This window comes from Eretmochelys imbricata, chromosome 1 (genome assembly GCF_965152235.1).
Source record: "Eretmochelys imbricata isolate rEreImb1 chromosome 1, rEreImb1.hap1, whole genome shotgun sequence".
In the NCBI taxonomy this organism is placed as follows: Eukaryota; Metazoa; Chordata; order Testudines; family Cheloniidae; genus Eretmochelys; species Eretmochelys imbricata.
This window is the reverse complement of record NC_135572.1, coordinates 289,457,627-289,529,715: the sequence shown is the minus strand read 5'-3', so window position 1 is coordinate 289,529,715 and position 72,089 is coordinate 289,457,627. Positions and strand designations below refer to the sequence as shown.

The 72,089-nt window shown below is 45.1% G+C and overlaps 1 protein-coding gene across 1 annotated transcript; it reads right to left on the bottom strand.

The window, feature by feature from the left end:
* Positions 1 to 44,084: 44,084 nt before the first annotated feature.
* Positions 44,085 to 71,114, bottom strand: E2F7 (E2F transcription factor 7). The gene is made up of 12 exons (XM_077838814.1): positions 71,022 to 71,114; positions 66,410 to 66,688; positions 62,260 to 62,428; positions 58,943 to 59,230; positions 57,190 to 57,348; positions 56,170 to 56,314; positions 54,318 to 54,502; positions 53,718 to 53,790; positions 51,296 to 51,836; positions 50,014 to 50,284; positions 47,096 to 47,520; positions 44,085 to 44,261 (listed from the first exon to the last, which is right to left on the bottom strand). Exons 1-12 carry the CDS (start codon positions 71,112 to 71,114, stop codon positions 44,085 to 44,087), a joined length of 2,805 nt encoding a protein of 934 aa, XP_077694940.1.
* Between the last annotated feature and the right edge of the window lie 975 nt (positions 71,115 to 72,089).

Here is a 72,089-nt window from a genome sequence, read left to right as displayed (position 1 = left end):
CAGCCATTTAAACAGACCAGAGTTCCTGAAGATGCGAGCGTCATGAACCTTTCCCGGCCATCCCACGCTGACATTGGTGAAACGTCTCTTGTGATCCACCAGTGCTTGCAGCACCATTGAAAAGTACCCCTTGCGGTTTATGTACTATCTGCCCTGGTGGTCCAGTCCCAAGATAGGGATATGCGTTCCATCTATATCCCCACCACAGTTAGGGAATCCCATTGCAGCAAAGCCATCTAGTATGACCTAAACATTTCCCAGAGTCACTACTTTTGATAGCAGCAGCTCAATGATTGCGTTGGCTACTTGCATCACAGCAACCCCCACAGCAGATTTGCCCACTCCAAATTGATTACCGACTGACCGGTAGCTGTCTGGCATTGCAAGCTTCCACAGGGCTATTGCCACTTGCTTGTGAACTGTGAGGGCTGCTCTCATCTTGGCATTCTTGCACTTCAGGGCAGTGGAAAGCAAGTCACAAAGTTACATGGAAGTGCCCTTACACATGCAAAAGTTTTGGAGCCACTGGGAATCATCCCAAACCTGCAACACTATGCGGTTCCACCACTCTGTGCTTGTTTCCCATACCCAGAGTCAGTGTTCCATGGTATGAGCCTGCCCCAGTAACACCATGATCTCCAAATTGCTGGGGACTGCAGTTTTTAGAGAAATCTGTGTTCATGTCCTCATCACCGCGCTTCCGTCACCTGGTTTTTCAGTTGCTGGTTCTGCATAAACCGCATGATAATGCGCAAGGTGTTTACAATGGTCATAATTGCTGCAGTGAGCTGAACAGGCTCCATGCTTGCTGTGATATGGTGTCTGCTTGGATAATCCAGGGAAAAGGGCATGAAATGATTGTCTGCTGTTGCTTTCATGGAGGGAGGGAGGGTTGAGTGATGACATCTAGCCATAACCACCCGAGACAAATTTTTGGCCCCATCAGGCATTGGGAGCTCAGCCCAGAATTCCAATGGGCAGCGGGGACTGCGGGGACTGTGGGATAGCTACCCACAGTGCACCGCTCGGAATGTCGATGCTTGCCTCGGTACGGTGGACACATTAATGTGCTTCGTGTGGACGCATGCACTCGACTTTATACAATCTGTTCCCAAAAATCGACTTCTGTCAAATCGGAGTACTTTCGTAGTGTAGACGTGGCCTGAGACTCTGCTTTAGCTCCGGGGGCAGTGGCCTGCTGTTCTCTATAAGCACCAGAGTTTTGTCTCCACTGCTGCTGTGGAGTAGTGAGTGGCCATGCTGTTCAGTCTGCAAAATGTTAACAATCAGGCCCTGAATACACACTCCAAGTAATACACAAAATCCCCTCTGGGACTTTGTGGAATTTGCCATCATCACAGACGCATCATTGTTCTATTTCTCTTCTCTCCTTGTTCATTCACATCTGCCCTTCTCCTATTCTGACCCTGCCATTAAAGGTCCTGCCAGGGATCTCAGGATCAGCACTGACCTGGTTCTCTCTTCCCTGGAAGTTCTCTTCTAGTTCTTGCTGCCTCCCCCCTACCCTTCTCACTCTTGCTCCTGCCAGACTTGACAGAGCAGATGCTGAGGCCTGGATTGAGGGTAGGGGAGAGATCCCTCTGAGGTCATAATGTCATGCAGTTTCACTAGACAAATACCAGCCCTAGGAGCAGGAAGGCGGCTGGGTCCCCTGCCCCTCACCTCTCATGTTGGGCTCCCCCAACCCCAATTTTGTTCTTGGCTTCTTAGCCATTTTAAAAGTGGTATTTTATGTAGATTGTGGTTAGAGCAGGGGGGACCAGGAGGCCTGACTCAACAGTTCTATTGCTAGCTCTGCCATGGAGTCACCATGTGAACTGGGAAAAGTCACTGCATCTCTGGGTCTCTGTCCCCATCTGTGAAATGGGGATAGTAAAATCCCTTGCTGTTCAGAGTGTCTGGTTATGGTTATGTGAAAAGCACATTTGTGTAAAAGGGATGAAAACTGAATAGATTCCCCAGTCCCACCCTTCTTCTCTGTGCAGCACCCCCTCCCCTCATCCCCTGCAGGACACAAGGTTTATCACAGGCCACAAAGAAAACTGTTGGGGGGGAGGAGGTGGGGGTGGGGAGTTGTTAATATACTGAGAACACCAGATCTGCCCCAGGGTGAAATCTTGATCGACTGAAATTCGTGGGACTTCTGCCATAGACTTCAATGGGAGCAGGACTTCACTCCGAGACTTTAATTCAAAACACATAAGGGAAAAGGTTGTTTCCTTCTGAGACACTCAAAGAACCATCCATTCAGCAAGTGCATCTGGAGGAATTTAACTTTTCTCTTCTCGAAATTTGCTCAGTTAAATTACAGTAAACATTTCAGCTACCTCTATTTAATTGAAGAAAAGTAATTTCCTCAGACTGCTAAGGACCTGACTCAGAGTGGGGGGCCTTTACCTTGACTTCAGTGGGCTTTGGAGCAGGCCCTAAGAGGGGAAATCTCCTTCTTCAAGTATCCCATTAAAATCAAGCAATTTCATTTAATAACCTTCAAACCAAAGCTCCCTCTTTTAGAAAAGAAGGGTTTCTTCCCACATTTCTCCCCCTTTGCAAAACTCTGCCTTTGAGAGGAGAAAGAATCATGATTCCTTTACCTCCTGATTCCAACACTTCTACCACCACAGCTGGAGTAGTGTCACACTCAAAGCTCATCTGGTTACATTTGATGCTGGCATCTGCAATCCAGCCAAGCACCAAACTGAATCTTGAGTACGGGCCCTAGAACTGTGCTTCATGTTGCAGCTTGATAGACACACAGAGCCTGATTCTGATCTGTCTCTCACCATTGCAAAGCAGGAGTAACTCCAGCAAGGTCCAGTGGAATTACAATATAAAACCAATATGAGGTTAGAATCAGACCCTCAGATGTCCCCCTCACAATCCTGTGCTAGGCCCAATCTGTATTCTTACCCTAAAATCGAGTTTTGCTGCACAAGCCCTCTCCAACTATATTTGACCAAGCCCAGCAAGTTAAAGGAATAGTGCCCCCATAATTATACACATCAGTAGCCCTGTGTAGTTGTGCCATCTCCTCCCCTCAAAAGCACTTGCCAGCTGCTTCCAAACTCCTCTCAGGTCCCTCAGACACACTGTCTTTCTGACTCACTGCGCACTAATCATTCCTCCAACTGCCCTTCAGGTGACTTATGTCTGCTCAGCAGAATCATCACATCAGCATCCTGTTAGACTCTGACTTTTAGCCCTTCCCTCAGAACCACCAAACCGCTCACTTATTCCTAGATAAATAAACTGCATTAGGCTACAGTGAAAGATGAGAGTACACATCAGTAATTTGGGATTTTAAAAAAATGCAAGAAGTTTGTAACTATCCCCAAACAACCATTTTAAAGCCAGGAAATTCAGAATTAAGGTTAAAATATCCAAAGATAAGGTGCCCAAATGCACAGTTAAGGCACCAAATCAACCTTAACTCTGCCCTATAATGAGGCCATACAATGACTGCACAATTACAGTTAATACATACTTAGACCCAAATTCTATTAAACTGATTTTGCTTCAGCGTTGCTGCCTTAGGAATGATTTCAATCCTAGCAACAACAACAATGGAACGTTTTGCAAAAGTCCATCCCAGAAGTGCATGCTTCATCTGTGGGTTAGCAGCTCCAAGGGATTCTAAGAAATCTCCTCCTCCAGTCCCACCTTGGTGTTCCTCATGGCCAAATCTGGGATACTACAGGACAGTGGTGTCATGTTTTAGCTCCTGAATTTTCTTGCAACAAATGTTGTTTCTATTAATCTGTATGGTTAGTAACATTCCATGATGACAGGGCTACTTGCATGCCTTTTGTTTTGTTTGGTCTTGCACTAGCTACCCATAGTCTATTGATCAAAGGATTGCCAAGGACTGCTGGTAATTATTTCTATGTCACCTCATGATCTCACTGATGTTCCCCTTTTCCTCCTGTCCCCATTACACTCACTTGGTGTACTTGGACTTATATTAGAATGTAAGTTCTTCAGGATAGGAACTGTGTCTTTGTATGTGTTTGTACAGGACAATGAGGCTCCATACCTGCTAGGGCAGGGGTGGGCAAACTATGGCCCGTGGGCCGGATCTGTCCAACAAGCTGTTTTAAGCCGGCCCGTGAGCTCCCGCTGGGGAACAGGCTCTGGGGCCTGCTCCACTCCCGCGCTCCAGCCGGGTCGCCGGGTCGGGGGCTGCACCACACGGCTCGGCCCCGCTCTGGTGCTCCAGCCAGGGCGCCGGGTTGGGCGCTGCACAATGCAGCTCCCGGGAGCAGCCACAGGGCCCCACTCCAAGGGATGGGGGCCACTCCATGCATAGGAGCCAGAGAAGGTACATGCCACTGCTTCCAGGAGCTGCTTGAGGTAAGCGTAAGTACAGCTCGGAGCCTGCACCCCAAGCCTCTCCCCATGCCCCAACCCTCTGCCCCAGCCCTTATCCCCCTCCTGCTCTCCAAACACCTCAATCCCAGCCTGGAGCACCCTCCTGAACCCCAAACCTCTCATCCACAGCCCCACCCCAGAGCCTGCACCCCCAGCTGGAACCTGCACCCCTTCCAGCAGCCCACCCCAGCCCTGATCCTCCTCCCGCCCTCCAGATCCCTTGGTCCCAGCCCAGAGCATCCTCCTATACGCCAAACTCCTCATCCTCAGCCCCACCGAAGCCCACACCCACCACCCGAGCCTTCACCCCCTCCCACACCCCAACCCCAATTTTGTGAGCATTCATGGCCCGCCATACAATTTCTATTCCTTGATGTGGCCCTCAGGCCAAAAAGTTTGCCCGCCCCTGTGCTAGGGGCTCTGGAATGCCTGTGCAATACAACTAATAAATCATAATGATTATAGGAACAGTTCTTAGGGCATCTCTGGCACCTTTTTCCTTTTCAAGATGGAGCAGTTGTCTGGAAAAGAGCTGCTCATCTATCCCAGGTATTATCAGACTATGCTGATTTTTTGATGTCCAGCATCAAATGAGTGAATTTATGAGCTAGCTTGGGGCTGGCTAACGTCAGTGGCTACCAACATGCCCAGTTCTGACAACTCTACACAAGAGGGTGGAAACAGCACACAGAGTTACTTGATGATCGCATATCAGGTAGACAGTGAGACAACTAAATTACATCCATGGCACCCAGAAATAAGTGCAGGTACAAAAAGGGAGAATAAAAAGTTTGCTTATGGGCTAAATGTATTTAAACCCCTCTACAGTAAGCCAAGATCTAAAAGCTGGTGAGAAAGAGTGATCCATTTTTATATGTTTTGAAACCTGAATGCATCTGTTTCCAGCTACTGCAGATTTTGAACATGATCGGTTACCCTGTGTTGAGACTATTTATTTCAGTTCTTTGGAGTCTGATCGTATAATGGAAAAGGTGTCAGGAGGTATAAAGAAAAATGTCTCTCAAAATTCCCAGCAGCTGCAATTAATTTTTTTAAAAACATATTGAATTTTAAATTATGCAGAAAACATGAGCAATGGCATAGTTCTTGCAGCACAGGGAAATAGGAGAAATAATCATATGTGTCTTCCTGCTGCTGAGATATACCCGCTGTTACAGAGCTTGGAGCTCATTGGAAAAGTTTATATCCTGATACAGCCGCCGCTTATGTGGGAAGAGTTGGCAGATATGCCAAGATTGTGACATTTACATTGCTTCAGCTGTCAGTTCAGAAACTGGAAAAAGGCCTCTGGGTTTTTATCACTCATGGATTCAATTTCTCAGACAATGGGGAAAGCCAGAATTGCTCATTACTTCTGAAATATGTGTACCATATGATGGGTATGAAGTGTTAGGAAAAACTGGTCCTGCATGGGTACACACTGTGTGGGGAGTAGGGTCGGGTGGGGAAGTGGCGAGAGGATAAAGTATCACTGTTGCTCTGCATTGGGGCTCGACGCAATCACTCTCTTTGAACTCTCCTGGGACCAAGGACTGTGGTAGGCTAGTAGCAATCAGTGTTTCTAAAGGCAACCCAGAGAATTACAGCCCCTGCATGGAGAGAGTAGATCTGTGTACCTCACCAGCGAATGGAGATGGCCCAGTTCAGCGGGCAGTACAGATTGCATTCTTGCCACAGGGGTAGTAATGACAATGGTCTCATTGCACACCTTGCAGCTCCTGAAACAGGCACAAGGCCACAGGAGTAGCTGGGTTAACACACCTCCACACCACCCCCGGAGCCTTAAATATACAATATACCGTAGCCTTTCACCGAAAATGAAATAATTTTGGTTATAAAACAAAATTTCTAGCAGAAATCATTTAGTTTTTGCTCCAAGGCACCTTATCACAGACTTTTTGATGAGGACAGCTGGTGAAATCTTGAGTTGGGATATTTAGCTGTGTGTGCTGTTTTGTCATTGCTGTGTGGTTGTGAACAGTTCAGCTACGTCTACGTCAGCTAGGAAAATTGTGTGCCCAGTCTTACAGTTAGTGTTTACTTTCAAGTCAATGAGTGACTCCCTTGCGTAAGGCTTTGCGGAGCTAGGCCCTACGTTAGTACCTTTCTAGTGAATTACTCTTCAACACAGTTCTTTGAGCATCATCAGTCCAGATCCCCACTCTTGGAATGCATCCTTGCCCTGCTGCAAGGCCCAGGACCCTCTGGAAAGCTTTGACCATCAGGGCCAGCGTAGACTTGTTTAATTCTCAAAGGGTATATCTACTCTATGAAATTAGGTCAATTTTATAGAAGTTGATCTTTAGATATTGATTTTATACAGTCGACTGTGTATGTCCCCACTACACGCATTAAGTCGGCGGAGTGCGTCCTCAGTACCATGGCTAGCATCGACTCATGGAGCAGTGAACTGTGGGTAACTATCCCACAGTTCCCGCAGTCTCCACTGCCCCTTTGGATTTCTGGGTTAAGCTCCCAATGCCTGATGGGACAAAAACATTGTCGTGGGTGGTTTTGGGTTCATGTCGTCAGTCTCCCCTCCCTCCCTCCCTTTGTGAAAGCAACGGCAGACAATTGTTTCACACCTTTTTTCCTGGGTTACCCATGCAGATGCCATAGCACGGCAAGCATGGATCCCACTCAGCTCACCGCTGCTGTTGTGAGCATTGTAAACACCTCGCACATTATCCTACAGTATGTGCATAACCTGGCTAAGAGACGCCAGCATGAGGACGATTGTGAGGAGGACATGGACACAGATGTTCCTGAAAGCATGGACTGTGGCAATTGAGACATCATGGTGGCAGTGGAGCTGACTGATACAATGGAACGCCGATTCTGGGCCCGGCAAACAAGCACAGACTGGTGGGACCGCATAGTGTTGCAAGTATGGGATGATTCACAGTGGCTTTGAAACTTTTGCATATGTAAGGCCACTTTCATTGAACTTTGTGAGTTGCTTTCCCCTGCCCTGAAGCACAGGAATACCGAGGAGAGCTGTCCTGACAGTTGAGAAGGGAGTGGTGATAGCCCTGTGGAAGCTTGCAATGCCTGACTGCTACCGGTCAGTCGGTAATCAATTTGGAGTGGGCAAATCTACTGTGGGCACTGCTGTGATCCACATAGCCAATGCAGACTGACGTTCTGTTATCAAGGGTAGTGACTCTGGGAAATGTTCAGGTCATACTGGATGGCTTTGCTGCAGTGGGGTTCACTAAATGTGGTGGGGTGATAGATGGAACGTATATCCCTGTCTTGGCACCGGACCAACTTGCCAACCAGTACGAAACCTCAATGGGTACTTCTCAATGGTGCTGCAAGCACTGGTGGATCATAAGGGATGTTTCACCAACATCGACGTGGGATGGCTGGGAAAGGTGCATGACACTCGCATCTTTAGGAACTCCAGGCTGTTTGAGCAGATGCAAGAAGGGGCTTACTTACTTCCCAGACCAGAAAATTACCATTGGTGACGTTGCAATGCCAATAGTTCTCCTTGGGGACCCAGCCTACTCCTTGCTCCCATGGCTCAGGAAGCCGTACACAGGCAGCCTGGACAGTAGTAAGGAGCAGTTCAGCTATAGGCTGAGCAAGTGCAGAATGGTGGTCGAATGTGCCTTTGGATGTTTAAAAGCTCGCTGGCGCTGTTTGCTGACTAGGTTAGACCTCAGTACAACCAACATTCCCATTGTTATTGCTGCTTGCTGTGTGCTCCATAATATCTGTGAGAGTAAGGGGGAGATGTTTATGGCAGGGTGGGAGGTTGAGGCAAATCGCCTGGTGTTCGATTTTGAGCAGCCAGACACCAGGGCGATTAGAAGAGCACAGCTAGGCATGCTGCGCATCAGAGAGGCTTTGAAAACCAGTTTCATGACTGGCCAGGCTACAGTGTGACAGTTGTGTGTGTTTCTCCTTGCTGCAAACCCACCCTCTTTGTTGATTTTAATTCCCTGTAAGCCAACCACCCTCCCCCCTTCGATCACAGCTGGCAAAGGAAATTAATTAACTATTGTTTTGAAACCATGCATTCCTTCTTTATTAATTAAAAAAAAGTGCAATAACTGACAAGGTTGCCCGGGTGGGGTGGGGTGGGGTGGAGCAGGAGGGAAGGACAAGGCGACATTGCTTATTGTAGCCGCACTACAAATCAAAGCTGTTTGAATGACAGCCTTCTGTTGCTTGGGCAGTCCATTGGAGTGGAGTGGCTGGGTGCCTGAAGCCTCCCCGCCCCCTGTGTTCTTGGGTGTCTGGGTGAGGAGGATATGGAACTTGGGGAGGAAGGCAGGCAGTTATACAATGGATGCAGCAGGGGTCTGTGCTCTTGTTGGCTTTCCTGAAGCTCCACCAGACACCTCATCATGTCTGTTTGCTTCCCCATTAGCCTCAGCATTGCCTCCTGCCTCTGCTCATTGTGGTCACTTAATGCTTTTCTGGCCTCTGCCACTGAATGCCTCCATGCATTAAGCTGTGCCCTATCAGTGTGGGAGGACTGCATGAGCTCAGAAAACACGTCATGACGAGTGTGTTTTTTTCGCCTTCTAATCTGAAATAACCTCAGGGACAGAGATGATAGGGGGAGCATAGAAACATTTGCACCTGCGGGGGGATAAGAAGGGAGAGTAAAATTAAAGATGATACATTTCTGAGAACAAAAGGGAGACTCTTTCACAGTGAATCAAGCAATTCACAGCAGACAGCACATGTGCTTTAGGGACAAGGTCGCATTTTGCCTTTTATATTGAGTGCCTGCTGCTTTGGTGACACATCACACACGCCCTGGGAAACAGAATTCGGGTTCCAGGCAGCCATGATAAGCCAAAGGGTACCTGGGGTTGACTTCTTATGCCTTCATAACATGTGGGAATGGTTTCAAACTGCAGCACCATCCTTTCCCATAGCAAGCAATGCCGGTTGGGTTTCACTTTTAAAAGGAGGGGCTGTGGTTTTCGGGTGGATGTGCAGCACACACCTCTCCCCACCCCACCGTGTGGCTATTCTCCGGGATGATCCCTTTTAGCCAAGCACAAACAGCCCACATGAACAGGGTCCTTCTACTGTTCCCTTACAAAAATTCCCCTATTTCAACCAGGTGACCATGAATGATATCACTCTCCTGAGGCTAACACAGAAAGATAAAGATAGAAAGTTGCTTGAATGAGACCAAAACCCAGGACCATTCGCTACCATGCTTTGTGCTGCAGTGATTCCAGACTTCTTGCTAGTGGCTTGGCGTTGTAAAGTGTCCTACCGTGGAGGATGAAATAAGGCAGCCCTCCCCCAGAAACCTTCTGCAAAGGCTTTCAGAGTACCTCCAGTAGAGCTTCATGGAGATGTCCCTGGAGGATTCCCGCTCCATCCCCAGACATGTTAACAGACTTTTCCAGTAGCTGTACTGGCCGCAAATTCATCCCAATTCTTCAGGGCAAATCAAACATTACACACTATTGCTTTTAAACCCTGTACTGTAGTTACAGATGTGCCCTCACCAGAAGTGCACTCACCAGTGCCTTCTCTGGCTTCAGGGTCAGGAATCCCACCTTGGCTCCAGGGTGATGAAAAGGTCCTGGCTGCTGGGGAGAACGGATTCACCGCTTCCTGCTGCGCATTCTCCTTCTCCTCCTCCTCTTCCTCATCCACAAAATCATCCTCCCTGTTGTGTGAGACTCCCCCCTTGCAGGTGTCCAGGGACAGTGATGGGGTAGTGGTGGGGTCCCCCCCCCAGAATGTCATCCAGCTGATCATAGAAGCGGCACATATGGGGCTCTGACCGGGAGCGACCGTTTGCCTCCTTTGTCTTTTGGTAGGTTTGCCTGAGCTCCTTAACTTTCACGCGGCACTGCTGTGTGTCCCTGTTGTAGCCTCTCTCCATCATGACCTGTGAGATTTTGGCAAATATATTAGCATTTCTTCTTTTTGATCGGAGTTTGGCCTGCACAGATTCTTCTCCCCATAAAGCAATCAGTTCCAGTGTCTCTCTTGTGGTCCATGTTGGAGCTAGTTTGCGATTCTGGGGGAACTGGGTGGTCACCTGTGCTGCTGAGCTCGCCGTGCTGACCGAACAGGAAATGAAATTCAAAATTTCCCAGGGCTTTTCCTGTGTACCTGGCTAGTGCATCGGAGTTCAAAGAGCTGTCCAGAGTGGTCACAATGGAGCACTCTGGGATAGCTCCCAGAGGCCAATACCGTTGAATTGCGTCCACACTACCCCAAATTCGACCCAGCAAGGTCAATTTTAGCACTACTCCCCTCACCGGCGAGGAGTACAGAAGTCGATTTTAAGAGCCCTTTAGGTCGACGGAATGGGGCTGGTTGTATAGATGTAGTCATTTTAAAATCGACCTAAAGAGGCTAAATTCTACCTAACCCCGTAGTGTAGAGCAGGGCTAACTGCTGGTGTTCAGACACCGTGGTAATGGGTGCAGTACAAGAATGAGAATGTACTGGAATACAGCAGCTTTCCTGCACAGCACAGAAAGGGACTAACTGTGTAGCTGTGAGCTGGTTAAAACACACCAGCACTGACTCTGGGCTATTCCGCATCTGATGAAGTGAGCTGTAGCTCACGAAAGCTTGTGCTCTAATAAATTTGTTAGTCTCTAAGGTGCCACAAGTACTCCTTTTCTTTCTGCTATTCTCATAATACAAAATATCAGGTCCCTACATAAGCAGTCATACAGTTTTGTGAACTGGTGTATATGTATGGGGAGACTTTGGCAAATCAGTAAAGTGCCTGAAACCACTATGGCTTATTGCTACAAGCAGCCAAGTCAGCAGGCTTAGCTTAACCAAGGCAGGAGGGGGTGCCACAGAGAGGGCAGCTTGACCCCGTGTCCTTCCTGATAAGAATTGTGTTGAAGTTGCTGATACATGTATCTTAGAAGAGCAGGATGTGCCCCAGGAATGTCTATTGGGGCGTCAAGGCTGCAAACTCTGGAAAAACCCACACCTGGTTAATCGATAATCAGAAGGAACCTCTCGCTTGACCATTGAAACTGCTTACTTAACAAGTTTGCTTTAAGGGACATGTCATTCTATTACTAATGTATAAATAAGGGGAAAAAGTTTGAGTTAGTGGGACTCTTCAGGACTGGACTCTCTCTGGATGCATCTTGTGTTTCCCAGCGGCAGCCTGTCTGCCGCTGTGCCACTCGAGAGCCACACTCAGCTCTGGTAATTATCAAGGGTTGGGGGTGTTTTACTAACCTGTTGAGGACGTGTGTATAGGTGCTTGAGACTAAGTAAAGTTTAGCTTTAAGTGAAAGCACTCTTGTGTTGTCCTGTGTGTGCCAGCCATTTATCAGTCAGATTTATTTCCTGACACCACCGCGCAGAGAGTAAAAGTTACCAAGAGCTTTGGGTTGAAAGAACCCCGGGTAACATATATGTAAAAGAGTTAATCTTTGTCTTCACTGGCTAAAGAAACTAGTTAGCATCTTTTTAGACCACAGTGTTTAAACATCATTCACTAGATAGGGATTAGCATGGTTTCCCTGGCCAGTGTAGACATGGTATTAAGCACTGAGTGACATATTCACAGCAATTTGTGTTGCTAAATGGATGTGCTGCTGTGTTTTGTATCAGCTGGAGCTTTTTCAGCATGAATGTCTTCCTTTCTAGCAATGCATTTCAATAATCAGGCCTAGAGGTTATAAATGCATGGATCACCGGGGTCATATCTGTCCCCAGGATCAAACAGAAAAGACAAGACATCACTGAGACAAATTTAGTGAGGAAAAAATGTCACCTGGTTGCAGCCAGTTGTAAATAAAACGTCATTCAGTAAAAGGTCCAAAACTGAATAGCAGGCTCCTGACATATTTACATGCTATGTTTCACAGAAGTTCTCTTATTAACATACCCACATACACATAGCCTCCGCTTAAAATTAATTTATACATTTAATGTGAGGGACTTGTTGGCACTCTGTGTTATTACTGCCAGGGCTTTTTTATCTACACTTATCCCACACCTTGTGGTATCAGTTTCAGTTTATATTTCTATCAGTCCTTGGTGTACCTTTCCCTCAGTTTTATGAAGGCAATTAGCGTTTACTTATCTCCTTTAATCTACTGGGACTAAGTAAATTCCTGGTGTAACTCCACTGACTTCAAGGTAGTCACATTTGTTCATCAATCTCTTTAAAAGGAAACCAGTATGTTTATTCAAATGTAACAGAAAAAAACCCAACAAACACTCTGAGTCATATTCACATGTACATAAAGGTACCTTTACGCTGGTCTGTCAGTGTAAAGACACCATAAATCACAGAAATCATAGAAATGTAGGACTGAGAGGGAGCTCGTGAGGTCATCTAATCCAGTCCCTTGCACTGAGGCAGGACTAAGTATTATCTAGACCAGTGGTTCTCAAAGCCGGTCCGCCGCTTGTTCAGGGAAAGCCCCTGGTGGGTTGGGCCGGTTTGTTTACCTGCTGCGTCCGCAGGTTTGGCCAATCGCGGCTCCCACTGGCCGTGGTTCACCATTCCAGGCCAATGGGGGCTGCAGGAAGTGGCGCGGGCCAAGGGATGTGCTGACAGCACATCCCCCTTCCAGGAGGCAGCAGGTAAACCAACCGGCCCGGCCCGCCAGGGGCTTTCCCTGAACAAGCGGCAGACCTGCTTTGAGAACCACTGATCTAGACCATCCCTGACAGGTACGTGTCTAATCTGTTTGTAAAAACCTCCCGTGACAGAGATTCCACAACTTCCTTATGTAATTTGTTCCAGTGCTTAACTACCCCGACAGTTAGGAAGTTTTTTCCTAATGTCTAAACTAAATCTTCCTTGCTGCAACTGAGTTGCAATGAAGTCACACAAATGAGGGTCATTCTTGTCAGTTGCCAGCTTGTGCAGATCAAGGAGTGACTGGTTCACATTCTTTTCCAGGTGCAAGGCACACTCCATTGCTGTTAGCCCATTCTCCCAATCATCACGATCTGGTTTCTTGATGTCCTGCAAAAAGATGCGACCCAGCTTCTTGCCCTATCCTCAATGGTTAAGGAGAACAATTTATCACCCTCCTCTTTATAATGGCCTTTTATGTACTTGAAGACAGTTATCATATCTCCCCCCACCCCATTCTTCTCTTCTCCAGTTTAACCAAACTCGGTTTTTTCAATCTTACCTCATAGATCATGTTTTCTAGACCTTTAAGCATTTCCGTTGCTCTCCTCTGTACTTTCTCCAATTTGTCTGCATCTTTCCTGAAGTGTGGAGTGGTGCCCAGAACACTCCAGTTGAAGCCTTATCAGCGCGGAGTGGAGCAGAATTACTTCTTGTGTCTTGCTTACAACACTCCTGCTAATACATCCCAGAATGATGTTTGCTTTATTTTGCAACAATCATAGGTGCTGGAAGTGGGGGTGCTGCCGCACAACCTGGTTCAATGTGGTTTCCATCATATATACAGGGTTTACAGTTTGGTTCAATGGTTCTCAGCACTTCCACTATATAAATTGTTCCAGCACCCCGGCAACAATATTACACTGTTGACTCATACTTAGTAGGCAATCCACTATATCCCTGAGATCCTTTTCCGCAGTACTCCTTCCAAGGCAATCGTTTTCCACTTTGATTTGTGCAATTGATTGTTCCTTCCTAAGTGTAGTACTTTGCATTTGTCCTTATTTAATTTCATCCTATTTATTTCAGATCATCTCTCCAGTTTGTCAAGATCATTTTGAATTCTAATCCTGTCCTCCAAAGCACTTGCAACCCCTCCCAGCTAGGTATCCTTGACAGACTTTATATGTGTACTCTGTATACCATTATCCAAAACATTTATGAAGATATTGAATAGAACCAGCTCCAGGACAGGGCCCTGTGGAACTCCACTCAATATGCCATTCTAGCTTGACTGTGAACCATTGATAACTACTCTCTGAGTATACTTTTTGAACAAGTTGTGCACCCACTTTATAGTAGGTTCATTTAGGTTATATTGCTCAAGTTCATTTATGAGAAGGTCATGTGAGAGAGTATCAAAAGCCTTATTAAAGTTGAAATATATCACATCTACTATTTCCCCCCATCCACAAGGCTTGCTACCCTGATGAAGAAGGATATTAGGTTGGTTTGACATGACTTGTTCTTGTCAAATGTTGACTGTTACTTATCACCTTATTTATTCTAAGTTTTTACAAATTGATTGTTTGATTATTTGCTCCATTATCTTTCCAGGTACGGAAGTTAAGTTGACTGGTCTGTAATTCCCTGGGTTGTCTTTAATCCCCTTTTTATAGATAGGTACTATATTTGTTCTTTTCCAGTCCTCTGGGATCTCTTCTGTCCTCAATGTGTTCCAACGGTAATCACTAATGTCTCACAGATCTCTTCAACCAGTTCCTTAAGTATTCTAGGATGTATTTCATCAGGCCCTGCCGACCTGAAGACATCTAATTTGTCTAAGTAATTCTTAACTTATATATGTATATATTCCAGTTTGTGCATATGTAATTTACTCCACTTTGAGGACCTTTTACATTGTCAGAGTGGTGTAAAGAGGCCTTGGTGTAAATAAGGATCTGTCCCTCCGTCATTGTCATACAACATAAATCCCATGACTTAATTTTTTCCCCAAGTTTGTTAATATAATCACTCCTGGCCTAAAACAGTTTCATTCAGCCTCACACTATCAAAGCAAACACGGTTGTCACTTTTTGTACTACGCATTCAGGGACAAACTCATTCCAGTGAGAGATGGAATGTAATAATTTGTGATGTCTTTGTTGTGGCACAAAATCAGCCCTGAAGATATTTCAGGACTGTTCTAATGCCTTGCCTGACATAGGACATCCATGTCCAAGGTGGGACTGTTATTTGAAACACGATAGGACTGGTGGCCACTTTATATGATACAGCCTCCCTAAAGTCTGTGGGAGTTACAGAGCTAAAGCCCAACACACCCCTTGAATATCTACCCTGAAATATCAAAATCATGCAGCTGAATTACAGACTTTAAACATAGAAGATTGTAATGGAAATGCTAAATACCCACACACAATTAAATATAATGTTAAAATATTGTGACTAATTTGTATGCTACTTTGGGCACTCTGAGTGCCTATATAGCTATTTCAAACATTGTATAATCTTGTAATGTGTAGAGCCCAGAGACTGAGAGACTCCAGTCCTTCTCAAATAGAATTCACGGCTGTATATTGATTTATTAATTGCTGCTGCCAGAACTCAAGACTTCGTCTAAACCAGTGAAAGTAATATCTCGATATGCCAGTGGAATCAATGGGTTAATAACTTGGAGAAAAGATTATTACATTTCTTTATTTAGGCAAGCAGAGGTACATAGGCCTTCTGCAACAATCAAGTCATTTGATTAAAATGAAACAGAAAAGCTTCTGAGACCAAGCTGGCATGGATTCTCTTCATTCTATAAAGAGCACTAGTTGTGCCACACAAAAGTTCTTTTGGAAAATACACTGGTTGGCAGAGGGACAGACTAGATGATTAACAGATTGTTTCCATCTCCAATTTCTAGGATTCCTTTTAAAGAACCACTCAGTCCATTTCCCCCCACCCACCCCCTACCCCCTGATGCTTATTTAATGGCCATATCCTGTGAAAGACTTGTTTCTAGATTTCCTTTCTTTAGTATTGCTGTGGGCTAGACTCTGACTTGGACTATGCACAGGTAGTAGGCACTGCATACCTTCCAAAACAGGTGAGTGGGTGGGGCAGGAGACAGGCAGAGCCTTTTCTCCACCCCACAGCATGCTAGCCGCCACAGAGGGTGTAGGCCTGGTATAGGCCAGCATTAAATTATTATCACCCTCTGGAGCAAGGGGGAAACAGGGAAGAAAGTGTGCCTCAGAGGGCTGTGCCTAAGCAGTCATACTTACACATCCTAGGCTACTTATGGGGTGATACAGCTTAAGCAGTTGCTTCAAGTAGTAAAATCTCTCCCATTTGATGGAACTGATCTGGGAACTTTGGTTGCAGTTTGTTGGCAGGATTGGGCACCTCAGTCTGTGTCATTGTGCAGGAACATATTATGAACCCATATAGTGAGTCCACATGTTCGTATCTTGGTTTCCTCTTGATGAATTTGGGATGTGTTTGATACGTCAGGCCAGCTCCTCAATTGATGTAAACGTTGTCTTTAATGGATGTATGCTCTTTTACACCAGTTGAGAAGCTGGTCCTGTTGTATGTTTACAGTGAATGACAAAGCTATTTCGGGCATCAAAGAGAATCTCCTTATTGCAGTTCTGTTGGTAGGATTTACATATCCAATGTCACTATCCACAAGTTTCTGAGTTTCATCCCAGTATAATTATCCAGAGGACAGGATGAACTGATTCAGGGAATTGTAGTGAGCAAGCACCATAGCAAGATACCCATTAAATGACTACAGTGTTTTGCTGACATTGCGCATTTTTTGCAGTATTGTTTCCAGTATCATACCACAGCTGTTTCATGTTTTCCTAGGTTTGAATGAAGTGACCTAGCTTCTATTCTGGTTCAGATGTGGGGGACTTGTTGGCACTCTGTGTTATTAGTGCCAGGGCTTTTTAAACACCACTTATCCCACACCTTGTGGCATCAGTTTCAGTTTATCACCCTGTTTTCAAAAGTGTTTTCAAAGTTGTTTCTTGTTTCCAATACACTTTTCCAAGCTGCTTTCAACAGCTTGTGTCTTGGTGAGTGGATGTAGGGGAAAAAAGCTACAGAGGGTATGAAGGACATAGAAAACTGAAACAGTGTCAAAACATAGGAGGTAATAATTAGCACTTAGGCAGTGCTCTTCATCCATAGTTCTTAAAGCACTTTATAAACTGGTTAAGTATCTTCATTATCCCCTTTTTGAGGATGTGGAAACTGAGGCATGGAGAGGTATGGGCCAAGATTTTAAGTCACTCATGATTTTGGAAGCCTTCATTTTTGAGTGCCCAATGTGAGCCACATTAAAGGGGCCTGATTTTCAGAGGTGAGTGTTCAGGACTTTTGAAAATTTGGCCTTTTCAGGTGTCTCACATTGGGCACCCCAAAATTGAAGCACCCCAAATCACCAATCAGTTTTGAAAATCTTGTCCTAAGTGATTTACCCGAAGTCACACAGCACATCTTTGAGGGAGCTGAGAGTAGGGCCCAGGTCTCTTGAACCCGTTGTCTTGTGTGGTATCCACTGGACTCCACGGCTGTCCCCTTTGGATGCTGCTGCCTTGGGTGAGCTGAACATGGAACAAATGGTGCCAGTGGATTTATGTTATAAAACTTGCCTAAAAGCCAATATGACCTGCATTATTATATTCTTTACCCCTGTGATCAGTGATTTTGATGCTATGGTCCTTACAAAAAGTTATGATGGTCCTAGCTAAATGGTCTTCACCGTGTCCATACTTGGCATAAACATTATGATAATTGACACTGGGCTTTAAGATAGCGACCAGGAACAGAACCAGATATTATTGTAAAGTGTTTAGCGTTAGGCATAGTCCTATTGCTAGTGCATTTCTGTGGCTATGTACATTGTTTTGCCAAGATACAGGATAAATCCACATTTGTGCTGCATGTGATGCGTGATTTGGGTTATTGTAGTTATAGGCAATGTTTCTAAGAGCTAACTGCGGAGCAGAAACTGCAGCCACATGTAGACTGTACAAAATTTGCTCAATCAATAGAAATTCTGATCCTGATCAGAGGTTCAAAGCCTGCTCGGGTCAACTCAGCCCTTGAGCTTAGTGTTGTTTTTTGAGTGTGTCTCAGATGGTACCTGAAAGGCAGATATCCTATCTACTCTTTGTGAACACTAAATACCTTACAACAGTGTTCATAAGAATTGATATTCCTGGCCAAAACTTCCCTTATATCCCACTGTGGAAGCCATTCACTGTGCACTAATTGTCTACTTGGCTGCTGTCCTCCTCCCCAGAGGTGGTAGCATGTCAGTGATGGTTTATGATGGTTTATGTATCCAGTGTATAAAATGGTGAGATCATTGGGGAGGAAAGGTGCTACATAAATGTGAAATGATTATTATTTTGCTGAATTCCTACTAGACCACTGTCTTTTTTAGGTTTCAAGTATTACTTGGAGAGGAAAGTAATATCTTATTCTTCCCCCAGTTATGACAAATTATTTCATCTAGTCTACCTTTGGCCAGGGAGAGGCATTAAACAGTCCTTTCTCCCTAAAAAGAAAAGGAGTACTTGTGGCACCTTAGAGTCTGGCAAATTTATTTGAGCATAAGCTTTCGTGAGCTACAGCTCACTTCATCGGATGCATTCAGTGGAAAATACAGTGAGGAGATTTATATACACAGAGAACAGGAACAATGGGTGTTACCATACACACTGTAACAAGAGTGATCAGGTCAGGTGAGCTATTACCAGCAGGAGAGCGGGGGGGCGGGGAAAGTCTTTTGTAATGATAATCAAGGTGGGCCATTTCCAGCAGTTGACAAGAACGTGTGAGGAACAGTTGGGGGGTGGGGCAGGGAAATAAACATGGGGAAATAGTTTTACTTTGTGTAATGACACATCCACTCCCAGTCTTTATTCAAGCCTAAGTTAATTGTATCCAGTTTGCAAATTAATTCCAATTCAGCAGTCTCTCGTTGGAGTCTGTTTTTGAAGTTTTTTTGTTGAAGAATTGCCACTTTTAGGTCTGTAATCGAGTTACCAAAGAGATTGAAGTGTTCTCTGACTGGTTTTTGAATGTTGTAATTCTTGACGTCTGATTTGTGTCCATTTATCCTTTTACGTAGAGACTGTCCAGTTTGGCCAATGTACCTGGCAGAGGGACATTGCTGGCACATGATGGCATATATCACATTGGTAGATGCTCAGGTGTCTTACTTTGGAATTTAGGGCTATAGCTTGTAGCACTAATAATTACAGTGTGTCTGCAGACAGAAGAAATCCCAGTCGGTGTACATGAACATACAATCAATTTTCAAGGTAATATGTTAAAAATGATTCAAGCCCATACACAGTCTCTTCCTCATTATTGAGGTATAATTACTCACTTTGGCTCATTATCTGCCCATTGGATTAAATAGTCATTGTAACCTTCTTCCTCTATCTCAGAATCTAGTCCTGCACAATGTAAACCAATTTCCTTTTGACAGTGTGATTGAGCCGTCTGTGCACGGATGAATATGGCTACACAAAGAACTTCAGGTATTAAATATGTCAGTTTTGCTCTTTTAATTAGTCACTTAAACTTGGATAATACAACATGGAAATTATTACCCTTGTCCATTTCTTCTTGGCAAAATCAAGTATTTAAAATAAAGTAAAAGCCTCTTAATACTGCCCCCCAGTCCATGTAGTTTCCTCATCAGCCAAATCTTGAGTTCCTATTGAAATTACTGAGCATTTTACCTGTGTAAAAACTGTGTAAGCCCCACTCCACTCAGGCGCCCCCAGACCAGTGATCTGCTACAACCTGAAATGCTCTTTGTACAATGGGACTTAACTATGGCTTCTCTCCCTCCCTAGTGAAGTCAATGGGAGCAGGAGCCAGCGCTATAAAAGGTGTTTCACTATTTTAAGGTGGGGGCTTGATCCTGCAAGCCTTATTCAGTGCAACCTCTCATTGACTCCAGTGGGAGCATTGACTCCAATGGGAGTCAGGATGGAGCCCGATCAACAAGTTGTCTTTCAGATCTAGCTCCCAAATCCTGTAAACAAATAACTGGAGGCTTTCGTTCTCACTGCATATTTGTGCTGCACTTGGAAATAAGGAGGGTTAGATTCACTGGGCTTCTTTCCATGTTGTTTTCTGTTCATCTTACCCAAATAGGTATTCTAAGCAGTGTGAACAATCGTAAAAAGTCACCCACTGGCTGGCAGGTATTAAAATAAGTGAATTACAGGGAAAGGATTCTGACTGCCCTGCAGGGGGCACAAGTGGGGCTGGGCATAGATGTCTTTCAAGGGGCAGCCTGGTGTGATCATAGAATCATAGAATATCAGGGTTGGAAGGGACCTCAGGAGGTCATCTAGTCCAACCCCCTGCTCAAAGCAGGACCAATCACCAATTAAATCATCCCAGACAGGGCTTTGTCAAGCCTGACCTTAAAAACTTCAAAGGAAGGAGATTCCACCACCTCCCTAGGTAATGCATTCCAGTGTTTCACCACCCTCATAGTGAAAAAGTTTTTCCTAATATCCAACCTAAACTTCCCCCACTGCAACTTCAGACCATTACTCCTTGTTCTGTCATCTGCTACCACTGAGAACAGTCTAGATCCATCCTCTTTGGAACCCCCTTTCAGGTAGTTGAAAGCAGCTATCAAATCCCTCCTCATTCTTCTCTTCCGCAGGCTAAACAATCCCAGTTCCCTCAGCCTCTCCTCAGAAGTCATGTGTTCCAGTCCCCTAATCATTTTTGTTGCCCTCAGCTGGACTCTTTCCAATTTTTCCACATCCTTCTTGTAGTGTGGGGCCCAAAACTGGACACAGTACTCCAGATGAGGCCTCACCAATGTCGAATAGAGGGGAATGATCACGTCCCTCAATCTGCTGGCAATGCCCCTACATATACATCCCAAAACGCCATTGGCCTTCTTGGCAACAAGGGCACACTGTTGACTCATATCCAGCTTCTCGTCCACTGTAACCCCTAGGTCCTTTTCTGCAGAACTGCTGCTGAGCCATTCGGTCCCTAGTCTGTAGCGGTGCATGGGGTTCTTCCGCCCTAAGTGCAGGACTCTGCACTTATCCTTGTTGAACCTCATCAGATTTCTTTTGGCCCAATCCTCTAATTTGTCTAGGGCCCTCTGTATCCTATCCCTACTCTCCAGCGTATCTACCTCTCCTCCCAGTTTAGTGTCATCTGCAAACTTGCTGAGGGTGCAATCCACACCATCCTCCAGATCTTTTATGAAGATATTGAACAAAACCGGCCCAAGGACCGACCCTTGGGGCACTCCACTTGATACTGGCTGCCAACTAGACATGGAGGCATTGATCACTACCCGTTGAGCCCGACAATCTAGCCAACTTTCTATCCACCTTATAGTCCATTCATCCAGCCCATACTTCTTTAACTAGCTGGCAAGAATACTGTGGGAGGCCGTGTCAAAAGCTTTGCTAAAGTCAAGGCACAACACGTCCACTGCTTTCCCCTCATCCACAGAGCCAGTTAACTCATCATAGAAGGCAATTAAATTAGTCAGGCATGACTTGCCCTTGGTGAATCCATGCTAACTGTTCCTGATCACTTTCCTCTCCTCTAAGTGCTTCAGAATTGATTCCTTGAGGACCTGCTCCATGATTTTTCCAGGGACTGAGGTGAGGCTGACTGGCCTGTAGTTCCCCAGATCCTCCTTCTTCCCTTTTTTAAAGATGGGCACTACATTAGCCTTTTTCCAGTCATCCGGGACTTCCCCGGATCGCCATGAGTTTTCAAAGATAATGGCCAATGGCTCTGCAATCACATCCGCCAACTCCTTTAGCACTCTCGGATGCAGCACATCCGGCCCCATGGACTTGCCTGCACAGCTCTGAGTGCAAAGTGCAGAGGACTGTTAGCCCCACTAGCCACACTACACCTCCCTCCCTCCCCTGGGATGAGCTGAGAAGGACGGGCCCATGGCCCTGACCCCTGTGTGCACTGGTGGTGGCTCTAGGTTAGTGGTGGAGGGAGTGTATGCTGTACACTTGCAGTAAAGAGACTTAAGAGCTGCTCCTGAATGTTGTGAAAGCCAGAGCCATCCTGGCAGTGGAATTGTGTGCAGAGGCGCATCGCTCCAGCAGCAGTACCAGAGACATTGCCGCTGACTCCACTACTGCTGATGTGGTGCTCCACTGCAGCTTCACTGCCAGGGCAGCTCTGGGCTTTAATAGCTACAAACTGGCAGATAATGGGAAGGGGAGCAAGAAAGAGACAGAGAGTGAACACTGTGATGGTGCCCCCCATAAGGCTTTATGGAAATATGCTTATGAATGTCATATATGACATAACTGGAATATGTTTTGTTCTACATATGCCGTATAACATGTCTCTGTAAAGGTTATGATCTACTGAATCTATTAATCCTATTTGTATGTACGTGTCATTTTTGTATTTGAAGTTATGAATATTGGCTGTGTACTGGCTTGATTTTTAAGTAGCCTTTGTAAAGCATTTGGTCAGTTTCTTGAGAAAGGAATGTGCAAATTAAGTGCCCAGTCAAGAAGCACTTAAGGGACAATGGATCTTGGAAGGCTCCAATCCACATAAGAAGTCTATGTGAGGATGTTCAAGGTAGCAGGTAAGCAATGGCTGCTGCCTGTAAAATCTGAGTCATGCATGGACATGTGACTTGTCCATGTGACTCCAAAACTCTATCTTGGAGCAGGACTTTGCATAGGAGAGAGGAGGGGGGTCTCCACCCACAAGAGAAAATCTATTTAAGCCCGTGAGAGAGCCCTCCATTTTGTCTTCAGCTGGCTCAAGAGATAGCCTCTCCACCCCCAAGGATACCTGAAAGAAACTGGAACAAAGGACAGTAACTACAGGGGGTTTGAGTGATTGCTGGACCCAGATTAGAAGGAGGCTAGTCTGTAAACGGAAGCTTACTGGAACACCACTTAGGGTGAAATTTTGTCTGTATTCAATTTTCTTAGACATAGACTTGCATGTTCTATTTTATTTTGCTTGGTAATTCACTTTGTTCTGTCTGTTACTACCGAGAACCACTTAAATCCTACTATCTGTATTTAATAAAATCACTTTTTACTTATTAATTAACCCAGAGTATGTATTAATACCTGGGGAAGGGGGGCAAACAGTTGTGCGTATCTCTCTATCAGTGTTACAGAGGGCGAACAATTTATGAGTTTACCCTGTATAAACTTTATACAGGGTAAAACGGATTTATTTGCGGTTTGGACCCCATTGGGAGTTGAGCATCTGAGTGTTAAAGACAGGAACGCTTCTTAAGCTGCTTTCAGTTTAAGCCTACTGCTGTTAGGGGATATGGTTCAGACCTGGGTCTGGGTTTGCAGCAGGTGAGCGAGTCTGGCTCAAACCAGGCTGGGCACTGAAGACCCAAGCTGGGAGGGCAGGGAAAGCAGGGGCAGAAGTAGTCTTGGCACATAATTTGGAAGCCCCAAGGCAGCCCCATCACAAACACTTCCTGTTACTGACAGCTGTGCAACACATTCTCATTAGTGCCATAGTCATCATGACTTCAAGAATTCTGGGGCAGTTCCTCTTCTGGAGTAAATTCTCATAACTCCATGGAAAGCAATTGATCTAGGACAATTTGCACCATCTGAGGATCTGCCCCATTATATCTGTCCAATCTGTCTAATCATTTACCCCATCCTTGTCACTGTACTAGAATTGCTGGGTCTCTCATTGCCTGAGGATGGAACTCTATTAGTTCACACCAAACTTTAGGGCTATAGCTTCTTCAGAGATTATCTATTAACCCCCTCATTGGAGAGCTGTTTTGCCGGAACTGATGTGAGTGTTCTGTTTTTTAACTAAACCAGCATGATCCCATGCATTTCCATGTACTTGAGTTTGTACCGATATCTTCTTTGTTTTTTGACTTGCAACTCCTGTCACTGCATCCTCACTTTCCCTTTCAGTTTGAGCTATGATCAAACCCCCAGATTCAAAGTGAAACAGGGGAAAGGACAAGTATGATCTGCTATCACATCGGACTGCAAAGTTCACCCGTTTTTTGTGCATAACCATAAACCGGCCTAGGTTTGCTCGACTCTGGGCCTAGGTAGACTTGAAAGGTTTGAAAGCCTCAGGGAATGTTTTGATTGGTTCAGTTCAGGTCACTTGAGCTCAAAAAGGATATTGGAGAGAAAGAAAGGGGTTTCAGACATGGACAATGAGAATGATTAGAGGCATGGCTAGACTTCTGTAGAAATAGAGTGAGCCCTGGTCTACACTGTGCGGGGGGAGGGAGTCGATCTAAGTTATGCAACTTCAGCTACGTGAACAATGTAGCTGAAGTCGATGTACTTAGATCGACTTACCGTGGTGTTTTCACCATGGTGAGTCGACTGCTGCTGCTCCCCCTTCGACTCCGCCTGTGCCTCTCATGGCGGTGGAGTACAGGAGTCGACGGGAGAGTGCTCAGGGGTCAATTTATCGCATCTATACTAGACATGATAAATCGATCCCCGCTAGATCGATACAGCGGGTAGTGTAGACATAAAAGATTTAGATTCTATTTGAGTTCTCTGGTGTAATTGGTCTGTAAGGCTATGGAAGTTATTCCAGCCATGAGGCAGCAGAAGCCTCTTGACTAGCTCCACTGCTGTTTTTGGCCTGAGAGAGGATCCTTGCATCTTCTGCAGAGACCCCTAGCCCCCAGCTCCTCTATCTGGCTGGGTACTCAGTAGATGCCTGACTGAGCCTGAAATTCAGTCTCTTCTCTAATATTATACATGAGAAAGGCTGCAATAGCTTTTGCTGCCTCAGTCTCTTACAGGTAATCCTGTATCTAAAGCATCTTGTAGTATTTTGCAGATGTCTGTTAGAACTAATAGGTTCCAGTTCATCTGATGTCAACCTCACCCATTTCAAGCGGAAACTCACATTAAAAGCCAAGGGTGCACTCGTGGTCAACCGGCAAGATTAAGGTTATTCCAAGATTCTCAGACGTGTAGTGAAATAACACAATGGTAGATTTTTATTATATTGCAGGTTGGTTGGAACTGTCATGCTTTCATAACTTCATCAGCTACTTGCTGGGCCCAGGGTAACGTGAGGAAAGGAGTTGGTAAGACAGGAAAGTTCAGATTTGGTGCTAATGTGTTAAAGGAATGGGACTAACACTTTGCATTAACTGTACTAGCACTTTTCATCTGAAGGTCTCAAAGCCCTTCACAGCATTAATCAACATCAAAGCACTTGTGAGATAGGAAAGTTTTATTAGTTAATTATTATAACTATTTTACAGACGGCTAAACATAGAGTGATTTGTTGAAGGTCTCACAGTATGTTGGGAGCAGAGTTGGAATAAAACAAAGTAGCCTGATCCTCCTCACTCTCTCCCCAGTGTACATCTGTGATAACTCCATTGAAATTATTAGGGTTATGCCAATGTAAAACTGGTATAAGTAAGAGGAGAATCCAGACCCAAGAGTTTTAACTCCTAGGCCATGTCTACAGACCAGCAGTCATAGGCTGTGCATTTTTTTCTAATTCTAGAAGCAATTCTAGAAGCAATTCTAGAAGCAATGGGTGCCCTAGTGTAGATCAGATGCCAGTGCTTTTACAACCAGGATAACTAGAGCTGAAAAACTGAAATTGAAAACAATCTTAAGTGTACACAAGACTCAAATTGTGTCCTCCAGCTAAGAGTGACTGGGCCAGATTCACCTCTGACACCAATGTAAGTTGGGCGTGATCCCCCGGACATCAATAAAGTTACACTGAAGTAAATGAGAGGAGAATGAGTCCCATTCATTCCGCCTCTAATCCAAATCCTGCCCAGGACTTCCATTTCTGTGTATATGCTACATTTATTAAAGCCACTTTGCATTCCAGGCACATGCAGATGCTTTTAGCATCAACTAATTGTTACCAGTTAACAGAGACAGTAGAGGGGAATAGGGTCATTAAACCACATATTGTTGGGCTATCAGTTGAGGCTCTGGGACAATAAAAAAACATATGGCATTGTACTGCCACTGTTCCAATACAAGATGGAGAATGAACTCACAAAAAAAACAAATAAGAAATATTTATTCTTCCTCTAATCAATTCATTTTTGTGGAGGAGAGTCTTTATATCCACAGCTCACTTTTACACTCCCCAAACTCTTTCCCTTCACTAGGGCCTGATCCAGAGCCCATTGAAGTACATGGAAAGATTCCCGTTGACTTCACTGGCTTTGGATCAGAGCCCTAAAGTACTAATCATGTCCAGAATATGCCCATTGCAATGGATGTTTTGGTTGCATTCTGTTGTAGCAAATTACAATATTTTGGGATCTACTGCACCTTTAACTGCCTTACCTGCAGCCTGCCCACTAATGCATGTTTTCTAGTTCTGCAAACTACTGAACAGCTTCAAACAGCTGCCATTTAAAAAAAAGAAACCAGCCTCACACAAAAAATGTTTCATCCTTTCCCCAAATATGGAATGTTCTCCCCAAAATTAAAATGGTCTCCCATTCAGGATGGGCAATATTCAGACCTGGACCAGGGACAGGATTAAGATTGGACATTGTGTGACCTCGCGAAGTGAATAATGGAAGCTTTATACATTTGGAAAGTGCCTATTTACAGTTTCCCAAGGAGCCACAAGGCACCAGAAGGTCCTGAGATATCAGACGTTGAAGTCAAGATATCTTTACGAATAGAAAAGCTCTTCTGTTACTTTTGGAGGTTTTTAAATATATCGTAGTGTCATAGCGTTTAAGGCCAGAAGGGACCATCAGATCAGCTAGTTTGACCACCACCAACACCCAGCACCTGCACACTAAACTCAGCCACTGATATTAGCCCCAAGTATTACAGCCCATGGGAGACTGGACTGTTATGTGCCACAGGAAGAGAATAGGAGGGACGGAGGTGCATCAATGCCCAAGGCCTGCACAATGGCAGGGAAATGATTAAGTGAGTCCTGGCGAATGACCTCTACCCACACGCTACAGAGGAAGGCAACCTCCCCCCCACCCCCGCTATCTCTGCTAATCTGACCTGGGGGGAGGGGAGGTGTGATCTGTTAGACTCTGACAGATCCAGCCATCTAAGCACCTGAAAGAGAGAATGCTCGGTTCTACCTCAGAGCCCTGGCCCACCTCGCCCAATGTCTCATCTCCAGATGTGGACATCCTTGATGCTGCAGAGGATGGAGATTAAAAAAAAGAAAAAGAATACTTTGGGGCGTGAGGGTGGAGTCCTTCGTGACCCCTGCAGGTGGCCAGCTGAAACCCTGAACCATGCGCTTTTAGGCACATAAGACATAAACGGAAGTGAGTCCCAGGGCTGCTGAGACCTGCCCCATACCACTTATATTGTTTCTTTCTCTCTGATCCCCACTACAGTTAGACTCATGGTAACAAAGGAATCTGACCACAAGTGGAAGTTTACAAAACTTAGTCCCAGTAGAATTTTTAAAGTTTTTTTTAAAATGTGTCATATAAATACAGTGGAACGGTGTGGCATTAATATTTCACTGGCGTTCGTTTGAGATAACATGTTATTTCATGGTGATAAAGCCTTCATCTTACACCACAATATTGGGCACTCTTGTATTCCAACACATATGTAAATCAACCTCATATAGCTCTAATGTGAAATTGAGTTGAGGACAGTATCCTAAGAACAAGCCGCAGTGTCTCCAGGACTTTTTCCTGATCGGCCATCTACACAGTAGGACAGTCATCAAGCTTCCATTTAACAAAGACTAAAACAAAGCTCAGCATAACACATGTAATAGAAGTCAAAATATGATCACGAATGACTGAGGTTGTAGCCATTCCCGAGCAGCAAATGGTGCGGTGACAGCTATAGCCAAGTACCCATTTCTACTGCCTGTGTACCAGTCTTTAAGAAACAGTGAAGGGGTAGCTTTATTGCTGGGAGGTCCGGCATTACCATGTTAGTTCTACCTCCATTCCATCCTAACTCCTAGGATCAGAGTTTTAAAAATCCTGGAGCTCCTCCACTTCTGATGGCTGGTATTTCACTGAAGGTGCATTCGACCCTGATGGACTTAAACACTGAGACAGCAGCAGCCTAAAGATCCTGGCCCTTGTCTGGCTGATATGTGCCTGAGGGTTCCCCTGGTGGTGGAATGCTGGGGAAGTGGCTCCTACCTTATTCATTTTCTGGTCCCTGGAATGGGGCATAGCCAGGGAGCCATGATGGCTGGCCAATTCCTAGAGGCTTGAACAGCTTCTTAGTGGCCAATGCCAGCCAGTGTAAGGTGCTCTAAGTAAGTTGCACCCCAGGACCAAGCCAACAACCCCAGCTTTGTGTTTGGGGGGGTGGGAGGGAGGCAGGGGAGGAAGCTAAAAGTGGCTCAAAGCCCACCAGTGCTGTGTCAAGCACAGAAACCATGCCTCTAAGGACCTGGCCCAGTGTTAACAAATTAACAACTCAATCCATTCCCCATGGACGTCAATAGCAAAATGCCCATTGACTCCCAGAGGGAGCAGGATCACAGCTGAGGCTTTTGGGGCCTGAGCCAGTGTGCATGGAAATCAGTGGGACTCATTCCTTCAACTTCAACAGGCTTTGCACCAGGCATTTGAACAGTAGCCTAAAGTGAGGGGAGTTACACAGCTGTAGATGAGAAGAGAATCAGGACTTTCATATATAATGCCACCAGAGCCTCTCGACAGGCCACGTTTAACAACAGAGTTGCACCAGGGATAAATTTAACCCATTGTTTTTGTAGCGTTGTAGTTCCAAGTTTCCTTTCTTTTAATTTTGATACATTTTCAATGAAAATACGGGTCTACCAGATTTTTTTAACTATGTATTGTCTCTTTGACCCCGCTGCGTTGTTCTGTTAGGACAAGAAATTTATTATCTGAGTCACGTATCTCTTTGGTACAATTCTGTTTGTTTACAAAGAATGCACACAGAGTCCCATTCCCCTGAACAAAGTAGGAACAAACACCAGCAGGCAGCTTCCTTGCTCAGTGATCCGCAAGCCTGCCTTGACAGCCAGTCCTGTGCCCCAAGGAGCTGTCCTGCTCTGCTCACTTGCCGGCCACGCTCATACCTCTCTCTTAGGCTTTCTGACTGCTTTTCTCTCTGCCACCCACACAAACACATCTGCAAACAATCAATGTCTCAGCCCCTGCATTTACAATCTGCCCCAGGGACATGCTCTGATTCCTCCTGAGTTACTTCTTGAGCAGGCTTTCCCAGGTGGCCCAGTGCCTTGGGCAATAACTTCAACTAGCTTACTCCATAAACATGGTCCCCAAACCTTTTACCGCGTACCCCCCTTACTCCTGTCTGCACACCTACTCTGGAGCCAGGGCTGGGAGGGGGCCATGGCTTTGGGGGTGTGGGACACACAGGTAGGGGTGAGGATTTCTGAGGCTATGGCCACAGCTGCAGGTGAGGGCAGGGCCAGGAACAGAGCCTCGGGAGGGGGATCAAGGGGGGTGGGTGGGAGGCTGGGGCCAGGAGTGGAGCTGTCCTCCATGGGGGTTGGCTCCCTCCCTGTCCTCCATGGGGGTTGGCCCAGGCCCCCCCACAAAATGTTTTTGAGCCCCCGCCGGGGGGGCACTCCACAGTTGGGGGACCTCTGCCATAAGGGGACTCAACTGCTTCTTCCATTTAGTCTGAATGAAGGGTGGCTTGCACATCAGCTTTAATGTGGTTTGTGATGGCCTATTGCTCAAAGACACATTTGAAGGCAGCCATTAATGCCTTTCAGCATAATAGTATTAGCCCTGATCTACAATAGGAGTTGAGGTCGAATTTAGCAGCATTAAATCGATTTAACCCTTTACCTGTCCACACGACAAAGCCCTTTTTTTCGATTTAAAGGGCTCTTAAAATCGATTTCCTTACTCCACCCCCGACAAGGGGATTAGCGCTGAAATCGGCCTTGCCAGGTCGAATTTGGGGTTCTGTCGATGCAATTAGATGGTATTGGCCTCCATGAGCTATCCCAGAGTGCTCCATTGTGACCGCTCTGGACAGCACTCTCAATTCAAATGCACTGGCCAGGTAGACAGGAAAAGGCCCACGAACTTTTGAATTTCATTTCCTGTTTGGCCAGTGTGGCAAGCTGCAGGTGAGTGCAGAGCTCATCAGCAGAGGTGACCATGATGGAGTCCCAGAATCGCAAAAGAGCTCCAGCGTGGACCGAACGGGAGGCACAGGATCTGATCGCTGTATGGGGAGAGGAATCCATGCTATCAGAAATCCATTCCAGTTTTCGAAATGCCAAAGCATTTGTCAAAATCTCCCAGGGCATGAAGGACAGAGGCCATAACAGGGACCCGAAGCAGTGCCACACGAAACTTAAGGAGCTGAGGCAAGCCTACCAGAAAACCAGAGAGGCAAATGGCTGCTCTGGGTCAGAGCCCCAAACATGCCACTTCTATGATGAGCTGCATGCCATTTTAGGGGGTTCAGCCACCACTACCCCAGCCCTGTTGTTTGACTCCTTCAATGGAGATGGAGTCAACATGGAAGCAGGTTTTGGGGACAAGGAAGATGATGATGATGAGGTTATAGATAGCTCACAACAAGCAAGTGGAGAAACCGGTTTTCCCGACAGCCAGGAACTGTTTCTCACCCTGGACCTGGAGCCAGTACCCCTCCCGAACCCACCCAAGGCTACCTCCCAGACCCGCCAGGCGGAGAAGGGATCTCTGGTGAGTGTACCTTTTAAAATAGTATACATGGTTTAAAAGCAAGCATGTTTAATGATTAATTTGCCTGGGCATTCACGGCTCTCCTGGATGTACTCCCCAAGCCTTTGCAAAAGGTTTCTGGGGAGGGCAGCCTTATTCCGTCCACCATGATAGGACACTTTATCACTCCAGGCCAGTAGCAAGTACTCTGGATTCATTGTAGAACAAAGCATTGCAGTGTATGTTTGCTGGCGTTCAAACAACATCCGTTCTTTATCTCTCTGTGTTATCCTCAGGAGAGTGATATCATTCATGGTCACCTGGTTGAAATAGGGTGCTTTTCTTAAGGGGACATTCAGAGGTGCCTGTTCCTACTGGGCTGTTTGCCTGTGGCTGAACAGAAATGTTCCCCACTGTTATCCACAGGGACGGGGGAAGGGTGAGAGGCTAGCCACGTGGTGGGGGGAGGCAAAATGCGACCTTGGAACAAAAGCACGTGTGCTATGTATGTAATGTTAACAGCAAGGTTTACTGTGAAAGAGTGTACCAATTGTTCTATAAATTGTCTTTTTAAATATCACTGTCCCTTTTTTTTTCTCCACCAGCTGCATGTGTTTCAGGGATCACAAGATCTTCTCCTTCCCAGAGGCTAGTGAAGATTAGAAGGCGAAAAAAATGCACTCACGATGAAATGTTCTCTGAGCTCATGCTGTCCTTCCACACTGACAGAGCACAGACGAATGCGTGGAGGCAGACAATGTCAGAGTGCAGGAAAGCACAAAATGACCAGGAGGAGAGGTGGCGGGCTGAAGAGAGTAAGTGGTGGGCTGAAGAGAGGGCTGAAGCTGAAAGATGTTGGCAGCATGATGAGAGGAGGCAGGATTCAATGCTGAGGCTGCTGGAGGATCAAACTAATATGCTCCAGCATATGGTTGAGCTGCAGGAAAGGCAGCTGGAGCACAGACCGCTGCTACAGCCCCTGTGTAACCAACAGCCCTCCTCCCCAAGTTCCATAGCCTCCTCACCCAGATGCCCAAGAACACGGTGTGGGGGCCTCCAGCCACCCAGCCACTCCTCCCAGAGAATTGCCAAGCAACAGAAGGCTGGCATTCAATAAGTTTTAAAGTTTTAAACTTTTAAAGTGCTGTGTGGCCTTGTCCTTCCCTCTTCCACCACCCCTCCCAGGCTACCTTGGCAGTTATCCCCCTATTTGTGTGATGAATGAATAAAGAATACATGAATGTGAAGCAACAATAACTTTATTGCCTCTGCAAACGGTGATCGAAGGGAGGAGGGGAGGGTGGTTAGTTTACAGGGAAGTAGAGTGAACAAGGGGCGGGGGGGTTTCATCAAGGAGAAACAAACAGAACTTTCACACTGTAGCCTGGCCAGTCATGAAACTGGTTTTCAAAGCTTCTCTGATGCGCCCCACACACTCCTGTGCTCTTCTAATCGCCCTGGTGTCTGGCTGTGCGTAACCAATGACCAGGTGATTTGCCTCAACCTCCCACCCCGCCATAAATGTCTCCCCCTTACTCTCACAGATATTGTGGAGCGCACAGCAAGCAGTAATAACAATGGGAATATTGGTTTCGCAGAGGTCTAACCAAGTCAGTAAACTGCACAAGCGCGCTTTTAAACGTCCAAATGCACATTCTACCACCATTCTGCCCTTGCTCAGCCAGTAGTTGAACAGCTCCTGACTACTGTCCAGGCTGCCTGTGTATGGCTTCATGAACCATGACATTAAGGGGTAGGCTGGGTCCCCAAGGATAGCTATAGGCATTTCAACATCCCCAGTGGTTATTTTCTGGTCTGGGAATAGAGTCCCTTCCTGCAGCTTTTGAAACAGACCAGAGTTCCTGAAGATGTGAGTGTTGGGGACACTGGGGCATGGCCACTAGATAACTCGAGGGGATGGAAGACCATGAGTGTCGATGAAGCCCCCTCGCACTAGGCCCAGGTGTCCTTGCCCCCCCCCCCAGCCTGGAGGCACTCGCAGCAGCTCTGTGTATTAGGCCCAAGTGTCCTTGGCCCCCCCGCCTGGAGGCACACACAGCAGTTATGCTGAGAATCTGCAACAATATGTTGCAGAGTCAGACTGCCTGAAACTAAGCAAGGCCACACAGGGGAGATATGGAAGAACAATGCTGAGTAAAGCAGCTTTATGTATAGTTTAAGAAATGATACAGAGAACCAGGGAACTAGCTGGGAACTGGATTGGCTGGCTATATGGATACTTAGGGTAGCTTGCTATTGGATAAGTATGCTGGGAAAAAGGATGTATAAAAGCCTGTGTAATTTCCTGCTCTGGGTACAGGATTTGAGATTCAAATCTCCCTGTACCTTTTTGAAGCTTCAAATAAACTTTTCTGCTTCTCCACCCCGTTGTGATTATTGGGTGTAGCACACCGGGTAGCGAACCAACTCAAGCTGTTGTTCAGCCTCTCGGCACTGGGTGCCGGCAACACGGGCATCATGTACCTTTCCCGGCCATGCCACGTTGATGTTGGTGAAACGTCCCTTGTGCTTGGAGCACTATTGAAAAGTACCCCTTGCGGTTTATGTACTCACCGGCTTGGTGCTCCGGTGCCAAGATAGGGATATGGGTTCCGTCTATGGCCCCACCACAGTTAGGGAATCCCATTGCAGCAAAGCCATCCGCTACGACCTGCACATTTCCCAGCATCACTACCCTTGATATCAGCAGATCTTTGATTGCACTGGCTACTTGCATCACAGCAGCCCCCACAGTAGATTTGCCCACTCTAAATTGATTACCGACTGACCGGTAGCTGTCTGGCGTTGCAAGCTTCCACAGGGCTATCGCCACTCGCTTCTCAACTGTGAGAGCTGCTCTCATCTTGGTATTCATGTGCTTCAGGGCAGGGGAAAGCAAGTCACAAAGTTCCAGGAAAGTGCCCTTACATATGCAAAAGTTTCGCAGCCACTGGGAATCATCCCAGACCAGCAACACTATGCAGTCCCACCAGTCTGTGCTTGTTTCCCGGGCCCAGAATCAGCGTTCCACAGCATGAACCTGCCCCATTAGCACCATGATGCCCACATTGCCAGGGCCCATGCTTTGAGAGAAGTCTGTGTCCATGTCCTCATCACTCTCGTCACCGCGCTGATGTCGCCTAGTCTCCCAGTTTCGCTTTGGCAGGTTCTGGTGCTGCATATACTGCTGGATAATGCTTGTGGTGTTTAATGTGCTCCTAATTGCCAAAGTGATCTGAGTGGGCTCTATGTTTGCCGTGGTATGGCGTCTGCACAGAAAAAAGGCGCGGAATGATTGTCTGCTGTTGCTCTGAAGGAAGGAGGGGCGACTGACGACATGGCTTACAAGGTTGGCTTACAGGGAACTAAAATCAACAAAGGGGTGGCTTTACATCAAGGAGAAACAAAAACAACTGTCACACAGAATGGCCACCTCAAGGATTGAGCTCAAAACGCTGGGTTTAGCAGGCCAATGCTCCACCCACTAAGCTATCCCTCCCTCTGGTATTTAAGGCAGGACTGAATCTCCATTAAAGTTTTCAAGGTGCCCCTGGCAGACCTCACCAAAATGATTGTTGGCCGTTGATTTCATGGAGGGAGGGAGGAGCAAATGAATACAAAACAAATCTGGTCTATTTCTTGTTTTGATCCACTCCATCCATCTTTCACATCTTTGGCTGGCAGCAGACGGTGCAGGAGGACTGCTAGCCATCCTCATCTCCTGCCTGCTCACCCTAAAATGGCATAATAGGACTGCCTGCAGGACTAACGAGAATGACCTGGTCGAGTCACTCCTAATTTAGTCCCTGCACCCATGTCTGCCCAGGCGCTCCTGACTGACCTTACAAAGGCAGCCAGGAGCATCTTGGACATGATGACAATGGTTTACAGACCTATTGCACCATCTGCTGCCACAAGGCAATGGGTTGCTGTTGCTGTGTAGCAATGCAGTACCATGTCTGCCAGCACCCAGGAGACATACGGTGACAGTGAGCTGAGCGGGCTCCATGCTTGCCGTGGTATGGCGTCTGCACAGGTAACTCAGGAAAAAGGCGCGAAACGATTGTCTGCCCTTGCTTTCACGGAGGGGGGATGGAGAGAGGGCCTGACGAGATGTACCCAGAACCAACCGCGACAATGTTTTTTGCCCCATCAGGCATTGGGATCTCAACCCAGAATTCCAATGGGCAGCGGAGACTGCGGGAACTGTGGGATAGCTACCCACAGTGCAACTCTCCGGAAGTCGACGCTAGCCTCGGTACTGTGGAAGCACTCTGCCGAGTTAATGCACTTAATGCACTTAGAGCATTTTGTGTGGGGACACACACAATCGACTATATAAAAACTATTTCTAAAAAAACGACTTCTATAAATTCGACCTAATTTCGTAGTGTAGACATACCCTTAGTTTCAGTCTGCTCTGGGCTGCTCAGCCAAGACATTGGGCCATCCAGACTTTTATCCACAAAGCTGCTGCTTTTAATTTTCCCTTCTTATTAAAAGAGCTAAATCAGGGGATATTTACCGTTCCTGCTCTAATTACCTTTTTTTACTTCAGAAAGCAGAGTTAAAAGCACAGTACAGGTGATAAGCTACTGCAATTTGCATTTCTGATCTTTCATATGAAAACTAAAATTCAGTTCTTTGTAGTGGAGTTGAACCAGAGTTAATGTTCCTCACACCACATTTACTCTTGTTAAACTTGTTATCTTTTTCAATTAAAAAGAAAAACTTAAAACTGGTAAGGACTCAGGAAAAAAATCCACTATTGAATCCACTGGGAATACTAGCAGGGGTTTTTTGCTACATACAGTCAGTCATAACTCACAGGTTTATTGCATACTACAAACATTTGTTCCCAATGCAGGCTACTAGTTCACATTCCCTTAAATGCTGGAGTCCCAATTTTGCACCAACTGGAATCAATGGCAAAACTCTCATTGACATTAATGATAACAAGATCAGGCTGCAGGTTAAGCAATCAACTTGTTCTTTTGCAATTAAAAAAATGGAAAACTCAACAGAAAGTGAAATGCTTTAGCTGATTTAACAAATATAGCAAGTTTTCTACATTCCTGCACATTAAAAATAGATTGCAGAATTGCTGCTGACCTTGACTCATTATGGAAGAAGAAAATGCAAGCGACTGACTGCCCCATCTCACATTAAGCTTCTTTGCAGGTAACATGTCTATAATTGTTTTAGGTGAGTCTCTGGGTGAATGCTAATGTATAATACCTTGCATTGTTTGCCTACACCCGCCTATTAACACATATTGTGATTCACCAATTTAACACAGAGAAACAATCCACAATCTTCTGTGTTCACATAGCCCTTTGTGAGAAAGAGGCGTCTTGGGCTACTGCCATATTCTCATTTTTTGGGCTGGGGGAAAGGCAGTTAATGGCTAATAAGCATGCACAACAATATGATTGCAGTTGCATGGCAACGAAAACAGACAGCAGAATATGGGAGCACTGCGATGAAACACATGAGCGTGTGAGCATACATTCAGGTACAGGGAGAGGACTCCCTGGTGGATTAATATGAATGCTTTGTTAATATCTTTGATAACCAGGTGCATGTAGGAATGTAGTTTCAATGTTAGTACTAATTATTTAGGCTGGACCGTTATGCTTTTAATAAGAACAGATTTAATTTTTTTATTAAAGCTAATATTAAAAAAAATATCTAATACATAAGTTGGGAGAAGAGTATCTGTACACATCTGGGTATAGTGCTTAGATTATCCACAAATAAAGTTAGTTTTTAAAAGTCGTATGATACATAGAGTATATAATCAGCAATAACCCAAATTTAGGTGAATAGATTTAACAATACAGTTTAGATATTAGAATCTGAATACTCGAGTACATCACTCATGAAAAGTTATACGGAGATTTGGTTGTGGAAAGCAAAATATATCAATGAGTGGAGATTGTCCTTCAGTAATTGAGAGTTAGGTAGGTTGTCTAGCTAGAAAATGCAATCCACGAGGAAAGTATTTGTTACTTTCCTGACTGTGCTTCTCAGCAACCCACCCGCTTTGAAAATGATGGGCTATATGCAGGTGGCTGACTTTAAAAAAAAAAAAAAGTGTTTAGTTTTATAACTATAGCTGTCACATAGACACTAGTGCCATCTCGTGGAGAACAAGGGCAAGAATATTGCGTGGTTGCTAGAGGGATGGGATGGGCCAGCATAATTAATGCACAATCTGTCACCTCACTAAATGTTTAATTTCTACGTTCCAGAGGAGCTGCACATAGATGTGCTGCATGCACAGACAAGGCGGGATGCACAACCTGCTCCATGTATTAGAAAGCCATGGCCCACTCACTCAGGTGCATGGGCTTCACTGTGTAGGTTCCGGGGGGCAGTCCATGGCCTGGCCTCCTTGCCACTTCCTTTTTGATGATTTGCTCCCCAGGAGCAAGTGGGACCTGCAAAATGCTGGGACTGTTCCTGTGGAATGCCTTGGTACAACTGTGCCGAGGATTGGGGTGGCTTCTGGGTAGGCCCCTTCTACCATCCTGCACGGGCTGTGCAAGAGCCACTCGTCAACTGAGGGACTGATTTAGACAGCAGAGCGTTTATTTAGTGGAGGTGATGCACAAGATGGAAAAACCCATCTTCAATCTCAGACTAGGGGACAGATTTTGACTCCTGATGTGGCCCTTAGATGCTGTTCTGGCTGCATATAGCAACCATACAGCTGGTTGTGGGGGGAATTCCCTCAGCATAAGTACAGTATAGGGCTGCTGTCAGGCGCCCTACACCGCCTGCCCCTCAACCTGCAGTGTTGGGGACAAGGGGTTGGAGTGGAGGAGGGAGCAGGGTAGTAAAGCAGAGTTCTGTAGTGACTCTGAGGATGCTCTAACTTACGCTAGGGCTTGTTCCTGTCCCTGGAGCATCCCAGAGTCAAGGTACAAAAGTGAAGTAAAACTTTCTGGAGGCACAGAATTGGACCCTGAGTTTGGAGGGTTGTAAGTTAGAAAAAAAAATCCTATTATTTTACTTGAAAATAGCACATTTGGTACAGAAGTAGAAAAGAATAACACAAGGGAGCTCCTGATGCCATATAATAATACCTAGGTCTTACATAGCATATTTCATCAGTAGATTTCAAAGCCCTTCACAAAGGTCGGTCTCATCATCCCCATTTTCCAGATACGGAAGCTGAGGCACAGAGAGGAGAAATGACTTGCCCAGGGTCATGCAGCAGGCCGGTGACTGAGGCAGGAATCAGAGTAGCAGCCGTGTTAGTCTGCATTTGCAAAAAGAAAAGGAGTACTTGTGGCACCTTAGAGACTAACCAATTTATTTAAGCATAAGCTTTTGTGAGCTACAGCTGTAGCTCACAAAAGCTTATGCTTAAATAAATTGGTTAGTCTCTAAGGTGCCACAAGTACTCCTTTTCTTTTTGAGGCAGGAATACAACCCAGGTCTCCAGAATTCCATGCAGTTTAAGGCTATGGCTACGCTACAGCCTAAGTTGACGTTAATTATGTCATTAAGAGGTGTGAATTAGCCACACCCCTGAGCGACATACTTATGCTGACTTAGGTGCCAGTGTGGACAGTGCTATGTTGGTGTGAGAGCTTCTCCCACCAACAGGGCTACCGCCGCTCACAGGTGCTGGAGTAATTAAGCAGACAGGAGAGTTCTTTCTCATCGGCTTAGAGCAGCTACAATAGAGAGTTTACAGCAGCACCCAGGATGGCACTCTTGAAAGCAGGGGACAGAGCATCCTTGTCTATGGAGTGACATAGCAGGAGACTAGGCTGAATCCACACCTGACCATGCATCAGAGCATGTTAGTGTAAGCGGATTCTGGATGAGCTCTCCCCTGACATCTAGTGGTGAGCTGTGGAAAAAGATTTCAGAAGCGGATCTTGTTTGCATGGACACACCCACCCTGCCTAGGTGCTCAGAATGATAAGATTGCGTGTCCAAATGATCACTTGTGGCTGGTGTTGGATCCCCGGACTCCTGGAGCAGAAGTCATAAAGGGTTGTTATCCTTGTTGTGTGAACTGAGGGCGGCTGGCAGAGAGGCGTGGCAAAGAAGCTGGTGGAGAGGGCCAGGGTAGACCCCCCTGCAGAGGCATGGCAATCAGCTGTTAGGGCGATGAGCGAGTGCCTGAGCTGTGCAGGGTGGGAGGTGAACTCTGTGGACGAACCTCTGAACTCTGGGGCCACACTGGCCAAGGACAGCAACTGTGAGTGGGGTACAGAGAAGGAATGGGCATGTTAAAGGGATTTTTAGGTTGCTGGACTTAAGAACTTGAGGGGAAAAGGATGCTGCCCAACTTACTTGGGGGTGGATCTTTTGCTCATGGTTTATGTTTATGAACCCTAGTTGCAGTGTTTTCCCAAATTAATGCTGAGTTGCTTCCCTCCTTTTATTAAAAGTTTTTGCTACACTAAGACTCTGTGCTTGCGAGAGGGGAAGCATTGCCTCTTAGAGGTGCCCAGGGGGTGAGTGTAATTGTCCCATGTCACTGGGTGGGGGCTCGAGCCAGTTTTGTGTTGTATTGTTGAAAAGGAACCCCTAGAACCCTGAACCCGGCCCTTGTTGCTGCTTGCTCCACCTGGTAGAAGGGTTACATTACAAAACTTGTCTCTTTTGTAATAGCTAAGTCAAGGCATTACAGCAGCAAAGAACACATGGTGTGAGACTCAGGACTAAGTTTCTGAGAGGCACAGCCCAGAATTTGCAGTTGAGGGAGGCTAAGATGGCTTTAAGCCATTCTTGAGCCCTGCTGATTCTGAGCTACTCTGGAAGCCAGAACAACTCTAGCATAATTTAGAGAGATCCTCAAAGCAGTTTGTTGTTTGACTATGGCACCAGCACTGCCCAGAATCTCTGCAGCATGTGCCATGGCCCTAGTCTGACACTCCCCTCTGGCCCATAGCCCCTTAACATACCTGCCTTATGAGGGAGTTTTTGAAGGACAGCCTGTGGCTGTCTCCCTCAATTTCTGTACTGGGACTTTTAGAGCATCAGGATTTCCTCCGCACTCTGAACTCTAGGGTACAGATATGGGGACCTGCATGAAAGACCCCCTAAGCTTATTTCTACCAGCTTAGGTTAAAACTTCCCCAAGGCACAAATTCTTTGCCTTTGGATGGTACGCTGCCACCACCAAGTGATTTAACAAAGAATCAGGGAAAGGACCACTTGGAGTTTCTATTCCCCCAAAATATCCCCCCAAGCTCTTACACCCCCTTTCCTGCCGAGGCTTGAGAATAATATCCTAACCAATTGGTTACAAAGTGATCACAGAACCAAACCCCTGGGTCTTAGGACAATAGAGAAATCAGTCAGGTTCTTAAAAGAAGGATTTTATTTAATTAAAAAAAAAAAAAAAGAAAAAAAGGTAAAAAATCACCTCTGTAAGTTCAGAATAGAAAATAACTTTACAGGGTAACAAAAGATTCAAAAACACAGTAGAACTTCCTCTAGGCTTAGTTTCAAAGTTACACACAAAAAAAAGGAATAAACCTCCCTCCAGCAAAGGAAAAATTCACAAGCAGAACAAAAGATAATCTAACACACCTTGCCTGGCTTTTACTTACAATTTTTGTAACATGAGAAAAGAAAAGGAGTATTTGTGGCACCTTAGAGACTAACCAATTTATTTGAGCATGAGCTTTCGTGAGCTACAGCTCACTTCATCGGATGCATACTGTGGAAACTGCACACAGTATGCGTCCGATGAAGTGAGCTGTAGCTCACGAAAGCTCATGCTCAAATAAATTGGTTAGTCTCTAAGGTGCCACAAGTACTCCTTTTCTTTTTGCGAATACAGACTAACACAGCTGTTACTCTGAAACCTGTAATATGAGAGACTTTTAGGATGGTTTATAGGAGAAGGAGTTTTATGACCTGATACTTCTCTGCTTCCCAAGAGAACACACAAAACAAAGCCTCCCTCCCCCCGCTAAGATTTGAAAGTATCTTCTTTCCCCATTGGTCCTTTTGGTCAGGTGCCAACCAGGTTATTTGAGCTTCTTAACCCCTTACAGGTAGGAGGGAATTCTAGGCTACCCTTGGCTGTATAGTTATGACAGAGCCCCTTTGCACTATTCTGGGGCTTTTACTCAGTATACAGGGGCCAAAGAAGAGGTGAGAATCTCACCCATGGTAAGGAAAGCTGCAGACCCTGGAAGCCACTCTGAGGTGCTCTGTGTGGATCTCAGTTACTGTATTTGGTGCTCAGATGCTAAAGTGATGAGCAACCTGGATACATTTTAGATAGATAAAAGCAAAAAAAACTCCTCAACCATGGCTGTGGTTTTTTTTTTTTTTTTTTTAGTTCTTTTATTATTTTGTAAAGTTTTAAGATTTTTCTAAAAGGTATTAAAAAAATGCAACGCAACAACAGTGTGCTTGTAGTACAGTTATACGCAGGTAGCTACAAAGAACATCACTAGATAAGAGGAAAAGGAGGAAGTGATGTCGAACCAGTGAAGAACAGTTACAAGCAGCAATAAAATTAATATCTATATAAAACTAGCAGTGCAATGATACAAAGAGGAAGTAGCTTTACATTAAAAATACAGCTTTTTAAATACAGAAATAGCACCTTTTACAAAAGAAATTGAGAAATGTAAACCTGGTAGGTAGATTCAAGTATATAAATTATACACCCCCCTCCCCACCCCCCCCCCCAACACTTGTACCAGAGCATAAAGGTTTCACAAACCCTGCACAATATCGTGCACGTGCACTTTCCTCAGTGCAAATTCCAATCCTGCTTCTCTTTCGCGGTTTTGCTGATTTGTTTCACTGAACACAATGGAAGAGGAAGTATCGACTGCCATTGCCTCGACTACCAGAAATAGGCCTGCTGCACTTGGTTTGGGGTAACTGCTGCAAGTTCTTCTGCAGGTAGCATGGTTTGATAGGTTATTTTACACTCCACAGTGGTCTCGCTCCTGCTCCTATTTACCTGGGTGAGAGTTTTGCCATTGACATAAATGGGACAGCGTCAAGCCTCCTAGCAACCCTTGCACTCTCTGTATATTACAAAAGCTAAGTAGGCCTGATTCTGCTCTCACCATAATTAGTCTAACTCCACTGACTTCAATAGAGTTATGCCTGATTGGCATTGGTGAAAATGAGATCAGAATCAGGCCCAGTGTTTTAATGAAAAGTCAACATGTGGAAGTAGATATTGGAAACTGAAGATTTTCTGTCCCTGTTTGTTTAAGAATAATTAGGTCAGTCATGAAACAGAACGCCCTTACTGACAAAATGAGATGGGCTTTGCAATGATGATTTAACTGTGGAGTAAAAAGGCTTAATATTTTAGATCACTCCTCCTCCTTCCAGACTGCCATTTCACTAACATGCTGCTCACAAGTACAGGAGCAAACAGATTGTACGGAGAATCTACACTAGTCTCACAATCTGGAACAATAGCAGTCTGTTTCAGGCCTGAACAGGTACTGACTTGTACTAGCTGAGGAAGAATCACAGCATCAGTAGCTGCAATTATGCTTGGCACTATTAATGTTAGCTACAGACTTCATTTCACTTTGGAAAGCAATTTATAATTGGGTGTGTAAGAAAAAAAATGAATCAAATACAATCATGTAAACTTGCAAAACTGTAGTGTAAAAAATAAAACAAGTTTTGACAGTGGTAAGGTTTCCCTTCCCCACACCTGAAATTTTCTGTTATAATTCTCCTCTCAAGTTGTTTTTGTTTTTCAAAAGGGATTAAAATACTCCCTCCTTATAAGGCTGTTATTGGTCTACTTCTAACATAAGGCCACCGTACTCCCACTTCCAGCTCCACTAAAATTCATTCTTAAATTCCATATTGTAAGGACACATTTCCTTATAAAAAAACCCACAACATCTTTCACTCCCAAGACTGGAGAAGTAGCACACTAGACTGTCTGCTCTCAAGGGAGCAATACCAGTAAACACACAACATTCTCACTGCATGAAAGAAGAGCTGATGTGCTACCCATATTGCTGATAAAAACTCAAAACATGATAATATTAAAAAAGACTGAAAAAATACAATTGCAGACTAAGTTTGTGAAAATATCTCAAATCAGTACTAACCATTACATTATTTCCACTCTTTGAGGACTCTGAATGCTAAGTGTGACATATGCCTTTCTTTATTCCTACCTTCCCTCCAGGAATAAAGGTAACTACCTCCCCCTCTTTCCAAATTCATGACTCCTGCTCATTGATATTCTCTTTCTACAATTTAGCCATATATGTGCCTAAATGCAAACCCTCTCATTTTTCAAGTGTATTCAAACATGCCATTCATGGGGGACCGTCCCTGTTCTTAATCTCCAGCCATATTAAAACGTAGTTGGATAACTATTCTTTCTAATGAGAGTTACCAAAACCCCCTATTGTCACTGGTAAACAGTTATGCACACAAGTATTCCCTTTGGAAACTGGATCTAATCTTGTGAGTAACTGCTCATCACTGTAATCTGGCTTTAGAGAGAGATTCTAGACCATATATTTCAACTGGAGATGAAATCTTAATACACACATTTCAAAGGTTCACTATTCCCAAATTAGTCAGATTGTGTTATTTAGGAACCAGCTTCTGGACTATTTGTCAATTAACTTGTACATGTTGCCCAGTAAAAGACACAAGACAAGGACTAATACAGTTCATTAACACAACTACCAACAAAAGTTAAGATTCACAGTTATTTTGGTCTTAATATTTTTCATATGTATACATTCATCCATACTGTAAGTTTATTAGGCTTTTGTAAAACAAGTGCAGGGAAAACTGTACAACAGCCAATTAATATTCAAGTAGTCGTACCCTGAGAAAATCTGTTATTTTGAGGCTGCAAAAATTTTGCACTAAATCCCATTCCAATGTACAAAATAAATAACAAGAGGCTGCATTGCTGAGGCAGAACTTGACAGATTGGAACCCAGCAAGCCGCTGCTTTTACAACTGCAGGAGGTTATCGTTTTTTACCACAGATTTACTCAGGGTAAGTAGAGGACATGTAAAAAACACTCACCCTAGATAAGTGCTAGACAGCTCATTTAAAAATCACCACCCAAACAAGAAAAAACAAAAAAGCTCCATGAGACTCCAGTAAGTCTGTTTGCATCTCCTCACAGCAATATGATATTTTTCAAATTAAAACCACAAATGCAATTTGATGCTCACATTGCTGCACCGTGCACAAAGTTTGAACCCTAACTAGTATTAAATGAGCAATTAATAAAGATATTTCAGTGATAGGGATGATTCATGAAAGAGAAAGTTAAAGAACTAGTGGGCAAATACACAACAGGGAAGTGTGCCAATAGGGATGATATTTTAACATGCTCCTCTTGTTATGCGATAGCTGCTTCTTTTGTAAGAACTATGAAGTCATATTACACTATGACCACACCTTTGCAATGAGCTGGATTAGTCACTGCCACTACTGGAGATTTCTAGTCTTCTCTGAACAGAACTGGCATTTCTGGTTTGGTTGCCTTCATTTTTCTTCCACGCAATTGGATCTCCAAGGCTGCCAGGAGTTTTGAAAAATGCTTCGTGATGTGTAGGACGAATGCTCTTCGGAGTAAGTGGGGTTGATGATGGCTAGTTATAAAAATGAAACAAAGCAACTCAGAAGTGTCTTATCCAAAAGTGAGGACACACAAAAGTGAGAATTTCAAACCAGGTGTCTAAAATTAGGCTCCTAAATTCATATTTACACAACTGGAAAAAAAAAATCAGACAAATTCAGTTTAAAGTGCCTGTCCTACCTCACTGTCAGGTGCCCCGTACGGAGGTTAGGTGCCCAGTGCTAGACATCTGGTTTGAAAACTTTAGCGAGAGCTTTATAATAACAATCCTTTTCCTTGGGTATGCAGCCTATCCCTCTTTTTAGTGGGTATATTGTGATTGATTTTTGAATTCTCTGTTACAACAACATTTTTCATAAGTTTGCAAACATCCAAAAATATTCTTTATTTTTAATGGCTCGGCCATTCCCCAGTAGCGAAATAATAATTTTAAAAGAGTAAAACGAAAGCAAAAACAAGCATAGTGGGTATGAGAAGCAGGTAGTGATGTACTACAAGTAGGGCTCCATGTCTGTCACGAAAGTCACAGATTCCATGACTTTCCGTGACTTCTGCAGCAGTCAGTGTGGCTGACCCCAGGGCCACCCAAGCAGCTGGCTCTGGAGCCAGTGTTCAGGTGGCCCCAAGGGCAGCCACACTTACTGCTGCTGGAGTGGCCCCGGGGCCAGCTGCACTGGCTGCTGCTGGAGCGGCTCTGAGGCCAGCCACACTAGCCACTACTCGGGCAGCCCTGGGCAGCTGGCCCCAGGGACTACCTGAGCAGCAGTCCCTGGGTAGCCAGAGAAGCCACTGCTCATTGGCCCTTGGTAGCTGGTGTCCCTGGCCTCAGGGCACTCCCCCCGCGCAGCAGTGGCCCCTAGCTCCTCTCTCAGTAGCAATACCCCCTCCCCCCCGAGATTTAGTCAGGGGTATTTAGTTTGTTTATTGCTTACTGACCATAACCTGTCCATGACTTTTACTAAAAATACCTGTGACTAAATTGTAGCTTTAACTATAATGAATGCAGTTTGATCTCATTTATAGTGCTAAACACAGCTGATTTCCTCCCCATTCTGAATTTGTATTTGTGATTTCTTTACCTAAGAAAAATCACAAACACTGTGTTAATGGCATTATTGTTAACGCTAGGTTGCAATCAGTGGTGAGCTGGTTCGCACCAGTTCGCTGGAACTGGTTGTTAAATTTAGAAGCCCTTTTGGCCGATTGTTAGGGACAACCAGTTCTAAAAGTGGCACCTTAGATGCCAATTCCGTGCGTGCTCCGGGGCTGGAGCACCCACGGGGAAAATTTGGTGGGTGCAGAGCAGACACCAGCAGCTCCCTGCCTGGCCCCAGCTCACCTCACCTCCACTCCGCCTCCTCCCCTGAACACACTGCCCCACTCTGCTTCTCTGCCCCTCCCGGTTTCCCGAGAATCAGCTGTTCGTGCAGAAAACCTAGGAGGACTGAGAAGCAAGCGGCGGCTTCGCGCTCAGGCCCAAAGAGGCGGAGCGGAGAGGAGCTGGGGGCGCGAGGAGGGCCACCCGCGCTGCAGCAGGTAACCCGGGGGGCGTGCAGGGGAACTGCTCCCCGCCCCAGCTCACCTCCGCCTCCCTGGGCCTGAGCGCGAAGCCACCGCCTGCTTCTCAGCCCTCCCAGGCTTCTCATGCAAACAGCTGATTTGCGGGAAGCTGGGGGAGGGGGTGGAGAAGCAGAGCGGGGCGGTGCGTTCAGGGAAGGAGGTGGAGCGGAGGTGAGCTGGGGCTGGGAGCTGCCAGTGGGTGGGGGCTCTGCACCCACCAAATTTTCCCTGTGGGTGCGCTCCAGCCCCATAGCACCCACGGAGTCAGTGCCTAAGACGCCACTTTTGATGTGATCAGTGGAAGGAGTGGCTGCTCCCTCCCAGCTATGCTACCCGCCCCTAGGAGCCAGAGGGACCTGCCGGATGCTTCCTGGGAGCCGCCCCAGGTAAGCCCCACCGGGACTTCCCACCTCGTCCCTCAGCAGGTCCCTCTGGCTCTCAGGGGCAGGGCAGGGTGGGCACCCACTACAGTGGCCCACGAGACCCTCCTGCCTGGTTCTGGGGGCAGCCAGGGGACAGGGCAGAGGGGTGGATACGGCAGGGGTCCTGGGGGGTGGGGGAGATGGGGTCAAGGAACGCGGGGGGTTGGATGGGGCAGGAGTCCCGGGGGGGCGGGCCACAATGCCCTCGTGGGGTGAGGAGGGAACCGGTTGTTAAGATTTTGGTAGCTCATCACTGGTTGCAATGCTACTCATAGACATCACGGCAGAGGGGGAGACCATGCCAAATTTGAGTGAACGGTGGTGTAACCTGGCACATATGGTTGCAACACCACTCAAATTTTACCTGGCTGCCACATTGTCATGCTTGCCTTTGAGAGCCAAACAGGACACATACCTCTTCTGTGCTGCTGCCCTGCTTTGGAAGTTAGGCTGCATGCCTTAAACCACAACTTTAACAAAGGTGTGGCTGCACCTTTTGAACCAAACCCTTCCCGCCCTCCCTAAAACCGCCCCACAACTTTCTTACAGCCTTACCAATCAGAGCACCAGGGAAAAGCATAGACTCCAATTTCTGAGAAAGAGTAATAATTTGTTCTACTTCAATATATGGTGCTAGCAAACTTGCAGATACACTTCAGCCTGTCAGGGTTTTTTTTTTTAAAAATATTTAACCGTAATGGTAACCACTGCACCAGGGTTTGTTATCCTCTCACTTTGAGACAGAGGAACACACACACTCTGAAGCTGAGTAAATAACTCCAAAACCAATTCACTTTCATTCAGTCTCAGCCACTTGACCCCAGGACTGCACTTTTGTATAGCTTCCCTTTAATTAATTCCTCACCTGTTGCAGTTTCAGAAGGGTGACTGGAGGCCCCGTACAAACTGGGGATTCCAGTTTAACGGTGCGGCAAGATCTTCCAAGTATAGGGCTCAAATGAACAGCAGAAGGAACCGGCTGCTGTGGATCCACTGAAGGTATTTTGGAGGTCTTCGGAGTAACCATTGCCGTGGTGCCAATAAAGACGGGCGTTGTCGACGTTAGGCCAGGCATGCTGAAATTCGTGGACGCAGTATTTGGAAAAGAGCCAGGAGGAGCAGAAGAAAGCGGCCTGGTGATTGCTGGAGAACAGAGAAGCGGGAAGGGTGCCAAGGCCGGAGACGGCACTACCACACAGGGAACACCAAGAGATGGTAACTGGCTTGCAGGCAGGCCAACAGCACCAGGGGGTTGGTTTGCAGAAAACAGGAAGTTAAAACCACTTAATCCTAAACCAAAAAAAAAAAAAAAAAAAAGAGAGCAAATTAAGGAATTAATGCAGTTTGCTAATTGACATTAACCATACTACACAGTTATTCGGTAAAAGGGAGAAGCAGAAAGTGAAGTTGTTTAGGAAAAAGGTAATATGAAGGTTATAAACAGCCCGAGAGAGCTGCTCAATCTCTCTACATTTGTTATACTCCCACCTTTCCTCTCATCTTCCTTTTATATTTTTCTCTCTTTAGATTGCCAACATCTGTAATGCACCAAGCACCATTTGCTGTTATAGAAATAACAAAAGAACCATAAGCTGCACCCTGTATACACAAGCTTAGTACTTGTTTCCCCACTAATAGAAATAATTGACTGAACTACTTAAAAAAACAAAACAACTTATACACAACTTTAAAGTAGGGCTGTCAATTAATTGCAGTTAACTCAAGTGATTAACTCAAAATAAAATTAATGATTAATAAATTAGCCATTTTAATAGCATTGTTAAACAATAATAGAATACCAATTTAAATGTATTATAAATATTTTTGGATGTTTTCTGTTTTCAAATATATTGATTTCAATTACAGCAGAGAATACAAAGTGTACAGTGCTCATTTTATATTATTTTTTATTACAAATATTTGCACTGTAATAAAGAAAGAAATAGTATTTTTCAGTTCACCTCATACAAGTTCTATAGTGCAATATCTTTATTGTGAAAGTGCAACTTACAAATGTAAATTTGTTTTTGTTACATAACTGCACTCAAAAATAAAACAATGTAAAACTTTAGAGCCTACAAGTCCTCTCAGACCTACTTCTTGTTAAGCCAATCGCTCAGACAAACAAGTTTGTTTACATTTATGGGGTGCTACCTGTAATTCCCCACCCTGTCAGACACTTTCACGATAAAGAGATTGCACTACAGTACTTTTATGAGGTAAATTGAAAAATACTATTTCTTTTGTTTATCCATTTTTACAGTGCAAATATTTGTAATAAAAAATATAAAGTGAGTACTGTACACTTTGTATTCTGTGTAGTAACTGAAATCAATATTTGAAAATGTAGAAAATATCCAAAAATATTTAAATAAATGGTATTCTATTTTTAACAGTGTGATGAAAACTGTGACTAATCGTGATTTTTTAAAAATCTTGCGATTAATTTTTGTAATCTTTTGACAGCCCTACTTTAAAGAAATAACAAATTTATAAAAATCCACTTGTTAAGGGCCCAATCAAACTAACTGCAGTCAATGGAAAGACTTTCATTGTTTTCAATAGGATCTGAACTGGCATCCAATAAATTGGATCTTCTGAACACCTTGATCAACCTTTCAAAGTAAGATCCCCAACCCATAAGTTGCTCCACATAGGGGAACCCCTGCATCCATGTGGAGCTCTAGTGCCTTTGACTCAGTGTCACAATGGGACTAAATTCCAAGAGAGCAACCTCTCCATTCCACAGCAGCTTACTCTGTTGCCATAAAATCGTTTTCCCTAGACTTCACTCAGGTGCCTGGAAAGGGGAAAGCTTGTAACTGTCTTTAGGAGAGCAACTCAACTCCCTGGACCTCAGTTGCTGCACTGTTCTCCAGGCTGCTGAACTCACCAGCCTAATCTTCTAGTTCTCCACACTCTTGGCTACAAGCTGGACTTCAGCTCTGGCTCCCTGCTGTCTAGCTCCATGGACCAAAGCATGCATTGTAATGCAAGTAACTATCCCTTGTGCCACCTGCAAACTGCTTCTGGCAAGGCAGGGAGCCAGAAAACAAGAATTTACGTGCCTGGCAATAACAATAGGACAAATTCTGCAGCAGCAAATTCCATGACTGTGGAATCCACAAAGCCCTGCTTGAGATGAGTGAGGCAGTTCTCACCTGCTAGAGCTATTATTTCAGGCTCATGAAGACACCAAACACTAAGGCTACATCTATACTACAAGCGCTACAGTGGCACAGCTGCAGCTACACTGCTGTAGTGTAGACACTACAGTGACAAAAGGGGTTTTTCTGTCACGGTCATAAATCCATCCGCTCAGGAGGTGGTAGCTAGGTTGACCTAGCTGTGCCTGCCGTGGGGGTTAGGTTGCCCTAACTACATCACCAGACATACATTCTCCTTTTCAAGGTTCTCTTTACAACCGTAAGGGCTAAAACATTAAAAAAAAATAAATAAAAAGCAGCTCTGGTGCCAAAGAACAGGACTGTTGTGATGGATAACATGCGTTACTTTAGGAATACGGGAAGCCCTCGTTATTCGCTGTAATCCATATTTAGGTACCTAAATAAAAGTGTACTGGTTTTGAGAGAGTTGCTGAGTACAAGCAGCTCCCATTGACTTCACTGGGATTGTGGGTGGTCAGGTTTTCTGAAATTCAGGTCACTTTTATTTAGGTGCCCAAATCTGGATTTAAGAACCTCACTTAAGATGCCTAAATTTTCAAGTTTAGGCCTCATCGTTTAGTCATAATGTATCCCTGTGAATCTGTATAGTCCTTACCTGCAGCTGGCTGCACATAGAGATACTGTGGAAAGAAGGGTTGTTTGGTATTTTCTTGAGAGATGTGCTCTTTTCCCTGTGAAGAATCTTCAAGGTCTCTGTTCCGAGATTGCTTTTCCTGCTCCTGAGAATCTAACGGTTTAGTTGTATCCTCTTCTGCAGCCTCATCAGCAGCAGGAGTTCCTAAGTCAAGATGAAAAGCTCCTAGATGCACATTAGAGGCACAGCTGCTTCCCAGGGGATGTTCTACATCAGGTGGCTCAAAAGGTTTCTGAGCAAAAACAGAATTAGGAAGGAAGAGTCCAAATTAAAATAGTGTATGAGGTACCATCTCTCAGATACTTTCCTTGACTGAAGAGTGAAATTCACCCAGGTGCAGAGGGCCAGCACAAGGCCTATGCACCACTTAAGTCATGGTTTGAGGGCTGCACAGTGCACGGGCCATCTGCACAGGGCTGAATTTCACCTTAAAGGCTTAGACTTATTAAATAGATGTAGTTCTCTTGCAGAAATACCCCTGAAGTGGGGTGTTTTTTTTTTTTTAATGTGAAGGAAAAACTCAACAAGGATTGTAGATCCCCTGTAGATGCCCCAGACAACTCAGATACAAACACTGACGTGAGGCCAGGACCTGCCCCCTACTTCAGCACCTGAAGTGGACTCTGAATGTGATCCTCCTCCCTTTGTAGAAAGTGGCTCATTGGCCTCCAAGGCCCCATCCTCTCCCCAGTCACTCATCCTGCTGAGGGGAGAAGTTGGCCTGGGAGAACAGAGAGGGAGGCAAGACAGGGAAGAGGGGAAGATGCATATCACCTCCCCTATGGCTCTGTAGAATGAGCCATGCTGCCAAGGTGAATCCTGCTGGGACAAGAGCTGGTGTGGAGGAACAATGTCTCCTGTGGAACTGCCAGGTTTGGAGGCAGCTCCAGTGACAGGACAATGTGGGGAGGAATTCTGACAGATTTCTTCCCCTCTTGAAGGTTTTTCTGTGGTAGGGAGTGAGCTGGGCAGTGGCTCTGTGCAACAGGTGATCCGTGCCTCATTGTGAGGCAGTCATTTTTCACCAGAGGCACAGCACACATGTTCCAATTAATGCTTCACCAAATGTATTTCTCCCCGCCCCTGATTATACTTGTGCGGGGAGGTGGCATTTGTTTCTCTAAATAGGTATCTGCAGTGAATGTTTATCTGCAGAAAAGACTATTTCAAGTAACACAAGTATCTTTCCCCTGCTCTCAGCCTTAGCAACAAAGTTGGATGTCAATTAAATGCACTTCCCTACCTTGGGTAGCACCAATGAGAGGGGGACATCACTCTGCTCCATAGTCTTCCTTTTAGCAGCTGGCTCTATGCTGGCTGCAGGCGTAGAGAGAGATGCACACTTCTGGGAACTACGCTTGTGACAGTTAACAGCACATACAGCAGCTTGTGGCTTTAGGGGTGAGGCCTGCCCCTCAGGGCTTCTGTTGCACTTTTCTCCTGCAGTTGGAAGGTTCTCCGTTGACAGACTTTCCTGAGGACTGCCACATAGCATGAAGAGAGATGCAGAGGGGAGGTAAACAAAAGGCTGGTTGGGGAGCAGAGCAGGTTTCCCATTCTCTGTTTTGGAGGCTGCCAAAGTGGGAATCTGCAAAACTTGGCCATTCATACCATTTGGCAGAGAGAAGTGTGACATGTCTGAGTGAGCAACAGGAAACACTGGGTGAGGTAAGGGGTTAAAGCAAAAATCAGAGTCCCCAGGATCCGGAAGAACAGAGAAAGGAGAGATTATGGCTGGGTTCCTTGATGAATTTAAGATTGTTTCAGTGGCACAGATTTTACTCCTAAAAGATGTAAGGAAAAGAGGGGGGGGAAAAAGTGTTTAGTTCAGAATGACATCCCCATAAACCACCCTTAAAATAAAACAGTGAGGCTCTCTTGGATTGTGTATGGAGACTACCTGACAGAATATAGTAATTATCCAACACTTTATCAGTCACTTAACATATCATGTCAAACCACAGAAAAGCTGACTCACAGATTCTTTTGCTGTGCTACCATTCAGTTCTTTCAATAAGTGCTAGCAGGGAGATACAACATGCACCCACATATTAAGGGCTCCATGCTATTCTCACCTACGTTAGCAGAGGGTGTTTGGAATTTGGCAGTGGAGCAGAACAGCTCTGTAGCATGCTTACCCCTTTCCTCCACAGAAGCCTCTCTGTGGGGTTTAACTTCCAGCCTTTTAGATGGGGAGGAAACAGTAGCTCTCATTAGCATATTCTGGCTCCAAATTAATAAGTCAGTATTAACTTGCATGGAGAGTTGATCAAAAACCCCGAAAGATTTGTCGTTTTGTTAAAAATATTTTGTTTCATCTCTTAGCTATTAAAAACTTTCCCCCTTTTTCCATTGGAAAAAATGAGGGTTTTTTTTTGTTTGTTTGTTTTTTAAAAAAGGGGAGAGGAAGAATTATTTCTTCACAATTGCAAGATGGAAATTCTGTTTTTTGTTTCAAAATTTCAACAAGCTCTACTTGTACAGGTTGCACTTCCACAAGTCCAAAACCCCCCGTAAAGGTTCTGGATTCAGCAGCCAGTGTGTGCATGGGCTATTTTTAAGAACCATGCTGATACAGGGCTGGGAACCAGTACAGAGGCACTGCGGCCCAAAGTCACAGTAGAAGTTAGGTGGCTCAATACCTTTGTGACTCTGGGCCTGGGCCTGCCAGTGGATGACCCAAGCCTATTCGTAGCTCATCTGAAACTGGTTAAGGGAATTGAACCCCCACAACCCTGACGAAAGAATGAAGGAGTACAAATTCAGTTTTCTTGCCCCACTGGGGTGGAAAAAGCTCATGGTTAAGGCTACGATTTAGTCACGGTCCATGACCTGTCCATGACTTATACTATAAATACTCCTGACTAAATCTTGGGGGGGGAAAGGGCCACTGCTGGGAGGGAGGGGCACCAGACCCAGCCCACCAGCTACCAGGGGCCGCCAAGCAGTGGCTGCTCTGGCCACCCCTGGGACCGCTGCTGTGGGGGAGCTGCTGCTCGGCAGGGGGGGAGGGGGGAGAAGGAGGTGCTGCCCGATGGTAGGGGGAGGAGGGCCAGGAGCAACATTTGCCAGGGCCTGCTGCCGGGGGCTGCTGAGCAGCAGCTGCTCCAGCTGCCTCCAGCACTGCTGCTCAGGTGGTCCCCAGGGCCAGATGCCAGGGGCTGCTTGAGCAGTGGCTGTTGCGGCTGGCTGCGGGGCCACCTGAGCGGCTGGCCCTGGGGTTAGCCACAATGGCTGCTGCAGAAGTCAGATGTCGCAGAATCTGTGACTTCTGCAACCTCCGTGACAGACATGGAGCCCTACTCACGGTAGGAGAGCTTGTAGCCCTAAGCGTCCAATAAATATATTGCATGAAAATTTCAAAACACTCCAGGGGATTTATACATATATAGTCCATTAACTGTATAGGAAGATGTGCCTAATTCCCCATGACTGCTTTGAAAATCTCAATAGCTGTTTTATTTCTCTATTAAAAGTGACGCATGTTGGTGTGAATCTTTTACATGCACCTGGGAGAACAAAAGACACCCGGAGAGCCAATTTCTATTCTCTAATGGAAGTCACTGGAAATTATAGATCTCCATCTCAAGTACAGACCTTGACCTTAAATTAAAATGCACAGGGCAGGGAACTGTGCAGACTTCAAGTTTTAAGACCCAACTTACTTTGTATCCTTTTCCATCTTCTGTCTGCAGACAGCTGCTAGATTTATCATTTTGGAGCAGTATTCATCTGAACCTACAATGCAAGCTGAAAGAACAATGGGACATTGAATTAATTTACAGATTTACTAAGCACATTTTCATATTGGTAATACAAAGAATGGAAAGCAGTTTTTCTACCAAGGCATGTTTTTATAACATTCACTATTTGGTTTGAGCAGCACCTCTGAGGAGCGGAGCACCCTCAATGCCTTGCAAGAATCACCTCAGCATCATGCAGGCTTGGGACAGTTGACAGGGAATTCTGGAAGGACCTGCAATTGCTTTATAACTTTACAATTCTAAATTGCAAAAGTGCTATAAACTGGATTGTTACAGTAAACAACATTTTACCAGGAACCAAACAATAAAAATCTGTTCTCTTTCTATTTAAAGAATCTTAATCTGACTGTGCCAAATTTCAACAGAAGAAATAGCACCATACTTTCAGTGTTTAGAGAACAGAAAATGTACTGAAAAATAAAAGCACTGCTCCAAGGCTGAAAGTGACTGTTAGTGGCAGACACAATGGGTTAGGAAAGAGCAAAAATTCTTGGTAGTTACCTTGCCTTTCCCTATGTGGGCTGTTGGGTTCAGAGCTGACCTTCCTTTTGATCCCTTCAGAAGGCTGAACAGTGTTAAATGAAGCATGCCGTGCAAGCCTCTGTTTTCCATTAGCACAGGTTTGATGTTGGGCACACACCCCTCTTTTCAGTTCTGGTAAAGCAGCAGATGTTGGAACATCAGTTCTCAGTTCATCTAAAGGAATTAGTTTTTGTAAAGTTATCACCTGAAGGACACCTGTTGTCATGGCAGCTTCTGCCCTGTCGTGGAGCTTTGCTACAGACACAGCAGAAGAAAACCCCTTTAAACCCTGTACTATTCTAACACCACAAAACTATGTCAGAGCTAGCAGACAAGACAAGGTCCCCCATACCCACTCCAGGACTGTATATAGCTCAGATCCTGGGCTACATCTAAGCTCTACTTGGAGCAGCTGCAGGGAGTAAAATGGGAAGATGGGGAAAAGTATCATTAACATGAACTCTTACTTCTCCTTTATCCTAGGGTTGGCCTGCCCTAAAATAAAGCGGCATAAGGGCTCTACTTTGAGCTGTCTCCCAGGGGCATGTCTGGGAGTCAAGGATCACCAGGAGGTAGGCACACCATGGTCATGCCCTTTATCTCCCAAAACAAACCCCTCCATGTCAGGGGACAGGAGGCAAAGGAGCAGCTCTGCACCACCCAGGTGATTCCCCATGTAGGGGGAACAGTCAGCTGCCTATTTAGCACTATTTAGCACCACTGGATGAGCCAGAATGTGGCCCTAAGGACCTGATTTTCCACTGCCTTGCACCTTAAACTAGTGTAACATGCAAAAAAACAAAAAAATCCAACTGTATCCATAAATATCTCCACTCTCACGTTCTGGCAGGGATTTTAAAGGCTGCCTAGATAGGTGACCTACATTAGGAAATCAGACACTACACATTTATGGGTACAGAAGGTAATGAATTCTGACTCACTCTTCAACTAGAAAACAATCACGTAAAATTTGGGAAAGAGCAGGGTGGTTTAAAAATTTTTTTTTGATTGTTTTGAAGAAAAACAATTTTTTATTTAAATTGGATTTTGTTATTTAAATTATAAGTTTTTCTTTTTAAAAATAAACCAGTTTAAAAAGAAATCTGATATGAATACAAACTATGTAAAGGCCTTAACTTATTATAATCTCTTAAATAAAAAATAAAATATGCTGAATCCATGAGCCTCTATCAAAAAAAACCCAACCAACCAACCAAAAACAATGAAAGGCTGCTTTTCTATAAAAAGAAAGAATCAGGGAAAAACAAATTAACTTTTGAGGTCTGGCTTTATAAATTTGGCACACTAGGTCATGTACTGTATTAAGGGCTTATTTTGTTTAATAAAAATAAATGTTATATGAGGTTGTGTGCTTAATTAAATTCCAGTTACCATCATAATGCAGCTTGACACAAATCACGAGCACAAAGTTAATTATGTAGTAAATAAGCAATATATTATTCACCATTTTCTAACACACTAAAAATGTACAATTAATAAATAAGAGTCTGACAATATTAAGCTATATAATTGCTTATATAAATGTATATAGTTATTGTGTACCCTCCTAGGTAGCCAAAAAAAAAAAATTCAAAATTGAATGTAAAGGCTCTATTTAGCTATAAATCAACATATTTTAACGGTTATATTAACCAGTGAGAATGTACCTTTCTTTAGAAAATAGCTGAAGTACAAATGGAAAATTATTAAAACCACTTATTTAAACTGAGGCTTTCCACTTAGTGATTTAAATCAATCTGCTTTGGAAGAAAGTTCCAGAAAAATACATAAACAAACAGACAGCCCTCCCCCTCCCAACCACCAACTACACAAATTACCACTATTTCCACTGAATTCCACAGGCCCAATCCATTTGAAGGCTGGTTTGCGACCCCTTTCTTCTGTGACATGCACTTTCTTTATGAGCCCTAGGCTGGTCAGAACGTTGGCGATATCATACAGTCTTCGTACCTTTGCTGGAAGGTAAACAAAAGTGTAAAGAAATATACTGTAAATATGCCTGTACAACAGTGGTCCCCAAACTGTGCAGCACACTCCCCTGGGGGGCCCAGAGGAATTTTTTTTTGGGGGGGGGGGGCAAGATGGGCCCAGGTCAACCCCCATGGGGGTCAGGGAGGAAGCGTCACCCAGCTCCACTCTGTCCTCAGCCACAGCTTCGGCCCTGGCCTCGACCCCGAGTCCCAGGCTCCTCTCCCGGCCGTGGCTCCCAGCTCCAGACCCCTGCACAGCTCAGCTCTTGGCCATGGCCTCTGAGGGGAGGACAGGTTGGATTATGGGTAAGGAGGGGGCACAACAGAAAAAGTTTGGGGACCACTGCTGTACAAGATAATGAATTTCTGCCATAATGTTAAGGTAACTTTTGGAAATAGGTTAAAAGGAAGTACGTCAGTTTATTCAGAAGTCACTTTGGAAAAGCATCCTCTCTTCCTTCTGTCCAATGGATGCATTCCCCAGCAAGAGCAGAACTGCTTGATAAAAATGTTTCATCCCATCCTGAAGGCAGCAGCATAGGAGAAAACTCACATCAATCCATTTTTTGTTTTTATAATCCCTACAACTCCAACGGATTGAATGATGATGTAGCTGGATGACAACACCCATAAATTGTGCAGCTGAATGCTTCTTCTCCCCCCATCCCCGCCCCCCCCATATCTGAATATTCAGGGCAGGGGTAAGTTTTATATATAGTTAAAAAACCCTTAATCACAGATGATTCTATCCATGTTGTCTGAGATGGGGGAAAAAAAAAAAATCTCAGATGTCAAACTGAATATGCCTCCATTTCCCTGCTGACTGGATGATTAATCCATTTCTTAACAATGATACTCACTTTTAAACTTGCTGTGATCCGCTGCATCCTGGCTTTCTTCTATCAGTATTTTTGCTGCTATGTCAAGAGTGACTATCTTGGTTTTGGAAACAAGGAACAGCATGACAAACTTTTGGCTCATAATCCGCAATGACTTGTCCTTTCTGCTGTTTGCAGATGCTGCGTTACAAACGAAACATGAGTCTCTTAACATATGTCATCTATTACAGACAAGAAAGCATTAAGAAGGTTTCTCATGTACAACAAGGATAAAGTGTTTCCTTGTTGGAAAGCATAAATCTTTTTACAGGCAGCAAATAATTATGTAAGGCAGATGGACATCAGCATCTTTTAGCCGTCTTCAAAAGGTAATAAAAATTAAAGCGTAAAGAATTGGTTTTAATTGTTACGGAGTCTGGGCCTGATTCCCTGCTCCATTGCAGTATAACTGTTGAGTGCCATGGTGTTTATACCAACATTTGACCAGTGTAACAGAGTGAAAGATCTGGCCCTCTGTTATAGAAAAGGACAAAGCACTATTTACCAGTCAGAAGGGGACGGGGAGAAGAGAGAAACAAAATGTTTGACAAAGTCCTTCACAAAAGTCTGTTATGGAAACTAGAGGGACAAGGTGGGTCAGGGAATCTTTTATTGGACCAACTTCTGTTGGTGGGAGAAACAAGCTTTCAAGCTTACACAGAACTCTTCTTCAGGTCTTGGAAATTTATTCAGAGCGTCACAGCTACGTACAAGGTGGAGCAGATTGTTTCACATACCGTATATACTCGTTCATAAGCTGAATGTTTTTAGTAAAAAAGGGAAGCACTAGAGAAGGGGGTCGGCTTATGAACGGATATAGAGAGGGGGAGAGGTGGGACACAGCCCCTCCCCCAACAGAGGGGGCAAGGAGAGGCAGCACAGCCAGCAGACCCAGAAGGGAAGAGGCAGGGTCTCCGCTTCTGGCCACGCTGCTCTCCCCACAGCCTCCGAAGCAGCTGCAGCTCCGGGGCTGGCAGGCTGCAGCCGCACCGCCCAGTCTGGCCCAGCCCGCCAGAGCAGGTTGCGGCCGCGCTGCGCGGTCTGGCCCAGCCCGCCGGAGCAGGCTGCAGCCAGGCCAGAGACATCCTCCCCTGGCCCGCCCCAGCTAGGGTGGGAAGGGATGGGACGGGGAGAGTGTGGGGGGTGGTCACAGGGGTTACCCCCAGCTTCTTCCTGCCAAAAAATTTCCCCACCAGTTGATGTCCCGGCCCGTCAGGGTAAGCAGTTGGCACGCCAGGACACTTTGTTTACTTAGGTTTACCTCTGTGCCTGCGGACACTTGAGGTAAAAAAAAACCATCTCGGCCCGCCAACGGCTTATCCCGATGGCCCGGGAGCCAAAGTTTGCTGACCCCTGAATTATAGGGTCGGCTTATGAATGGATCATGGAAAATTTTCCATTTTTACTTATCCATCTTGGGGGGCAGGGTCGGCTTATAAACGAACCAGCTTATGATCGAGTATATACGGTAACTAGTTAACATGTGTTTCAAGGGACTTGTCAAGGACAGGCCACTGAGTGTGAGGAGAAAGACTGGAATTGCTGCCATCTGTGCTGTACCTGCACTGTGAATAAAAAGAGGAGCCTCGTTTCCGAAGTGGTGAATTCAGCACCTTTCACAAGCAATATCATGTGTTTTACATTAATAAACAAATCAATTAAATAAGAAAAAAGCTACAGTGTATGTTGAACAGTATGACTGCATCTGTATACAATCAACCATTAGTCATCTTACCAGAGGGGCAATCTGCCTCCGAAAAGTCAAATAACTGTCTGTCTTGGGAATCCAGAAAGGTCTCCTTTTTACATTCTCCAAATTTATACTCAAGGTCCTGCTCTTTATGCTGGAAGTAAGCCATCTGTTCTTCGTATTTCTGGAGCTCTCCGATTTCCTGAAGGTTTTTCAGAGTTTGACTCAGGCTGTGTCGTCCGTGCCAACAGTACTGATTCTTGGCCACACGGCTAACGAGGTGCAACGATTCCAGAACATTCACTATGTCATAGATGCGCCTACGCTCAACTCCTGTTTTAAGGAAGAAAGAGACTTAAAAGCATGCCTGTTTTTAAACATGCTTCTACTCACTCCTCCTTTTTGTATAATCGTGCACTGAACAAAATCTACTCACAGCAAGTTCCCTCTTTCATCATTTCCCTGGGTAAGTCACAGAGTCTGCTCCTACTTAAATCAATGGGAGTATAGCCACTGGGCCCGATTTCCCATTGCCTTGAACTTGTGTAGTACTGTGTAAATTACAGACACCGTCAAATACATCACAAAGTGTAAAGCAATGGAGAATTGGGCCTATAGTCTTCAATGGGAGCAAGAGCAGGACTTTAACCTCTGACCTCATCTACGCAAAGGGAAATTTTCAAAAATTCCCCATAGGTACCAACTCTGGTTCAGCTCTACTGGCGTTAGCAGTGTTTGGAGCCTGAACGATTTCCAAGCCAATGCCTGCAGTCACCATTTTAAACAGTCATCTAATCCCACTAAGAGCTAGTCTAAATGACAAAGTGCTGGCAATAGCTGTCTGCCTTAGGGCTCACAGCATTGCTACCAGCAGTGGAGCAGAACAAGCATTGGTAATGGTGGGAAGTTTTGAAAGATTTCCCTAATGTAGACAGGGTCTCTATGTGCATGTTTACCCATCTGTAAAATATAGATAATATTTACCAGTCTTGTGGGTACTGGGACTTTCCAATTTGTTATTGTTTTAAAGTGCATGGAGATTTTTTGTGTGAAATGTGCTACGAAAGTACTGAGTGCTATACATAGACATAATTTACAAGACTAGTTCCCTTGAGCACCAGTACCATAAACCCTCTCCTACATGATTCTCTGCATAGAATCCCAGTGCCTTTAGCAAAGGTACGTTGATGGGAAAGGAGATGATGGCACATTGTACAAATATCTTGACAATGATTCCCAGCCCCACATTGCCCCCAAACACAGGCACTGGAGCCCAAAAACAATTAAGATCAAGATATATATTTTTAGCAAAGCGCACCAATGTCACCCTCCCTCCCATCCCAATCCTCAGTAGTCTGCCAATAGGCTAAGAAGCTGTTCAGAAGAAACAAGATTAAGTTGCTAGAGTCAGTGAGAATCTATGCACCCTGTAATGTATTGAGATAAATTTAGTCTCCATCTGCAGTCTGATCCTGCATTTCTTAACATTGCTTTAACATTCCTATGGACTTCAGTGGGAATTTTGGGCAAACAAGGAATGCAGGATCAGATCCCTCACAATAAGATTTAATTAGCAGGAGAGCTGGAGTGATGTCTGAAGAATTTGTAGATAAACAGGAAGGGAGAGAACAGACAGACATCTAAGCTAAAGTCTGTAGGCTTGACTCACACACTTCTATCACAGGGAGAGACTGTCCGCCAGGCAGTTTAACCCTGGGAGAGGGGAGATGGTGTTTGCACCTCTGTCTTCTCTCATGGGTACAGCCAGAGAAGTGCAGCTTTAATCTGTGAACCCTATTAATGAAGGCTGCCCAGGTACCATAGACCCCGAGCAGAGACTGGGAAGCACTGTGTACTGCTGTGACTCGTAAATGGATTTTTCATAGCCAGGAGCTGAGTGAATACAGCTTTACCTATTGATGGCAAAATCTACATTAAAGCCATTATTTGCTACACAAAGATCAGGAGTGGTATAGGAAATGAAAACCAAAGGGGAAAACAAACCACTAATTTAAATAAGACACAAACTCTACTACTACATTTAAATAAACTCCTTTGTTTTAAGTCACCAATGAAATATTTCTCAAAAGGAAAAAAGAATCCAAGTAATTTCATGTCCAGTTAGCAGTGGAGGACTACATGTGTTCAGCTTCATGAGGCCAGAGTACTGGGATTTCATACTAAATGGGGATAACTCTAATACTTAAAACAACAATTCCTATAAAAAAAAATTCTTAAAAAATGATTACCATTGAAATCAGTCCTTATCTATTTGATTTATTCTTTTCTGCATTCTCTTCTGTTTCGCTAAGTCTTTGTGAGGTGCCCAAAAATGAACACAGTACTTTAGGAGCTGTCTCACTAGAGCCACATAGGGAGTAAATCTCATCTCTGTTCCCACTCCATCCTCCTTCCCAAGATATAAAAACTGCATCGAATTTTCTGAAAGTTCTTATCTAATTTGCTGTCTCTTTCCTATGAAATAAATCTTTGATCTGAATTATTTTTCTCAGATGCAATACTTTGCATTTATTCAGGATGAGTCTTATTTTGCTATCTCTATTATTTATAGTCTCTCTGGGTCCCTCTGTATTATTTCTTTGTCATGGATGAGGTTCACAATAGCTCCCGATTAAGTCTGACTTGCAAGTTTAGTTAACACGCAGTTTACTACTTGCAGATAATTAAAGAGGATGTTAAAGTTGACCAAAGATAACATTGGTCCCTGAACCACACCACCCAGATGCCTCCACCCAGTTCAACACATCGCCATTTATCATTCCCCTTTTTGCAGTCCTTCTGCCAGTTTTCAATGTGCAAGACATTGTTCACGTCCAAGACAATTTGACTATTTAGATTCTGGAAGATACTGTATCGGATGATTTATTGAAATCAAGATATACAACCTACTGATTTCCCTCAGCCACCAATTTGTAGTTCTAACCAAAAATTCGCCACAGTTCTTTTGCATGATTTGTTCTTTATAAACCCTGCTGCTTACTGCTCAGACTTCAATTAGCAAGAAAATAAAAATCTAGGCATACATATTTAGCAGCAAGATTAGTTCACCATGAGAGCACTCAGAGTGATTTGCAACTTTTTTTTAAATGATAGGGTTATGTAATAATGTAATGGTAGAGATTTTTTTAAGTATTGAGCACCTGCAGCTCTTGCTTAATTTAACTAGAAGGGTGCATCCAGCACCTCCAAAAAACAAACAAAAAAACCCAGACCTTAAATGTATTCTACAAACAGCTCAGTTCTTTTAAATGGGATCTACTTTAAGTGCCTTTATGTGGTAGACATATTTTAAAAGACTGAAGTTGTCCAGTTCTTGCAGCATTTATTTCAGGCATACATACCAAGACTAGAAGCCACTTCATCCAAAGAAATGGTAGATTTTTCTGCTGACAAAGGGTAACTTGGGTAGCGAGCTAGAAACTTTTGGCATAAGAGTCCTAAGCTCTTCTGTTTTCTGCTGGGTCTCTGCTTTTCAAATTCATCCACTGTGCCATCATCTACCATATCATACTGTTGAAAAATAAATGTTATTCCTTTATTGTAGAGCTTCAATAGGCATGACAATAGCAAAACAGGGAACATTTCAGATTCTAACATTCAAGCTCAGACTACTGTTACAAAGGATAAAATACACATGCCCAAGTGCCTTTACACAGGCTTAGAATGTGATCTTCTCTTTAAGCATCTGGGTCACATGTCTTGACTCATGAACTTGTTTTATCCAAAATCCAGATACTGTGGAGATTATGAAAGCATTTACAAGGACATCCCATGGTGGCCAGGTGTTGGAGGACTCAAAAGGTGTAACTATGTTCCCACCACCAACAGATAAGAACTTAGTTGGAAGTAACATTCCCTTTTGAGACCATAAAAAGGAGGATTTCTGCAAACACCTTGTAGTGTCACTGACCATAGATGTCTACCAACCACCAGAGGGCTCCTGAAAAACCTCTGCATAGAAATTCCACCATCCCTCTATTTGTGGGTATATTGCTTTAAGAGCTCAGAGGCATGTGACCCTAGTTCTGGGGGATAAAATTCAGCTGTCTCAGCATCTTTGGCTTTTTTTTTTAAAACATGTTTTGGCAGGTTGTTAACTGAATAAAATCCTGTGGAAAAGAATTAGTAGGCCCTTGTAGTATTCCTGAAAGCTGGAGACCTCAGGTATATATAAGAAGGTATGTTTGTTACAATAGCCCCTAAACAATGAATGGACTGAAATTTTTATTTGGACTAGTAATTCTGAAGTATTGATTCTCTTGTTGGAGTGAAGTTGTGTATGTCAATTGCCTGTGAGCTTTTTTTAACTCTTAAGACTTTCAGTATCTCAACTACCTCTTGCTGCAGCATAAGTAATGAACCCCCATGCAACAGATTATGCTTGGGAATAAACGCCCTTGGTTTTCAAACGGTTTGAAAACTGCAGTTTTCACCTAATGTTTTTGTAATCTATTTTTCCACAGACAAGATTTTGTTCATGAGGGTAAATTTAACAAAAACTGAAATATGGTCTATTAATTTATTCCAAGTAACATACTGAAGAAGTTCAGAAAACTTGGAGCAGTCATGTACACAATAGCTGAGTTAAACTCCATTTTAAACAACCTTTACTGTACTGTTTAGTCAATAACTACTTTTAAAAATACTTAATAATAATACTTACATGGCTTTTCAGCAGTAGCTCTCAAAGTGCTTTATAAATAAAGCCATACCAAATTCACTGTCCATTCTGGTCAATTTCACAGGCAGAGGGTTTTAAAATTGGTCAATTTCACAGTTTCAGATGTTTACATCTGAAATTTCACTGTGTTGTAACTGTGGGGGTCCTGACCCAAAATAGGACTGTCTGTGTGTGTGTGGGGGGGGAAGGGGGGTTTGCAAAGTTGTTGTGGGAGGCGGCCTCCCCAAGATTGCCACCCTCACTTCTGTGCTGCCTAGGCAGCAGCTTCCAAGCTGCCTGTAGTTCTGGGAGATGGGTAGGATCTCCCCCATGCTGGTAGGAGTGCCCCAGTTGGGGCTCCTAGCTGCTAGTCCAGGTCAGTGACCAATTAAGGCAGGGGCCCCTGGCCAATTTGGGGGCCTCCTGGAAAAATGGATGCCCCACCCTGGGGCTTCTTCTGGGGCACGAAACCCTGAGCCCCAGCAGGAGCCCTGGGGGAAGACGCCTTGAACCTGGGCAGCCTTGAGCCCTGACTGCCTCAAGTTCTGGCTGGGGGGACCGAAGCCCCAAGCCTGGATTACCCCAGCTGTGGTGGTGGTGAGGCAGCCCCAAGCCCGGGCTGCCCCGAGACCCGGCTGGAGCAGCAGGGGGCAGAAGCCCTGTGGGGAGGTGGGGGACGGGGTGTGTGTGTGTGTGCCCTCCAAACCCAGGCTGCCCCAGCTGCAGCTGGCAGGAGCGAAAGCCTCCAGTCCTGGCTGGCGCTGCTGGGGGAGGAAGCCTGGAGCCATAGCAGGAGCCACTGGGGGTGTATGTGTGTGCAGAAGTCCCGATACCAAGCAGCGGGAGGTGCCCCAACCTCCAGCTGGAGCAACAGGGAGCAGAAGCCCATAGTCTGGGCTGCCTCGGCGCAGGGGGCGGGAAGGTGGAATCCCCCAGCCTGGGTTTCCCCAAACCCTGGGTGGGGCAGGGAGAAGGACCCGAACCCAGATTGCCTCAGCTGCAGCAGGCAGGAGTAGAAGCCCCCAGCCTCAGGAGCTGCCAGGGGAGGAAGCCCCAAGCAGCGTCGGGAATTACGAGGTGGGGGAAGTGGAAGCCCCGAGCTTGAGCTGCCCCAAGCCCTGGCCAGAGCAGGGGAGGCCCCCCAGCCTGGGCTGCCCTGGCTGTAGCCTCTGGGAGCGGAAGCCCCGAGCCTGCCAGGAGCTGCTGGGGACTGAAGCCACAGCTCAGGGCCCAGAGCCGGGACAGAAGCTGTGGATGGGGGAGGAGCCTGCAGCCCAGCTCCTGGACTGCTGCAGCGCAGAAGTTAGGGGGTACCACCCTCATTTCTGTGCTACCTCTGGAGGTAGGTCTGGTCTCCCCACCAAGAGCAGCCGTGCACAGGAAGGACAACTCCTGTCTCTCCCCAGCATAGCTGGACTAGCAGCTAGGAGCCCCAGGCTATCGGCAGCAGGGGAAATCAGATTTTATGGAGAAAAGGCTTATTTCATGGTCCGTGACATGTTTTTCATGGCCGTGAAATTGGTAGGGCCTTATTTATAAAGGTCAATATTATCAGCCCCATTTTACAGATGGGCAGACTGAGGCACAGAGATGAAGTGATTTGCCCAGGTCACCCAGCAAGCAATGGTAGAGCTTGGAATAGAACCTAAGACTCCTCAGTCCTAGTCCAGTGCTCTATCCACTAGGCCATACTGCTTCACCAAACCCAGCAATTATTTCAGTTATCGTTTTGGAGAAGGAAACAACTAAAATTTAATGTAGCATATTTTTTTACACATTGCTTGTTGAAAGCTAAGTTGTGTGTGATCTTTCAATAACTTTGTTAGTCTGCTTGCCCCAGCTCTGTCTTTCCCCCACCATTATTCAAACAAGGAAATGCTATAAACTGGTTCAGTGCCGTACTCGCTCCTAAAGAATTGTGAGCCTTTATGCCTATAAAATAGCATTTTCTTAGAATGAGGGCCTAGTGACTAGACTCTAGTTAGTTTCATGTTGCTGTTGTTAGATGCCCCTTTTGCCAGTGGTTCCTATGAGCAATAACTTGGGATGGGGAGCTAATGGAGCAAGAAACAAAAGGAGGGGATGCTGCTGTTGGATGAAAGCTGAAATTGCTCTCCTCCAGCTCCAAGCTGTTTGGAGGGTGTGGGTTTTTTGTTTTTTGGGTTTTTTTAAAGGAAGGATGGGGAGCAGAATCCCCTAGCAAAAACCCAACACCATGTTGAATGTAAAATCCTGCTTAATCAGGAAACCATTCAGGCGTAATTTTTGACTATTCTCATCCTGACTGTTAGATGTGGAGGTGTGTTTTGCTGAATGAGTATAAATGTGGTTTGCCAATCCAGTGTGGCTAAGGTATACAGCTTCTACAGTCCTATTTTTAAAAATGCCCAAGACTTGGTTAGTTTGTCTTTAAAACAGTTGTACAGTAGCCAACTGCGCTGTTATGCTGAATCTGTTTAACTGACTTGGCAGTTTTCCTCTCCTTGTGGCTAGGCCTTAGTTTGAAAAGGACATCAATTGGCAAGGGAGGGGAAGTAACCATGTCCAGTCTCCGAGTATCTGAAGAAATACTTAGACAGTAAGTTTTTAAGATGGTGATCTTTGTCTGAAATGGCTTGCACGCTGGCATTGCTATATAAATGGTCATCTTTGAGGACGCTTTCAAATAGCACTGCTCTCCACTCCTAGTAAAGGTGAGTGGCAGGAAGACTTAGGAAGTAATAGTATTTTTTTAAACCAAGTAATAAAATATCAATTAACTAGTCAGCCTGCAGCAGGTAGAAGGCAGTGTGTGTCAGTTATGTCCAAGCTTACTAGATTAAGTCTCTTACCTGTACAGAATCAGGAAAAGCATCATTCTGCTCACTGTTCTCAATTGGTCTGAAGAGCTCTTTCTTCTTTTCCCTGTCCCTCATGTCAGGGCTAGCAGCACTAATAAGCATCTTCAGGTTAGCTGTGGGGGTCCATGGATCTGCCAGAGGTCTGTCGACAAGCTTAACAGGCGTAATTGGATTTCTTTCTGGGGTGCAGCCTTTTTGCTTTGATAAATCAATTGGTTCATTTTTCATGGGAGTCTTTGGAGTCATTCTGGATTGATCAAATATGTTTTCCTATGAAAAAGAGGATCATTTAGGGTTGAAGAGAAGCAACAGTCTACCAGTCAATGCCATTGTTCATATGAAGGTAATGAGTCCCATCATACTCTGACATATATTTAGCATAGCTCTTATTAGCATCAGATGCAGCAAAGTGTATACCATACATCAGTGTATGGTGTACAATGCAGATAAGATACCACCATGAATTGCTTAAGATGAAATCAGTCAGTCAAACCTGTTGTCTGTCAGACTTCTATGTTCTGCCTTTTCATATAAGCCAACTGTGCCACAACTGTAAACCAACTGGTCCAAATTATGAACCCAGTCTATCCCCTGGAGTCTTCCTGCTGAATTTGGACTGAAGCTTAAATAGTTCACTAGTTACTTTGCACTTAGAAAAAACATAGCATTCTATTTTGGAATCTCCATAATGGAAAGCCCTTTTTGGGGATTTCACTGAAATCTACTCAGCCCAGATGGAACACTTCCCTAATTGAAGCAAATTGACTGCTATAGTATCTACTGCTCAAAAAAATGAAAATATATAACTAAAGCAGTATTAACGATAGTCAAGCAAGCTGCTGGGAAGGGGAAATCTACATATGACTTGTTCTCAAAGTAAGGTAAGAACAAGAATTACCTCCTTGCCCCCAGCTACATGATCTGATGCTCATTTTTCACTTAGGTTCTTATACAGGAATGAGGCTGTGACTACTCTTTTGTCCCTTCCCCCTACCACAAAAGTTGTGTTACAGTCCAACTTACTTAGATGGATTGACTCAAGTAGGCATCAATGTCATTCCTTAATTAGCGGGAAAAGCTGCTTTTGAGCAACAGGTACTCCCTCAGTTGAACAGGTTTCTCACCCTACACCAGAGGGGGCAAACTACGGCCCGCAGGACCGTCCTGCCTGGCCCCGGAGCTCGTTGCCAGGGAGGCTAGCCCCCGGCCCCTCCGCTGCTGTTCCCTCTTCCCCCACAGCCATGCCACCGCGTGGGCAGCACTCTGGGTGGTGGGGCTGCTCGCTCATGCACGGCAGCACGTCTGGCTCCAGCTCGGGTGGTGTGGCTCCAGACATGCTGCTCTTAGCCGCATGGTAAGGGGGTCAGGGTGTTGGATATGGGGCAGGGGGTTCCGGGGGCAGTCAGGGGACAGGGAGCAGGGGGTGGTTGGATAGGGCAGAGGTTTGGGGGGGGGGGCAGGGGATGGGGAACAGGGAGGGTTGGATGGGGGTAAGGTCCCAGGAGGGGGCACTCAGGGGTAGGGGGTCCTGGGAGAGGGCGGTCAGGGGACAACGAGCAGGGGGGTGGATGGGTAGGGAGTTCTGAGGGGGGCAGTCGGGGGCAGAAAGTGGGAGGGTGCAGATGGGGGTGGGGGCCAGGCTGTTTGGGGAAGCACAGCCTTCCCTACCTGGCCCTCCATACAGTTTTGCATCCCGATATGGCCCTTGGGCCAAAAAGTTTGCCCACCCCTGCCCTACACTAACAGGACGGAGAGAATGAGAAAAATTACAATCTTACTTGGGCTTTGTTTGCTGCAACGGAGTATTACCAGTGGGCAACACATCACGCACAGTTAACCTAAAGTCGATGGATCTAATCTGTTTACTGAATCTGCCAGCTACCACTGGATTTTTCTTTGTTATTGTTCTGATCACTGATTCTGGACTGACCAGTACCTAGAGAAAGCCATTGGTACTAAAGCCCTACCAAAAATTTTTTAGCCCTGAGAGATCACAAGACATCAGACATTTAATCATTCTGATTACCATTTAATAACTTCTGATGCTTTACATGGATTAAAAATGGCAGTTTCTGGCTTTCAAATGGTATGACTCAGTTTCTCAATCTAGCAGTTTGAAATACTGGTTGCAGATATCTCAGATGAAGTGAGAGGTAAGAGATGAAGAAAGTAAAATGATAACCAGAAATTAATATCAGATTTTACAACTTGCTGTTCTTAGAAGCCAAGTCTTTAAGAACACTTTCCAGTGATACTAAACTATAAGGGCTAGAAATGAGACCCTGAAACAGTTACTGGTCCCTCAGTCAAGTAGTGTTTTTGGTATTTGTCCTGAACCGAACATAAATTCCTCCACCTCAGACTAGTGATGTTTTAAAATCTCTGCAAAATGAATTTTAAAAACATAACCAAATATACATAATAGAACTTTTGGGATAGATATTGTTATAAAAGTGGTCTCATTTTCATTGTTGGTGCTGCAAGGCAGAAGTTCACAGAAAAATGTACAAGATGGAAAAGCTATCTAAAAGGCATAAGTTTTTATATGAATTTCAGCTAAAACTATTGCTCCATTCAATTCAGTGGCTCGAGAATTATAGCTAATTGATAAGGAGACATCATAGAATTTTGTTTAAACTAGTGCACTAGTTTATCCAATTTAATTGGAATGCAGAAACTGGATTTTAAAGTTCAAAAATTTAGCCAGATGTTACTGCTCCTAATAGAAAGCCTTCCATAGTTTGCTATCTGGGGATGAGGACAGACATCCAAAGAGTAGGAAAAGGCACTGTGCTCTGGACATTCAGAATGATTACATAAAATATTATAATGCCCAATTGGATTATCCACAAGAACGTAAAGGAAGATATTTTTATTTCAGATAAGTGTTGTGACTTAATACATTGACAAAAAGGGTTCAAGGTAGGGATGCTTCCTGGTATACATGTTCAGTATAGTTAATCCACTTAATATAGTCTTGCAATTTCAAATGTGGCAAGGATTCAACACTTAATCTAAAATAGAAAAAAACCCCACCTTTATATAAAGCTGTTTTTTATTATGCTTGGTGCTAATGTAGTTATAACAAAAGCAGATACCTAGAACTAGCAATCAAGTTACTTGAAAGTTATCCCTCTGAGCTCCCATTAATTCACCCAGGTGTACAAACGTTACACTGAGCAGCAATAAGTAATGGCTGAAGCTGTAAATGGATGCCGAACATGTACCTACTACCTAGCCTTGACATCTTAATCCTCCTCACTGACTCACCTATCCCAGTTTATCTTAAAAAAACAAACAACAAAACAAAACACAACCCTTCCTTTCTCCCAGTCCCATATACTCCTTGGGAGGTCTTTAGATCCCAAATTTGCCATTACCCACATGGATTCATAGTATGTGTAAAAAGGTGAAAAGAAGAGATTCTGGGGTGCCTCTTGCTCCAAGGAGGTTGAAAGTACAAGGGGAATGTAGAACAGGGAGAAACAATTTTGATTATGTGCATATAATATAATGTTCCATCAGAAGTAGAGGGCCAAGGTGAAGTGGTCACATTGTTAGCTAAGACACTGCATCAATCCATTAAAAGGCTAGCAGAGCAGTGATGCAGCTGTCCGGTTAGTCTTGATTTGCAAACAACAATATTGCCAATCTTGAAAGCTTTTTTAAACATGCAGACCCATAAGATTTTAACCTTAATACACACAACCAGCTCCTAGTGCACATATGTGTATTCTAGGCTCTATCGTAAGCCAGCAGGAAGCTTACAGAAATGCCCTGGGGAGGGGATATTTAAATGATGTGGGAAGCACATCTTCAGATGCATCTGCCTCATTACTCACCTTAGACCTGTTTCAAAACTATTTTGGCTGTGTCTAACCCTGCCTCATCTAAGCCTATGCTTTCTGCATCCTTTCACAACCATATGTAACTGGGTCTCAGTGTGCTCCATACAGTTACCCAATATGGCTTTATACATAGGATTTTCTGTAATCCTTTCCCCAGATGGCAAAGGTATTGTTAATGTCCTCTTTAATTAATCCTGACTAAATTCTTGACTGCTTCCTTGAAAGGACAAGGGGGTGGAGGGGAAATGGGCCTTTCATTCAATTTAAAAGCCAAGATGTCTCCTATTTCCCACCCCAAAATTATCAACTTGACATACTGGCAGGAGCAACTGAGCTGGGAAGGAAGGAAGGAAACTAAAATGGCAGAGAGAGGAAAGAATATTACAATGTTATATTTTAGTCTTGGTGTTTAAGAGGGCAAACTTACTACCTTGGGCCTTATCTCAAAGGTCAGTGGGAATTAGACATAAACAGTCCTATAAATAATAGTTTATATTCTTAAATAGCCACAGACTAGCAGGTTATATTCATCTCTAGTACAGGAATACTAGTACATGTTTGTAACATGCTAAAACCATTTTCAGAACCTACCAAAGTCCATTCACCTGGGAAAAAAAAAAACAAAAAACAAAGGTAGTTCAAGGTACAACACATTTTGCAACAAAATTCGAAGTCCTCAGGTATTGGTGTTGCAGTATTGGCCATAAACCTTACTCAGAAACACTGTTAAGTGTTATCTGTGTCCATTTACTCACCTTTTGTGCATTTTTCCCATCTTCATCTACCAGATCGATTCTTGTGTGTCTTGGGCTGATCAAGTCTTTTAGTGTTAAGCAACTTACCTCCATCTGTAAATTATAAAATTGCACAGGTTAAGTTTGATATTACTTCATTTAAACACCCACACACCCACACACCCCCACCGATTTCCAGAGGCTAATCTATAGTTTCCCTCCCATCCCCAAAAGGTGACCTTGGCAGCCTGCAGCTGCCCTCCTGTGACCGTCACCAACTCTCAGCGTTAGCCCCAGGAATCAGCCTTCCCCTGAGAAATGCTGGAAAATCAACCCCGTGGGACACGGCTGCAGTGCGTGAGGAGGGAAGGCGGCTGAGCGAGCTACCCCAGCTCGGTGGGAGCCGGCGGCGACCGAGTCAGCAGCGCCGAGGGTCTCCTGCGGGGCAGTTAGTTTTGGCGCAAAGAACCTGGAGGAATCGCAGCTTTGAATGAATGGGACAGAAGAGCGGCCGGCCAGCCCCCGGCGGGGAGAGCTCGGCAGAGCCCCGCTCCCCCTGGGCAGCGGGCGGGGGCTGCCTGGCTGCCCCTGGCACTGAACCCCCAAGTCCCCAGGCACGAAAGGAGGGGCGGCTCGTACCTGCTGATGCAGTTGGAGGCTCAATTCAGAGCAGCGCCCCCCCCCCCCCCCAACACCCCATATTCCCCAAGCCCGGCAGGCTGGAGCGACAGGGGGAGTGCGCGGCAAGCCTAAAGAAGTGGCTGGGGCTCTACTGGGGGGAGGGCGGCCCCCCTCCCCCGCGGCTCCTCAGCCCTTACCTCTGGGATACAGCCCTTCCCGGCCCTCGCTCACGGCCTCCCCCGCAGCAGCGCCACGCACTCCGGAGCAGCCGGGAGGCGGGGGGTGCATGGGGGCAGCGACGGGAGAGGAGAGCGCCCTGTGCCCAGCCGCTGCCGCCCCGCCAACGTGCCGGCGCCGCTGTTGCTGCTGCCGCTGCCCGGAGATGCCACTCGGCGCTAAAGCTTCTATTCTGGCGCCCTGAGACTCACTTTTACAATCCGGCCAATCAGGCGCGGCCGGCGGGGGAGC

Coding starts and splice junctions, on each gene's coding strand:
- E2F7 (XM_077838814.1), bottom strand. CDS start 71,114: ATGGAGGTAAGTTGCTTAACACTAAAAGACTTGATCAGCCCAAGACAC. Junction 59,231..62,259: donor TGAAGTGGCTTCTAGTCTTG/GTATGTATGCCT, acceptor TCCTTAAAACAG/GAGTTGAGCGTAGGCGCATC. Junction 54,503..56,169: donor AGTGGAAATAGTGGTAATTT/GTGTAGTTGGTG, acceptor AGATGAACTGAG/AACTGATGTTCCAACATCTG.